The 72,089-nt window shown below is 33.6% G+C and overlaps 1 protein-coding gene and 1 long non-coding RNA gene across 2 annotated transcripts; one reads left to right on the top strand and one right to left on the bottom strand.

Annotated features, from left to right (window-relative positions):
• Positions 1-1,789: 1,789 nt before the first annotated feature.
• On the top strand, positions 1,790-3,690 carry LOC101266294 (peroxidase 44-like). The gene is made up of 2 exons (XM_010314719.4): positions 1,790-2,050; positions 2,676-3,690. Exons 1-2 carry the CDS (start codon positions 1,841-1,843, stop codon positions 3,519-3,521), a joined length of 1,056 nt encoding a protein of 351 aa, XP_010313021.2. The 5' UTR covers positions 1,790-1,840; the 3' UTR covers positions 3,522-3,690.
• A 23,395-nt stretch (positions 3,691-27,085) lies between these two features.
• Positions 27,086-35,428, bottom strand: LOC138339561 (uncharacterized). The gene is made up of 2 exons (XR_011212395.1): positions 35,222-35,428; positions 27,086-27,382 (listed from the first exon to the last, which is right to left on the bottom strand). It is a non-coding gene; the product is annotated as an uncharacterized lncRNA (long non-coding RNA).
• Between the last annotated feature and the right edge of the window lie 36,661 nt (positions 35,429-72,089).

The following is a 72,089-nucleotide window of genomic DNA, read 5'->3' as shown; positions in this document are numbered from 1 at the left end:
AATTACCATTACTTGCATGATAATTGTGGATGTAAGAGAGTAGCATGACAAGTTACAATAGTTGATTTTCAAAGGACTCACTTACGAGATGCGTGTGGAGAAGATTCACTATTAAATTATAGTTTTTCTTTGTGGTAGAGTTCTTAGTACCAGAACGCTCAAGTCGAGCTAAGGTATTTTTGATCTTTTCACCAATACTTGTTTCTCCTTCTGAAGCATTTGTGGAGGACCTTGAACCTTTTGGAGTTGAAGACTCAAACATAAAATTTGATGTGGGCAACATTTGAAGTGTTCATTCTCGCAATAATTCTGAAACTTCCGAAAGTACCACCAAGAATGTTGACTACTTCAGTTGATCTAGAACTTGGAGTCAGTAGGCTCAGAGGTAGTTGATTGTGGGTTGAATTTTTTTGGAAGTAGTTTAAATATTCTTTGATGCTTGAAAAGTTTAAATAAGAGGTTGAGATTGTTTCACTAGCGTGCTATAATTTTAGACAATAAAATTCGCGTCGAGAAAAATAATAGTCAAGAATGTAAAAATATAGCAACAATCGTACTATATGAATCCTCTACCTAGTCTTTTTGAATATATTTTCAAGGGCTATTGAGCTTGAAATTGAATCTTGAACTTGTTCTTAACTTATATTTGAGTTCAAGCGCTTTTGAGCTTGTTCTTGAACTTATCTGTGGCGTTTGATCCACAAATTTTCTCTAATTTCGTGTAAGAATTCAGATCCGTTTTGTGAATTGTGAGGCTTCTATTTATAGTTGTAAAAGGAGTTATGATTAAAAAAGATTTCCTCTAAACCATTCTGATTTAAGTGACACGTCTTCTATTGGCTGTAGCAGAGGGGACTTTTAGTTAAGCCCATACTTGTTAAACTTCAACAATAAATACAATTATATTCATTCGAACTAATATATTTTAAATTAAATATTATTAGAATCACTATATAATATTTTTATCTAATATGTTTTAAACGATTACCATGGGAACTTTTCTAAAAAAATTAGAAAGCCTTTGGGGTTTAGGACTAATTTATATTAATCAGGACTTTGAAGTTGACGTTAAGCTAATAAGTTCGTGCAATTAAATACTCAATGAAAATGATGTTGGTCATCTGATACGTATCATTTGTTCCTAGTTCATACAATTTAATATTTAACTTCTAAAGGAACAAATGCAATTGTTAAGCATATCTTATCATGTTCTTGAAACACACACACACACATATATATATATATATAAAAGAGCTTTCTCTTGTTCACAGCAAAGAGAGCGGATTCGTTCTTTTGTTTATAAATACTTTCATCCATCAATCTATTTTCTTCCCTATGAATTATAGTCTGAATAAAAATGCTAGTTCTTACCGTTCATATATTATGATATGAATATACCACATCAATTCATTATGTATGAATGATGAGATTATATATATATATATATATATATATATATATATATATATATATATATATATATATTTCACAAACAATCATAAAATTAAATAATAGTTTTGTAAAATTTACATGTTTTTAATTTAAAATTACAAGGTTAAAAAGTCTCATTTTATTTCTTAAATTATTTATCAAATCAAAATTAACACATTATTAAGAATGGAGAATAATATTCATGAACCAACCTTATTAATCTCATTATTATATCTTCTTGTCTTAAGTAGTTTTATTTATTATATTCGTGCTGTCGTGCATCCCACTTATGTTTAACTTGCAAAGCTCCAATATCTCTATTGTATTTGTATAAATACCTTTGGAAAGTCCTCTCAATATATTAAATTTGATTTTGAATCAAGTGCTACAAATTAACACATCAAATTAAATGGAGAAGAAGATAATACAACTCTTGTTTATATGTTATTTTTTTCATGAACTGATTATTGTGTCAAGTGCACTTCAAGTTGGTTTTTACGCCAAAAAATGTCGTGCAGCCGAAAGTATTGTACAACAAGAAGTGCAACGCTCCTTCTCTACTGATCGTTCCATCACAGCAGCCTTGCTTCGGATGTATTTTCATGACTGCTTTGTCAGGGTACGTAATAATATTGTTGCTTCTGTGTGTCATAACTATACACGAAATTTCGACCTTCCCATTCCTGCTTTGGTTCAATTAATTGTATATTTCTTGGACTGGTTAATTGGGAATAAATATACTTGTCATAAAGTTTTTTGAAAATATATTCTTTCTATTATTATTGAAATATCATATTAAAATTGTATGTGTGATACTCTCTCCGTTCCATTTTATATGTCACATTTTTACTTTGCACATGTATTAAGAAATGATATAATTTTACTCTTTTATTTTTATTTAATATTTTTTAAGTCAACTTTGTAATAAATGATTAATTAACTACTCTATCAAGGTATAATAGACAAAACATGATAATTTATGAATACATTTTATAAAATGACAAGTATTATAATCCAACTATTTATAGAAAGGAATGAATGGAACTGCGGGAATATATATAACTAAAGGTGTCAAATAATTGGATTAGATGGAGGACATACATAGAAAATGAATCAAATTGCAATTCACTCGATCACTTTCTGATTGACTCATATGAGGTTGAGGTGAATGTGGTCAACCATTTGGATACAAAGTGTTCTTCCTCTCCCTTTGAACCATACTAATAATTAATTACTTCGTTCAGGGTTGTGATGCATCAATATTGATAGACTCGATGAACACTGGAAACAAGCAATCTGAAAAAGACGCGGGACCAAACCAATCAGTAAGAGGATATGAGGTTATTGATAGGATAAAGAGCCGAGTAGAGTCTGCATGCCCAAGTACCGTCTCCTGTGCTGATATCATAGCATTAGCTACTCGCGATTCAGTGGCATTAGCTGGAGGACCTAAGTATAACATCCCCACAGGGAGACGAGATGGGCTGATCTCAAATCCATCAGAAGTTAACTTACCAGGACCGAGTTTAACAGTTGAAGAAGCATTAAAATTTTTCACAAACAAAGGGTTTAGCCTGAATGACATGGTTACTCTTTTGGGTGCCCATACCGTTGGAATTACACATTGTAGTCTTATTCAAGACCGTATATCCAGATTTGACGGGAGTACAGATTCTAACTTGTTCACAAGACTTAGTAAGACTTGTGCTGCAAGGAATAATGATCCCTCTGTTTTCTTAGATCAAAGCACGTCATTTATTGTGGACAATGAATTCTACAAGCAGATAAGGTTGAAGAAAGGGTTGTTGAAAATTGATCAACAACTTGCATCTGATAGGTCAAGTGCTGGGATTGTTGAGAATTTTTCTATAAATCCAAAAGCCTTCCAACAGGCTTTTGCAAATGCATTGATCAAGTTAGGGAACACACAAGTTCTCGAGGGAAAATTCGGAGAAATTAGAAAAAATTGTAGAGCATTCAATCCTCCAGCTCAGCAGAAAAAACGCCAGCCTAGGAAGAAGAGCTTTCGCCCAAAGAATCCTCCACCTCGCAAAGGATCAAAGTTTTCAATTCCATTCATTGCACCTTAATTAATAAGTCTATAACATTCTTCATTACACATATTATTGCAAGAAACCTTTTTTTTTTTACTGATTTGTTTTCTATTAGCTCATCGTTTCCGTTCGTTTCATGTTTATTTCACTAAAGAGAATAGGCATATATATAATTATAATATAATACAATGATGTTCCCTTTTAACTTGGATTCAATAACCATTATATTTATGCCTTCCAAATTTTTGTTTGTATAAAATTGAAAGAATAGATACATTTTGTGTAATGATCCAGATGCAAAAAATGATTTTTTAATAATTTTGAATGGTCATTTAACTGTAGTTAATTAATTTACGAGTAACTTATTTCATTTTAATAATAATCGACCAAATTTCAAATATTAAAGTAGGTTATTAGGAATTATTACTTTTATTATTAATTAATTTAAAAAAGAAAATAAGAAGAGAAAAAAACTAAGTTGTTCGTGCGGTGAACACAAATAGAGAGATCATCGCCACCTTCAAGTAAGTAAAATTTATTTTTGTAATGGAGTTTAACTCTACACTCACAATCATTGATTTCCAATTTTTAATTATAGTATTAAATTCAATTGTTATATTAAATTAATTAGAGTAGTATTGATTTTCTTCATTGATGGACTATTATAATTATTAACGGAGTTTTCGAGCATAGAAGAGGCAATTAATATTTATTATTATTTTTATTTTTATTATTGTAATTATTATTATTATTATTATTATTGTTATTATTATTATAATAGTAATTGTTGTTGTTGTTATTTTTATTACTATTATTATAATTATTTTTATTATTATTATTATTATTATTGTTATTATTATTATTATCATTATTATTATTATTATTATTATTATTGTTATTGTTGTTGTTGTTGTTGTTGTTGTTATTATTATTATTATTGTTATTGTTATTGTTATTATTATTGTTATTATTATTATTATTATTATTATTATTATTACTACTATTATTACTATTATTATTATTATTATTATTATTACTACTACTACTATTATTACTATTATTATTATTATTAATATTATTATTATTACTACTATTATTACTATTATTATTGTTATTATTATTACTATCATTATTATTATTATTATGATTATTATTATTATTAATATTATTATTATTATTATTATTATTATTATTATTATTATTATTATTATTATTATTATTATTATGCCATTAAATTCTTATAAAATGTCTATGTATTAGCTAATGTGTTTCTAATGTGCTAACTGTTGTTCTTATGCTTATACTATGAGGTTTTAATCAAAAGAGCATATTTCCATTAAATGTTTGTTATTATGATTTTTTATGCATTATGCCATATTTAGTACATGTGTTTGTACTTATTTCATGCTTTTATCTATCTCTAAAGTGATTCAAAGGTGAAGGTGATTTTTGGAGCAAAGCTTGGATTATAGGATCTTTCAAGCAAGTTTGAAGTATGTCCTCATTTGACTCGAGGGCATATATTTCTTTTGATTTGTTTTATTGAAGCATTGTAATAGACTTAGTAATATTATATTTTGATTTTATGGGTCGTGTCCCAAGTATATTTTGAGTCTAAGATTTGATGACATGAGAATTAGTATTTCCTATGATTTTTATATGAAAGAGATTTTGAAAGACCATTTGCATATTGTGAAAAGTTTTAATTTCGCACTACTTTTTATTTATGTATATACGATGAACGATATGAAAGGGCTTGTACAAGATCTGCGACAGTTAAAGTACGTCGTGTTGTGACCTAAGAATGCCCTAATTTCTAGGGTTTAATTGCGAGTCGTGACAAACATGTTATCAGAGCATAGTTTATGTAAGTAGTCTTAGGAATCCAAAAGTCTCATCAAGTCACAACTAGTAAAGTCTTGACCATTGATGTGAGTCGCGACATATCTATGAGCGAGAGGCTATAGGTTGAGAGAGGTTCCCTTCTTTTCTACTCCGATATCGTGTCGTAGAGATTCAGAAGTTATGATTGTTCTTTTCTTATGGTTTTCCTTTTGTTTTAGGAGATGAATACGAAGAGGACACTGTCTAGGAGAATTGAGGAGAATCATATGAATGAGGAGATTCTTCTTCAAGTTGAACAAGTTGAGAAAGTTCCTCGAGGTGCTCAAGGGGCTCATGGTGCTAGAGATGCTCAAGTCCCTAATGCGGGAGGAGGTAATGATGTTTCGGTGGTTCCCCCAGAAATGTCTAATGTGGAGATTAGAGAGGCTTTTCTTACTTTAGCCCGAGCCTTGACTACCCATGTGAATAGAGGTATTGAACCTAGAGTGAATGTTGTGGATAGCACTATGACATAAAGATTGAGAGATTTTGTGAGGATGAATCCTTCTATATTTCTTGGCTCTAAGGTGGGAGAAGATCCCATGAGTTCCTAGATGGTGTATACAAGGTGTTAAGTGCCATGAGGGTGACTTCTAGGGAGAAAGCGGAGTTAGATTCTTATCAATTGAGGGAGTTCAATCAACTGTGGTACACTCAATAGAAGGATAGTAGGCCGGTTGAGTCAGTACCTATTGAGTGAGAAGAATTTAAAGAATCTTTTCTAGGGAAGTACTTTCCCTGTGAGAGGAGGGAGTTAAAGGGTATATGAGTTTATCAATCTCAAGCAATTTAATATGAGTGTTGAGGAATACTCTTTGAAGTTCTCTATGTTGTCTAGATATGGACTAACCTTAGTTTCTAACCTAGGGATGAGATTAGTAGGTTTGTGACCATGGTCGCCGACTTAATGAAAGAAGAATGTTGTACAACCATGCTACATGATGATATGACCCTATCTAGACTCATGGTTTATGTTCAATCAATTGAGGAGTCTACACTTGGAAGGATTTCTAGATACTAGAAAAGGAGTGGTTCAAGTGATTAAAGTCAACCTAGGTTCAAAAGGTAGGTTTCAAGTCAAGAAAAACCTAGGAGTACTAAGGTGAAGCTTGAGAAAGTTAGTGGTTCTCAAGTTGTCAAGCGTACATGTGCTACTTGTGGAAAGAGGCACTATGGGGATTGCCTATTGGATACCGGGAGTTGTTTTGGATGTGTTAAAGATGGACACATGGTGAAGGATTGTCCTATTATTGCTTCTATGGGAATAGAGGGTAGACAAGTTCCTCCTAATGCTTTGGAAGGTTATGCTCCAATGAAGAAGCGCTTCTATGCACTCCGGACTAGAGGATCAAAGCCGGATGAGGATGGTAAGTCCTTGTATTTTCTTTTTTGCTATGAGTTCCTTCTAACTGGGGGATTATGATTAGTATATGAGCTATATGATCATAGTAGTATTGTTGCGTTGTTGCATGAAGTAGGAGTCTTGTTGGAATTGAATTTCATTGATTATTTGAATTGTGCATTTCATGATGTTATTATAATACTGTAACATGAGTTTATATGGTTTTACTTTGCATGCTAGCATGTTTCTATCATCAATTGCCTAAATGTTGCCTTTTTGGACTTTTGAAGCATGTTCATTGCCAGGGAATTTGAGCTCACTATAAAGTTCTTTCGTTGAAAATTATTGTAATGTGTATATAACTGATGTATATGAGTTTCTATCTTCTCGTTATGTTGTGAGTCTGTTGATTATGTGAAACTAATGTTTCTTCTATATTATGTATTGTATATTGTGTTATGTGGTATGGTTATCAGTTGTTAACTGAATCTCTACTCTTGAAAGTGTTAGGAGAGTGGTAAGTGTCATTCGAGGACGAATGTTGTCCAAGTGGGGGAGAATGTGACACCTCTAAAATGATTTAGGTGAAGATAGAGCCTAACGTATTTGTAATGAGTGTCTAAGGTCCTAAAATGGTCTATAAAATTTTAATGAGGCAGATTCTAAAGATTTAGGTGCATTGGAAGTGAAATGTGAAGGGACGACCAAGGCGTTCGACGACTAGTCACCTATGTGCCTCATGTGTGTTACATGAGCTTATGAGGTCCTTATATGAGTTATAATAGTTTTTATAGGCAGTGTGTCAAGTTTCACGAAGTTAAGAGGTCAAACGTCCAATAACGTCCATGACGTTCGAAAGGTTTGCCTTGAAACGACCTTGTGTGTCTTAGCATGTTTCTTCGAGTTTTACGTGTTTTTTATGATGAAATTGATGTTAGAGGTCCTAAACTTGTATATGATAATATTCAGGTTGTAAATGTCCGGAAAAATATCCCCAAGTACCAAGCAAGGATCCTTGAGGAAGGACCCTTCACAAGAGCCTAAAGCTGTCTAGACCAGCCCAAATGACTGAGGCAATCGATAGAAAGTATGCTCGTTGACGCCCCGTCGATGGTGGCATGGGTCAAGACTTAGCCTAGGGATCTTAAGATACAAAGGTCAAGTCTCTTATCCCATCGATAGACAGCCAGGATGGGCCGTTTGTGGGCCTAAGCCCCGTCGATGGGCGGTCATGGGTTGTGTCTTCAACTGCGCAACTTTACTGTAAAATGCAAGGGTGAATTGGTAAATTCACCCTACGTCCAAATAAGAGTTTGGGAAGTTTCCTAAGGGTATTGTAGGTGTTTTGAGTGGGTATATAAGTCCTAACTACCTAGATGAATTCATTATTCTAAAATCAAAACCCGAATTCTCTAAGAAATTCTCTAGAACTCCATTGGAGCCTAAACTCAAGGAAGAGCTTGAATTGGAGATGTGATTGGTGATTCTTCATCAACTTTGTGGATTAACAACAGTGGGGTGTGTTTTATTAATTCTGTAAACTTTATTCATCAAGGAGCCCAAAATTCAAAGAGATTTCTAAAGTCTTCTAAAGATGAACTTGTCCAATTTCATGATCTAGCCATGGGTTATTGCATAAAATATTTTGAATCGCTGTTTATATATTGAATTGATGTTGATTTGATGGTTTTAATCTAAAATATTCATAAAGCCATGCAAAACATAATCTCTTCAAATTGGCTAAATTTTGGATGATAATCTTGTCTCAATGCTTATGAATCCTAGTGTAGTTTTCTATGGGCTATTGAATGGTAAGAATTATATTGAATTGATATATAGGCTATCTTAGATTGATAAATTTATATTGAATTGATATAGATTCATTGAGTATTATGATTTTTGTACTGAATTAATGATCATGGCCATGGGTAAGGGCCTTATGGTATTGAATTCGATGATTTAGCTATGGATTGAAGTGTTGAGAATGGATTGGTGGTACTATGACATAATTCTCTTTATTTTTAGTAATATAGTTCTTGAAACATGTTGTGATTGGTATTGTCCACTTATGGTGGCAGTGCGTCGGCACTACTTGATGTATCATGATGATTTGTGTAGTTGATTATGTGAAGTATGAGCATATCTATCTACATGTGAGTAATGTGAAAGCATGTGTTCTTCTTTAATGTTATTAGGTGATCACATTATACTATGGCTATGTCTTTATGTGTGTAGTCTTAGAGCTAATGCATGAGTATTCCTACTTGACTATATGAGTCTATGATAGTTATATTGATGATGTTATAGTAGTGTATAAGTTGACTTATATATGATGATGGCTATTCCTATGTGCTTATAGAATGATATGTTATACGTGATAAAGTGAAGTATGTGTGTTCCTTATTTGGTAGACTTGTGTCCCTTACTTGAAGCCTATGGAATATGAATATGAGAGGTCTTGACTTAGGATGCTAAATTCTCTTAGTCTTGTATGTATGAATGACATGTGACCTTGAATGATGCTAAGAAGGTCCTTTATGTGGATCTTTCAACCTAGTTGTAAGGTTATGGTACTTGAAGTCGAAAGTCGTAATCGTATCGTTTTTGTATGAATGGTGGACTTAAGGTTAGTTGGCTGAAACGACATGAAATCATCTTTAGGAAAGTCATTAAGCTATCCTCTTTTCCATTGAAAGGCATCCCTAGGGGACCTCTTTGGTAGGGTGAATGTGATTGGGTTATGAACTAGATATGGAACCTCTTCATGTGATCCTTTATGTGAATTATTCTATGAGAACAAATGCTAGCACCGAGTGAGTATGGTAAGGGAAGTAGCTCTAGTTAAGAGTGAGACTAGTACAATGAAATCCTTCAGATTCCTTAACCATGTGCCTACATGGGATGTGTCCAAGTTCTACCATTGGCAAGTAGAACACCCTTATAAGAGTTGTAACCAACTCGGGATTCCATGATTTTTACCATGATTTATGCCGATTTTAGCCCATTCTCATCATATGGGATACCTATTAGTGTTTGAGAAGTCTATGAAGTTTAGGTGGTTGTATGGGACGCTACTGATATACAGTGGTTTCACGGTATTATTAATACTTTTTCCTTAAGTTTAGTGTGTCCAAAAGCCTTTTTGTGCTACTATTTATATAATTTTCTCCTTATTTACAGGAAATCTATCTAAAGATGAATGCAGAGGTTTTTTAGCGAAGAAATGCAAAGTAAACCACCTAAGGAGCTTGTGACGGTCCGTCATATTCGTGACGGTCCGTAGGTGGCAGCGTAGTGCAGCTGCTGAAGGAAGATGGGGAAGTCTGACCAAGTGTGGGGTTACGGAAAGCGTGACGGACCGTTGTGTCCATGACGGTCTGTCCTGCATGTTTGTGATGAAGTTCAGAGCAGTAGTCCAGTACCCATGTTCCAAGAGTTCAAGTGTTTTGGAATGGAGACCCTCGACAGACCGTTGAGCTTGTGACGATCTGTCATACCTGCCGTCGAGGGTAATGAAGAGAGCAACAGAAGAAATTTCATCAATTATGGGACGACGGAGTCCATGACAGTCCGTTGTGACCACGACGATCCATCGCGATGTCCGTCGATCCAGCCGCGTTTTGACAGATTTCCAGCAAATAGAGTCCTTGTTTAATTAGGTTTTTATTTTGTATAAATAGTCCAAAAAACCTCGTTTTTGAGGTCAGACTCTGGATTATTTGGTTAGGCCCTTGATTATTGTTAGATTCTTGATTATTTTGAGATTCTTTGAATTGATTGTTGGTGATTTTTGTTGATTAATCAAGCGAACTTTCAGATTTTACTCTTTCTCATTGAAGTAAGTACATGAATTCTTATACCATATATTTGAATATTGTGACTATGAATATGGGTAACTAAACTCCATAACTAGGGTTGTGGGAACCATATGCAAATAATGAGGTAAAACCTAACTAAAATAACAATTATAGAATAGTGTCTTGATATATTGATAATTCTTTCGCCTAGAAGTCTTTTTAACGGATGACCAACGTTAAAACTCGCCTTAATGCTACTTGCCGAACCAAGGAGGTAGATAATAGGAAAAGAATTATCAACATAGATTTAGTGTATACTATCTAATAGGCTAGTATTGATTGATACGAGGTAATAACATAGTCAAATATTGAATGCGATGCTTAATATGAGGTGAAGATAAGGGTTAGGATAGCAACACACATAGCCAGACCAAGGTGCAGAGTGAAATTTTTTAGATGCCGGACCAAGGATTTAGAAATACATAACTTATCACTTTGCATGCAAGATACTAGGAAAGAATTGGTATAGTTAGACTTATCAAGTTATGAACATGTGGGGAACACGTAAACCCTAGCTACTTTGATTAATTGATTAAACTCCAACATTCGAATTTGTTAGTTGTCTCCTTTTATTTTGCTAGTTATTTTCATTTATTTAAGAATAGAAACCCCCCTTTTTATCATTTTTGGTTTCCAAGGAAGTAATTGACTGAACAATAGTAATAATAGATTGAAGTTAAGTCTAAACTATTTTCCTCGTGGAAACGATCCCAGCCTCACTAGTTGGATTATTTACTTTACACGATTGCTTCACTTCTTAATTGAGACGTAAGTTTAAGCGTATCAAATTTTGGCGCCGCAGCCGGGGAAAGTAGCTTTTAGATTAACTTAAACTAATTACTATAGTTTAGTTGATATTTTCTTAATTTTACTTCATTTTATTGTTTTTGATTCGTGCAGAACCACACTCTTTTTATGCCAAATACACGGAGAGGAAGAGAACCCCCGTTTCCCTACGATCACGAATTAGAGCGTACACTACGCAACATGAATCGAAACTTGGGAATAAATGATGATGATCCAAACCAGAACATCCCAGCTCCGATTGATGTTCATGGTCAGTTGTTACCCGATGCGCCAGGTGAACACCAACAAAGGGGACAAAATCCCGCTCTACGGCCCCAAGCATACTACAGAGGCTATAATAACATAGAAGAATCCGATGGGCCACTTGTCTTGCCTCTTCTACCACCAGGTCTAGCCTGATGCAAATGCTCACTGCCAGAGATTTGTTTTCAGGGCTACCTTCTGAGGATCCACATGCGCATATAGCTAAGGTAAGGGCAGTGTGTAAAAGTTGTGTAGGGAGGCCAGAGTTGGAGTTGGATGTAATAGGGCTCAGAGTGTTTCCTCTCTCACAGACGGGAGAGGTTGCTATATTGTGTACTGAGCTCCCGTACAACTCAATTTTCACTTGGAACCAACTAAGGGATGTTTTCTTAGCACGCTAGTATCCGGTCTCCAAGAAATTAAACCACAAAGACAGAGTGAACAACTTTGTGGCACTACCAAGAGAGTCAGTTAGTAGTTCTTGGGATAGATTCACCTCGTTCTTGAGAAGTGTCCCAAATCACCATATAGATGATTAGTCACTGAAGGAATACTTCTATCGAGGACAGGATGATAATAATAAAGCAGTGTTGGACACTATAGCAGGTGGATCTTATGGGGATTGTCCTTATGCTGAGATTGCTGAAAAATTAGAGAAAATCTCCCGGAATAATAAAGCTTGGAGTACTAGGAAGTCAGATACCGGGAGAAATACCTTCGCAGTACAGTCCACTCACAACCCAGCCATAGATGAGATTTGTGAAGAAATGGCCCAGATGAGAACTGAGCTTGGGTTGGTACTAAAACATGTCAGTGGGGATGCAGAAAAGATAAATGCAGTCAACTACTTGTCGAAACCACCGCCACAAAATGATGAGTGCTGTTATGAGGAGGATTCCTATACGGTAAATGAGTAGACGGGGGGTTTCCGACCAAGTTCCCAAGGCTCTAATCAGGAGAATTGGCGCCAAGGTCAAGATAACCAAGGTCGAAACTATGGTAACTACAACGTGAGGGTCATTATGTCCGAGATGGAAATACAACCGCGACAACTTCAACAGGGGTAACTATGGTAAAAGAAATGACAGGAATGGGTCCTATGTTCGTCCTCAAAATTGTGAAGTTACTCCTAGGGATGGTGGAGGTAGTATGGCGCGAGTTGAGGATATGTTGCATAAAATGATGAGGAGGTTTGATGCTAGTGATGAGCACAATAAAGAGTTGAGGAATGATTTAGCGGGTATTGGGATAAAAGTTGATACACATGCAATATCGATTAAGCAACTTGACTTACAATTGGCCCAATTATCTACGACTGTGAACACAAGGCAACCGGGCACTCTTCCTAGCAACACTGTCCAAAATCCAAAAAATGATGGACATTGTATGGCAATCACTACTCGCGGTGGCAAGCAAGCTATTGACCCACCTATGCCAACTAATAAGAAAAAGGTGACAAAAGATACTGATAATGTGGTAGATATTAATGGTGAAGTAGAGGATAACACTGTAAAAGATGCTGAAGTACCTAAAAAGGTAACCCCCATGCCTAGGCCACCACCCCCATTTCTTGAAAGATTATTAAAAAAGACCGAGGATGGTAAATATTGGCGTTTTATAACAATGTTGAAACAACTTTCTATCAATGTCCCTTTGGTAGAAGCTTTAGAACAAATGCCCGGTTACACCAAGTTTATGAAAGATCTGGTTACAAAGAAAAGATCGGTCACTTTTGAGGATGATGATAGAATGCAGCACTGTAGTGCTATTGCTACAAGATCTCTAGTGCAAAAGAAAGAAGATTCGCGTGCGTTCACTATTCCTTGTACAATCGGGATATTACATTTTGCGAAAACGTTATGTGATCTGGGGGAAAGCATAAATCTCATGCCCCTCTCGAGTTACAAGAAGTTGGGTTTGGGTGACCCAAAGCCCACTGCGATGCGGCTACTGATGGTTGATCGAACAGTGAAAAGGCATATAGGGATACTCCACGATGTGCTAGTAAAAGTGGAGTCGTTCATATTTCCGGCAGATTTTGTTATTCTTGATTGGAAGTCGATTTTGAAGTGCCCATTATTCTTGAGAGGCCATTCCTTGCTATGGGAACAACCTTAGGAGATATGGAAAAGGGGCAGATAAAATTTCGGTTGAACAATGAGGAAGAGACCTTTAACATTTGTAGGTCCATGAGGCAGAGTAGTGAGCTCCAATCGGTATCTGCTATATCCTACAACGTTGGTGAGACATCTGAGACACAAATAGAAGAACGTCTAGGTGTAAAAGCATTAGCGGCAGTGATAATGAATTTTGATAGCGATTGCATTGAAGAGTATGAGTTATTAGTCACGGCTTTTGATCGAGGTGATGTTCGGTTTAAACCGATTAAATATGAGTTAGATATGAAGAATCGCGAGTCCCCACCCGCGAAACCATCTATAGAGGAGGCTCCAAAGTTAGAACTAAAAGCTCTCCCACCTCATCTCAGGTATGAATTCTTAGGAAATGGTGACACTTTGCCGGTAATCATTGCATCATACCTGAATGAACAACAAGTTGAGAGTTTGGTGAAAGTGCTAAAAAGGTTCAAAAGAGCAATTGGGTGGACTATTGCGGACATTATTGGGATCCCTCATGGTATTTGCTCTAATAAAATCCAACTTATGCCTGATCATAAGCCAAGTATTGAGCACCAGAGACGCTTAAATCCTCCTATGCAAGAGGTCGTGAAGAAGGAAATCATTAAGTGGTTGGATGCCGGAGTAATCTATCCTATCGCCGATAGTAGTTGGGTATGCCCTGTTCAGTGTGTACCTAAGAAAGGGGGAATGACTATGGTCCCCAACGAAAAAAATGAACTTGTTCCAATGAGACTGGTTACTAGATGGAGGGTGTGTATGGATTACTGCAAATTAAATTGATGGACTAAAAAATACAACTTTCCTATGCCCTTCATGGATCAGATGTTGGATAGACTTGCCGGAAAAGGGTGGTACTATTTTCTTGATGGATATTCGGGGTATAATCAGATTTTTATTGCACCAGAAGATCAAGAGAAAACCACTTTTACTTGTCCATATGGGACCTTTGCATTCAAAAGAATGTCGATTGGGTTGTGTAATGCACCCGCCACATTTCAGAGATGTATGATGTCGATATTTTCCGACATAGTGGAAGATACTATAGAAGTTTTTATGGATGATTTTTCTGTGGTTGGTGATTCATTCGAGCAGTGTTTGAACAATTTCTCTTAGGTCCTTATGAGATGTAAACACTGCAATTTAGTACTGAATTGGGAATAATTTCATTTCATGGTGAAAGAAGGTATTGTTTTGGGTCATCGCATTCCAAAAAAGGGCATAGAGGTTGATCAAGCTAAAGTCGAGGTAATAGAGAGACTTCCCCCACCGATCTCTGTGAAAGGTGTGAGTAGCTTTCTTTGGCATGCAGGTTTTTATCGGAGATTCATCAAAGACTTTTCAAAGATTTCACATCATTGTGCAAACTACTGGAGAAAGATTGTAAATTCTGTTTTGATGAATCCTATCTTAAAGCATTCGGTGAGTTAAAAGAAAAATTGGTGTCTGCACCTATCATTATTTCTCCGGATTGGAACAGTCCATTTGAGGTGATGTGCGATGCTAGAGGGGTTGCACTTGGTGTAGTATTGGGACAAAGAAAGAAAAAAATCCTTCACCCCATTTACTATGCTAGTAAAGCCCTAAATGAAGCTCAAAAGAACTACACAGTGACTGAGCAAGAACTCCTTGCAGTAGTCTTTGCTTTTGAGAAATTCCGCTCCTATTTGCTAGGTACTAGAGTTATAGTACATATTGACCACTCAGCATTATGATATTTGATGGCAAAGAAGGATGCAAAACCTAGGTTTATTCGTTGGGTATTACTGCTACAAGAATTTGACTTTGAAGTGATGGATAGAAAAGGAACTGAAAATCAAGTTGCTGATCATTTGTCCCGTCTAGAGGATGAATTTATGAGAGAGTTGGGGGATAAGACTGACATTGATGATACTTCCCCCGATGAGCATGTATTGGCTGCTTCACAAGACTTGATTCCATGGTTCGCAGATTTTGCGAACTATCTGGCTAATGATATTGTTCCCATCGGACTTGTCCTTTCATCAAACAAAAAAGTTCATGTACGATGTGAAGAAGTTCTTTTGGGATGAACCATACTTATATAGGAGTTGTGTCGATGGGTTTATTCGGCGTTGTGTTCTAGAATGTGAGATGTTGAGTGTGTTGGAAGCATGCCATTCCTCACCCGTTGGTGGACATCACGACGGTATCTTAACCGCTCATAAGATATTACAATGTGGTTACTATTGGCCAACTCTTCATCAAGATGCTCATGAGTTTGCCAAAGCATGTGACCGATGCCAACGAGATGGCAACATTTCAAGAAAGCAAGAGCTCCATCTAAACCCCATTCTTGTGATTGAGTTATTTGATGTTAGGGGTATTGACTTTATGGGCCTTTTTGTGAATTCCCATGGAATGAAGTACATTCTAGTAGCAGTGGATTATGTATCTAAATGGGTCGAAGTCATCGCCCTCGCAAACAATGAAGGGAAGAGTGTCACTACATTCTTAAAAATGAATATATTCTCTCATTTTGGCACCCCAAGGGACATTATTAGTGATAGGGGCTCCCACTTCTGCAACAGATTGTTCAAGGGGTTATTGGAGAAATATGGGGTTCGCCATAATGTGGCCACTCCTTACCACCCTCAAACTAGTGGGAAAGTTGAAGTGTCGAATCAGGAGATCAAACAGATATTGTTAAAAACATTGAACGCTAGTAGAACGGATTGATCAAGGAGGCTTGATGATGCTCTTTGGGCCTACCGGACAGCGTATAAGACTCCCATAGGTATGTCTCCATAACAACTTGTATATGGGAAAGCTTGTCATCTTCCAGTTGAGTTAGAGCATAAAGCCATGTGGGCTATGAAGAAGTTGAAAATGGATTGGAGCGAAGCTGCAGAACAACGGTTAACTAGGTTGAATGAACTCGATGAATTTCGCCTGAAAGCTTATGAAAGCTCAGCCCTATAAAAATAAAAGATGAAGAAGTACCATGACAAAAAAATTGAAAAACAAGAGTTTATGGTCGGGGATTTGGTGCTTTTATTCAATTCTAGGTTGCGCTTGTTTCCGGGCAAGCTCAAGTCCAAATGGACTGGTCGTTACTTGGTTACCCAACTATTCGCTCATGGAGCAGTTGAGTTAGAAACTAAGTAGGGTGTGCGGTTTAAGGTGAATGGATAATGCATAAAAATCTATTTCGGGCATGCTGAATCGGTGAATGAAGTGATCGAGGCATACCATCTTGATGAAGTCTAAGTAATCAAGTGTCCACAGTCGTGCCGCGACGTTAAATCAGGCGCTTGTTGGGAGGCAACCCAATACTTATAGTTTTTTTTTATAGTAATGGTAGCATTTTCTACTAATGGTTTTTAAATTTGCAGGCACATCACCAGGAAAGTTTGTAGAAAATTACTCTGCAGCAGTCACTAACGGATACAACGATGGACCGTTTCAACTGTGACGGACCGTCGCATGAATCTGTCGTGCCAGGTACGTCTTTCTGTTATTTTCAAACTAGGGCACATGCGACTAAACCAACGATGGATCGTCACATATGAGATTGACGGTCGTCGTGGAATCGTCGCGTCATTAATGAGGCATACCCGATCCTACCCGGCTGGGGGTTTTTTAAAAATTCAACATTCAAAACCCCCAACCCTTCATTTCAAACATTCCTTCATTGTTCCTCCTATTTTCCTCCCTTTTCAACTTTCAAAATGATCTCCCTCTTCAACCGATCATTTTCCCCAAATTCTCCAAAATCCTAAAAGTCCTCATCTACTAGTTAGAGCTGCTGCTGTGGGTGTCTTCTTGATCATCTCTTGTTTTCCCCAAATTCTCAGGTATGTGTCTCTAATTTCTACTCATTTATATTGCATTTTTTTATCAATTAGTATTAGCCTAGTTCTTCTTGATATGTTCATTTTTTTAATAAAATTCTGTCTGACCTAGGTTAAAAATAGAAATCCTCGAAATTACCGTGTTAAAACCCTACAAATAGGTGCTTTCGCATTGCTAGTTTACTAGGTATTTGGGTTAGACAAATGTAGGTTATGACACTACCAATTCGATTTGGGTCATAGGGAATGAATGGGGAACCCCCAGTTCTGTCACTAAGTTACAAAACGAGACCCCGATGACGGACCGTCGTACCCATGACGGACCGTCGTTAGGTCCATTCCAACAGCCCTAACACCCCACTATCCAATTTTCTCCAAGTGTCCACCAACAGCCACATGCAACGGATCGTCGTTCCCACGATGGTTCGTCCTGCACAACCGTTCTGGTTGTGAGAGACCCTATTCCTAAGGGTCTCTCACTTTTTCAAAGTGTCCTTCAACGGACACATGCGACGGACCGTCATTCCCAAGACGGTCCGTCCTGCACAACCGTTCTGGTTGTCAGAGACCCTATTCCAAAGGGTCTCTCACTTTTTCCAAGTGTCAATCCAACGGACACATGCGACGGACCGTCATCCCCACGACAGTCTGTCCTGCACAACCGTTCTGGTTGTCAGAGACCCTGTTCCTGAGGGTCTCTCTCTATTTTTCTAAGTATCCTCAAACAGACAAGTACGAGGGACCGTCATACCCACGACGGTCCGTCCTACATGACCGTTATGATGGTCAGAGACCCCTCTCCTAAGGGTCTCCATATTTTTTGTAAAGTGTCCTCTGACGGACACCTAAGACGGACCGTCGTACCTGTGGCGGTCCGTCCTGCACATACCGTCATACTTGTCAAAGACTCTCCTTCAGGTTTATCATATAAACAAAGTCTAATTAAAACACGACGGACCCCATGACGGTCCATCATAGTCACGACGAGCCATCACCTAGCCCGTCGTGCTTCACTGTTACTATAGAAATGTCATTTTATTTTATTCATTTAATTTTTTTTATTATTTTTTGTGGTTTTGCTTGTCTTGTTTGCTCCTTCAAGAACTAAATTGATCCTTTACAGGTACTATCTACTATGGCACCAAAACAAGATCGAGTCTATGCACGCGGGCGATCGAAGTCTGTCGCCCCGTCTGGCCGTCTGGTCATTGGCTCTGATGATGAGCGTAACCCCGAGTACGTGACCCCAGGCACTTCCACCCCATCCCGTGCTGCATGTGCTGCCAGAGCCACACCCAAAAAGGTGGAGTCCGGCGTAGTCACTGCCTCCCAGTCTGATGAGGCGCGCACACTGACCAGCATACCTTTTGGGTCAGCCACTAATGAAGAAGGAGCGTCTTGCTCCTTAGGAGTTTCGTGGTCGGAGGAAGCCTCCGAATCTGCTGAGGTTCCCGCACCCGCCACCATTGCAGCGCCAGCCTCGTCTGATGAGGTTGACAGATCGAAATCCACACCCGGTTCACCAGCTTGTGCTCTCACACCGGTTACTGACCAGCCCAACCGGTGGTCTGTCGACTGGCAGTTTCAAGTCTATTCTGATGCAAAGTTCCTGAATGACAAAAGAGTTATGACTCGAACACTTACATTGGAGCGGCGGGGCCTTACGGGAAGTCTCCCGACGATGCCTGAGATCCACAATCTCTTCACCAGACATCGATTGGAGTGGACAGCACGTCCGTTGGGACGTTATAGTGAAGAGCTGGTCCGAGAGTTCTACACATCCTACGTAGCGACTATCCGATCACAGATTGATAGGCGGGCTGCCCCTGCCAAACAGGCCCCACTGGAGCAGGTCTGAGTACGTGGCATTCCGGTTGATATCTCCCTGCCTACTATCCGTCGGTTTCTATACGGCGAGAATGTTGATTCTTATTGGGCCCCTCTCACTGCCGAGTTTGACTACGGATGGCAGATTGTCAAAGATGACCAATTTCTGCATAAGCCATCACTGAGAGAGACCACGAAGAGGTGGATGGCCCTGCACTTGTCCGTTGATGGAGAGGGTGCCGACTGGGTGACTGAGCCAAAGGGGGCCATCAAGAAGGCCAACCTGACTTTCACGGCGAAGTTTTTGTGGTTGATTGTCCGCCACTGCCTTTTCCCCCACAGCCGCTGATAATATCGTCACATGGGATTGAGCAGTACTGATGGCGGCAGCCGGGTTCGAGGTGGATTTTGTGTGGCTTCTACAGGCGGTCATGCACGAGAGGGCTTTTAAGGTCACAACTACTTACCCTTTCCCGTGCATGATATTTTCTCTATGCAGGTCCGCAGGTGTGCCTTTATGGAACGTTGATCAGCTTAAGACCCCTCTGGGCACTGTTGATATCGGCCTTATCAGAGATGAGGCCAATGAGTTGGCTTCACGCAGAGGGACCCATCCAGAGCTGCCTCCACTTGGAGACAATCATGCTGATACAGTAGCACAGGTCCGCACGGCTACGCAGGCGGCTTCCACTAACACTACCCCGGTTGAGTCTATCTCAGGTAGTAGCACTGCCCCGAGCTCCTCTCGCTCAGCCGTTTTACCCGCTCTGGTCCCGCTTGCTAGGGTTTAGAAATTAGAGGCGCAAATGGCTACACTTCTGCATCATATCCAGCCTTTGATGCAGAGGTCTATTACCGAGGCAGAAGAGCATTTGGAGCGGAGAATGGTCCATCAAACTGAGCGGAAGATCGTTGAGGTTCATTAGCGCTTGGACGCTTTTGAGTTGCGAGTGCTAGCCCGACCAGCCCCTCCGGTGGATGTGTCGACCCTTCAGGCTGCGGTCGACAGTCTTCACGCAGATATTGATATGATCATAGAGGCTAGGGTGCCTGAGTCTGAGGCCCCTTCTGTAGAGCCTGCTGAAGACATAGTGATGGCGGCCCTATTCGCCACTTCCAAGATTCCACTACCTCCCCCTCGAGAGCATGCCAAGAGGCGTAGGGGTCGAGAGAATGATTAGGCGTGACCACGGAAGAAGGAACACTGTGAGATGGAGGCTGCGAGGAGAGCCTTGCTTGCTGAGGAGGAGGCACGTCAGATGAGAGCAGAAGAGTTAGCTGCTGGGGCATCTAGATCAAGAACTATGAAGATAGCGGGAGGCACTGCTGATAGTGTTGTTCATGCTGAGGACACCACTGAGGGAGTCCAGATTACAGAGGTAGTGGGTTCCGGGGAACCGGACTTACCTGCTTGCTGATCGTCGGTGCTTTGCGCCCCAGGTTTGCTTCACTTACCACTCTAGTATTTAAATTTTTTTTATGCATTGGGGACAATTGCATGTCTTTTGTTGGTGGTAGGGTAAATGAAAAATGAGTGCTAGGGTGAAGTCTGAGTAGCCCAATTCACTATCCTCTTTTGGGGTTTTCTTGCCTATGTTCTTTTTCCCCAAAACACTGATTACTTTTTTTGTTAAATCGGCATGTCTATATCTTGTGTACATAGTTTAATTCTCGATCATGATGGCTAAAATGACATCTTGATAAAATGGAAAATGATTTATGACTAGGCATAGTAATTGATAAATGTGTGGCTCTAAGCATGACATAGAGGTACACCACTGCATGACCCTAAGTCTAAAATTCGAACTAGGTGTCTGATAATCTGGTATAGTGATGAGATGCAAAGTGACTGTGAGGAAGATTTGAATAGTCCACTATTTGTACTGAGCTAGAACTTGCCTGGTTAGTCCTGCTAAAAGTAAGCTGTAATAGACAATTAGGAAAGGATCATAGGTTCTTATTTAATATAGCCCATTTTTAGCCTAAATAAAAGAAAATCAAATGAAATTTATCCTTCTTTTATCCAAATGATTTGAGCTTAAATTAGACCTTTCTTTTTCACCACAACTGATCTTTTCTGGGACTAATGTGTTGGCCCTGGTCCCTCCTTGGACATGTGCACCTCAGCTTATGCCAAAAGAATAAGTTGAGGGTGGCTAATGAAGTAAACAACCTTTTTATGGCCCTGACCCAACTTTGGGTATTGTGTACTTTGACTCATGGCAAAGCCATGAGTTGAGGGTGGCTATTATGAGGGAATGCTCTGGAAAGTGGGGTTGAAAGAATAAAGAGAGAGAAAGAAGAAAAGTAAAGTGACTCAAGAATTAGTTGAAAGAAAATTTAAAAAAATTATAAGAATACAAGCAAGAAAAGAATAGAGTCACTTACACAAATGTAGAAAAAAGGGAAAATAGCAAGGTGAAAGAATGTAGGAAACTGGCAAAATAAAATGATAGAAAATGGTATGTTTAGCCGATATGTCAAGGAGGGCAAAAAGTCACTAAAGTATACCTAAATATACCCTATCTGACCCTGAGCCTATCTTACAAGCTAAGAAAGTCCTATCGTGATCCTAAGGGTTGTATTGCAAACTTAAAGCAGTGAAAATAAGGGCAAGTTTATGGCAATAGGTATGAATGTGTGAATTTGTTCTGAGAGTCAGTGTTGAAAAGTAATCGTTATACTCAAACTGAAGTCATTGTGTGAAAAATGAGGATTTTGTTCTGAACTGAGGACATTAGTTGCATTACCGGAAATATTAGCACCTCGGTAAGAAATTGAAGAGGAAAGGTGTTAGTGCATGGTGAGTCTGTGTCATGGTCTGATTCCACATAATTCAAGCCTAATAGTGATAACATTCATAAATATGATGAGATTTATCGGGATTGATAGCCAAATGATTGCAAAGGATTAAAAATGGATACTATTGTACAAAGATTGTGTATTGAGTCATAGTGCGTCGCTTGAGGACAAACAACAAATTTAAGTTGAGGGTGTTGATATACCGTGGTTTCACAGTATTATTAATATTTTTCCTTAAGTTTAGTGTGTCCAAAAGCCTTTTTGTGCTAATTTTTATATAAGTTTCTCCTTATTTGCAGGAAATCTATCTAAAGATGAATGCGGAGGTTTTTTAGCGAAGAAATGCAAAGTAAACCACCTACGGAGCTTGTGACGGTCCGTCATGTTCGTGACAGTCCGTAGGTGGTAGCATAGTGCAGCTGCTGAAGGAAAATGGGAAGTCTGACCAAGTGTGGGGTTACGGAAAGCGTGACGGACCGTTGTGTCCATGACGGTATGTCCTGCATGTTCGTCATGAAGTTCAGAGAAGTAGTCCAGTACCCATATTCCAAGAGTTCAAGTGTTTTGGAACAGAGACCCTCGACAGACCTTTGAGCTTGTGACGATCCGTCATACCTGCCATTGAGGATAACAAAGAGAGCAGCAGAAGAAATTTCATCACGTATGGGACGACAGAGTCCATGACGGTCCGTCGTGACCACGACGATCCGTCACGATGTCCGTCGATCCAACCGCGTTTTGACAGATTTCCAGCAAATAGAGTCATTGTTTAATTAGGTTTTTATTTTGTATAAATAGTTCGAAAAACCTCGCTTTTGAGGTCAGACTCTGGATTATTTAGTTAGGCCCTTGATTATTGTTAGATTCTTGATTATTTTGAGATTCTTTGAATTGATTGTTGGTGATTTTTATTGATTAATCAAGCGAACTTTCAAATTTTACCTCTCATTGAAGTAAGTACATGAATTCTAATACCATATATTTGAATATTGTGATTATGACTATGGGTAACAAAACTCCATAACTAGGGTTGTGGGAACCATAGGCAAATAATGAGGTAAAACCTAACTAAAATAACAATTCTAGAATAGTGTCTTGCATGTATTGATAATTTTTTCGCATAGAAGTCCTTTTAACGGATGGCCAACGTTAGAACTCGCCTTAATGCTACTTGCCGGACCAAGGAGGTAGATAATAGGAAAAAAATTATCAACATAGATTTAGTGTATACTATCTAATAGGCTAGTATTGATTGGTACGAGGTAATAACTTAGTCAAATATCGAATACGATGCTTAATATGAGGTAAAGATAAGGGTAAGGATAGCAACACACGTAGCCGGACCAAGGTGCGGAGTGAAATTTTCTAGATGCCGAACCAAGGATTTAGAAATACATAACTTATCACTTTGCATGCAAGATACTAGGAAAGAATTGTTATAGTTAGACTTATCAAGTTATGAACCTGTGGGGAACACGTAAACGTTAGATACTTTGATTAATTGATTAAACTCCAACATTCGAAGTTGTTAGTTGTCTCCTTTTTTTTCGCTAGTTATTTTCATTTATTTAGGAATAGAACCCCCCCCCCCTTTTATCATTTTTGCTTTCCAAGGAAGTAATTGACTAAACAATAGTAATAATAGATTGAAGTTAAGTCTAAACTATTTTCCTCGTGGTAATGATCCCAACCTCACTAGTTGGGTTATTTACTTGACACGACCACTTTATTCTTATTTGAGAAGTAAGTTTGAGCGTATCAGCTACCCAAGCATTGCACCTTTAGGTTTTGAGGATGTTAGTTGGTGAGTCCCTAGGTCTTCTTCAAGACCATTACTTGAATGTATTATGTGACGAATGTCTCTTAATTGAAATAATAAAGTAATGACTTAAGTTAGAAGGTATATAAATGAATGAGCACCTAGTCTATAGTAATCTTAAGGATTGTCTAGTTAAAGTGTGAAGGGGACATGAAGGATGGTTTCTTCATATCTTACCTAGGGAAATCTTAAGAAGAAATCTAGATAGGAATGTTTTTTGGTAGCTTAGACGTGAGAAAACCGTCCATTGACCTAAAAAAGACACTAACCACCCTAATCTAATCTCGATTAGAATAGAAAAACTCAATACGCATACTGAAAAAGTCAATCCCCCCCCCCCTTTTGGCCCTAGTGTTGGTTCCGGACCATCTTTTACAGCCAGATTGCGAGCGATAACTCATTAATATCTAAACTTAGGAAGTCTTAAGGATTTTTAGGTAATCTTGAAGAGGGTATATGTACCTTACTTACATAAGTCTTTAAATAACCTTGTAAGGAGAATGTCATATTATATATGGTATGTGTTTTGATATATTGTAAGGGTAATCATCTCATTATAGGTAGTCCCAAGGATCATTTAGGTGTGATTAGAGAGGTTACATGAGCGGTGTCTCTTTGTCTTACTTAAGTGAGTCTTAGGATAACCTTTAGTTAGCAGATTGTATGCTAGAAAGCGGTCATTGTGAAGTTGAGAAACTTCACTGTAATAGTGAATTAATTCGTTGTAACAATGACCTAGTTCACTGTGATGCCATTAAATTTTGATAAAATGTCTATGTATTATCTTATGTGTTTCTAAGGTGTTAAAAGTTGTTCTTATGCTTATACTATGAGGTTTTAATCAAAAGAGCATATTTCCATTAAATGCCTATTCCATGTACTTTTATGTAAATGCCTACTTACATAACCTATTCCATGTACTTTTATGTAAATGCCTATTCCATGTACTTTTGTGCAAATGCCTACTTACATAACCTATTCCATGATTTTTATGCATTATGTCATACTTAGTACATGTGTTAGATAATTTTTGGTCGCCATTGTTAGAGGCAGCAGACATAGTCGCCATTATATTTATATAATTTTGTTGCTAATTTCATAATTTATTTCGTCATTTTGGATATATTTGCGATAAAGTTTTCGTCGCAACATATTTTATGTAAACATATTAAGCCTTCAATAATTCGTAGCTAATTCTTCATCAACATTCTTTACATAGAAATTACCAAATAGCCACTAAATTTGTTGCTGCATATTTTTGGATAAAATATCCAAAGAAACTATCAGGTACTCTTAAATGAACTTACATTCATCAAAATGTTATGATATAATTCATAGTTTCCAAAAAACATGACAATATCAAAATTAAAGTTGCAGGAGACTAAGGGATACGGTCGTCACAGGAAATTAAGGGATCAAGCTCATCCACATTAGTAGTAGGAGACACTATTGGTGTCACAAACGATGGGTTGCCAAAAGGATAAGTAACTGTTGCTTGCACCTGCTCAACAATATTAGGATATAAGATGAATAGTAAGTGTAGGCATCATTTGCTTTACAAACTCATCCATATTTGATGTCAATGTTGATTGAAAAAATGGAGGTGGTAATAATGATGAGCCACAACAATTCTGTCCGTAGTAATTTTTTGCTTCAGATCCAAGACCGTATAATCTTCTTTTCTTTTCTTCTCCGTAGCTTAGTAATATGCTTTACTTTGATTAATATCAGTTTGAGACACAATTTTTTTCCATAATATTTCTTTATATTTTTCTTGTAATAAGTAGAAAATATGACAAAGTATTAAAGATAGGGAACAAAATAAATTTTGAAGGAAAATGCAGAAAGATGCATAAGATTTTAAAGCTTAAATACATTGCACATTTTTCAACCATATGATAGAATTAGGACAAGAGGTCTCTAGATCCCTCAAAACACAGGCACACACAAAATAGGACAAGAGTTCTCAAGACCCCCCAAAAACACACAAAAGCACATTGCACATGATAGTAAATCAAGAAACCAAGTTGCAGGGAACTACACTTATGATGCACAATCCTCAAATTTGGAATTTAAGACAACCCAATGGTGTCTACTCTAACTCCAATTCAAATAAAACTGCGAAATAAACCTGCAAGCACTCACAGTATAGTCGAAAGAACCCAGCCTACTCAACACGATAATCAGGAGCTGCAACTTTCTGAAATGCCAATACACATAGGATGAAAGCCCAAGAAACTCTATATTTGTACATTCATTGATTGAAAAAGAGGGTAAGGTCGAGAGCTACAGAAGAAAAAGAAAGAAACGAGACGCTTGAAACTTGACTAGTCAAGGTACGAAACCATCACTTTCACTGCAAGCTTTAACTTGATGCTAACTACTTTTTCTTTTTACTACAAGCATTAAAATACACTCTAAAACAAGACTAGAATTGCACATAAAATAACTGCACGAGAGTCACATTAAAACGGTAGTAGGATCACACTAAAAAACACTAAAATTGCAACAGAAAAGCATTAAAACAACACCTACATTATACCAAAACAGCATAAACAAATATGCTCTAAAAATGACTCGAATTGCACAAAAAACAACTGTATTAGAGTCAATCTAAAACAATAGTAGGATCACACTAACACAACACTAAAATTGTAGAGAAAAGACATCAAAACAACACCTTCATTATACAAAAACAACAACATCTAATATGATTTGAACCTATGTGACCTTACATTTACATTTTTAGATAAGCTTTAAAGTTTTGGACTTACATGGACATTTCAAGAACGTTCACCAATAAATGATTTTTCATCATGACCATGTGTGAACGTGCAAATGTAACTCACTTGGTGTTGGATATCTACCTTTTATAATATCATATAAAAAAGAAATCATTTAATTATTAGATATAATCATATTAAGTGCATAGTATGTGTTCAGATACAAACATATACCATACATGTCACGACCCAAATCCGGGCCGCGACTGGCACCCACACTTACCCTCCTATGTGAGCGAACCAACCAATCTAAACCTTAACATTTCAATGTAACATCAACAGAAAATAATGCAGAAGACTTAAACTCATTAATAAAAACCAATTCAATAACTATCAATATTCAACATCTATTATTCCCAAAACCTGGAAGTCATCATCACAAGAACATCTACTTTAAACTACTAATTCTAAGAGTTTCTAAAAGCTAAAAATACATAAGAAGCTAGTCCATGCCGGAGGTTCAAGGCATCAAGACATGAAGGAGAAGATCCAGTCCAAGCTAGACGCGTTAGCTCACCCTGAAGATCCGGTGTGACGAAGACTGGCTTGAGTTACTGTTGAGTCGAAGATGACGGCACGTTTGCTGCACTCCACAAATAACAAGAAGAAAAACATAAAAGTAGGGGTCAGTACAAACCACGGGTACTGAGTAGATATCATCGGCCAACTCAAAATAGGGAACAGTATGTATTAAGCAATATCATAAAATCAACTAATATCCTTAACATGCAGCATTTATAGTTACCATAACCCTTGGTTACAACACCAAGCACATCAATGAGGACTCACACCTCCTCATCATACTCATTTGGGAATTTAGTTTATTAGATTGGATATATTATCATATTTCAAGATTCATTATCTTTATTCCCCTCGTGTCGGTACGTGACACTCCGCTCCTCAATATACTATCCTGGTACCGGAACGTGGCACCCGATCCATATTCTATCCTGGTGTCGGAACGTGACACTCCGATCCTCATATACTATCCTGGTACCGGAACGTGGCACCCGATCCATATATATTCTATCCTGGTGTCGGAACGTGACACCCGATCCATATTCTATCCTGGTACCGGAACGTGGCACCCGATCCATATATATTCTATCCTGGTGTCGGAACGTGACACCCGATCCATATTCTATCCTGGTACCGGAACGTGGCACCCGATCCATATATATTCTATCCTGGTGTCGGAACGTGACACCCGATCCATATTCTATCCTGGTACCGGAACGTGGCACCCGATCCCCTAATCTCACTACTTTCATTCATCAAGCCTTCTTTCATACCAAAGCATCATCATTATCAAAGTAGATTAGGGTTTCTTTTCAAGATTTGGGATTCAATAGCTTCATCATGCTTATTTATTCATAATTACATAATCACATCATTCATGCAAGCATACAATTAAGCATATAGAAGGGTTAACAATACTACTAACACATATCATTCACTATTAAGAGTTTACTACGAATAGCATGAAATAACCATAACCTACCTCCACCGAAGAATTGGAATCAACAAGCAATCTCCCAAGCTTTGATATTCTTCTTCCTCGTTCGACTCTCTCTCTCAATCGATCAATCTATCTCTCTCTTTTCTTTTCTCTTTTCTTATTCAAAACTCTCTTTCTTTTACCCTAATTAACATATAACTAAGTGTAAAAGATGACAATAATACCCCACTAATTAACCCAAAATTACCTCTTTTATCCCTCAAGAATTTTGAGTTATTAATGTAAATCCACGAAATCTATAATTAAGGAAAGAATAGTCCAAAACGTCCCTTAAAACGTGTAAAGAAATCCGATTCTAACTGGGATTGCGTAACCTGTGACGGGCCGTCGTGACTGCGACGGTCCGTCACTCAGGTCGTCGTGAGGGCCAGGACTTTATTTTCACCAAGGACACTGTGACGGTCCGTCACACCTGTGACGGTCCGTCCTGCAAGTCCGTTACGAAGTTCAGAGAGTCGATTTTCAGTACCCAATTTCAGAATTCCTAAGTATATTGAAACGAGACATCTGTGACGGACCGTCGTGCCTGTGACGGTCCGTCGTGGGTTCCGTTGTTTCAGCCAATTTTTCCAGAAATAAAATCTGCTGCTCAAAACGACTAAACAGGTCGTTACAATACAGGAAGATGTTAGTTAAAGAGTTCGTAAAAATATACTCACAAGTTTCTTGCGATATTCTCCGATTGATATAAAGTCGCCCCCGTGAGTTCCAACAGCAACTTCACGGCCAACATGACGATTCTTTGCATTCATTTTTGCTCTCTGAATACACTCATAACTTTCCCAAAGTTGCATCTATCTTTTCCACACATGTTCATGTACAAAAAAATGGCCTAACTATTTCACCTATTGTTTGAGAAATGAAATTCCTATATTTTACTGTTGCCTCAACCAACCAGTGTCTCTTTATTTCTTTTTCACTAATGGAAACATTCCAGTAGAACTTTTTCTGATTTTCTTTTAATGTAATACAATAACGTCCTGTCTATAAATGTGAATACACTTACTAAACTCACTAACGATGAAAAATTATATCTTGTATTCTCCAAAATAACCATTTCGTATATGATTTGAGACATCTTTTCAGTTGATTCCATTGGGATCAACTTCACTTTTCAAAGAGTTAAATAATAAATTAGAGCATATTTTAGAAGGTTCCAACCTGTGTAAAGTCGAAAAGGTCATTAGAAGGGTTATCATAAATCAAAAATAATATTACTATATGACATTGCATTTGTCATTTGTCAGTTCTAACAGAATAAATAATCATATTACTGATAAACTAACAGTAAATAGGCAGAAAAATATTCTAGCAGTTATAAAGTGATTTTCAGATCACACATGATCTGGAAATTTTTGACTTAAAATTCTGCCTAGCAATCTGCAAATTTTTTACTTGAAAATCTGCGAAATTGACAGATGCATCACTTGAGATTTTTGCGCAGCAGTTCTAATATTCAGAACATGAATAAGCTAGGCACCTAACAGATGCATCACCTGACTAAGAATAAAATTATATGGGTGCATACATGGATGTACTAAGAGCAGATGGTATTACAATGAGAAGATGGCATTACAATGACTAAGTAACAAAAACTAGTCTGCAACTTGAAGTGTATATAGAGAGTATTCTAGACAGCAAAACAATCAATAACAAACAGACATGCTATAACCATGAATATTCAATGAAAGTCACACCAATCTCTTTCATATTTTCTCACTATATCAAAGAAATATCAGTTCATTCTAACAGAAGCAACACATAATAAACATTTGTTGTTCATATAGATTGAGTTCATAAACATTCGAACAGAAGCAACACAAAATAATTATCAGCACGTCGCTACACTCTTGAAAAAAATCCTAAATGTACACCTATAGATTGAGTTTAAAATTTTCATTTACAATAGCTATTAAACTGAAACTGCTGCAAGTGTCGTCTGTAGACACTTAACGATGAAGGACATCAGTAAATTATGTTGCATTTTAAGCTTCAAGCTTGAAGCTTAACCAATTTCTTCAAAAGCATTATGGTCCAAGCATGTAAAGCCAAATAGAATACAAATACACTTTAAAAATAGGTAAGCCAAATAGAATACAAATACACTTTAAAAATAGGTACAAACACACTTCAAAAATAGGAAACCTCAACTTAAGGTGGAGAAATGATATGATATTAGAAACAATACTCCTATGTTAGAAAATTAGGGAAGAAGCCTAAGTAGAAAGACAAGGATAAGTAGAAATAAGTTACAAGGATAAAAGCAAAAGAATGGACTAATCCTACATGAGTTATAAAGACGAAGGCCCGTGTATGCCTATTACTAGATTCACCTTCATCAGTTGTGTTGGTATGATCTGTTGGGTTACTCAGAGGAAACAGACCCTGACCTATTACGTCACTCTGATTTGGTGTAGCAGCAAATGTGTTAGTATGATTTGTTGGATTACTCTGAGAAGACATCCTTACTTATTACTTTACTCTGATGTGATGTTGCAACAACTTTGTTGGTATGATCTGTTGTGTTGCTTAGAGTAGACAGACTCTAACCTATAGGTTATATTGATTTTGTGTAGATGGAGGTGCCTCAGAGATGGTTGGACTGATACTTTGAGTTGACTGTTACAGTGGTCTGGGTACCACCTTGTTGAGGAGAAACTATAGTGGACATGGAAATAGTTGGCATGCTTACACGAATAGCAGGATCACTCCTACTTGAGAATTTCCCACGACCTCAGCCTCGAGCCATATGTGAACAAATATAACATATATATTGTTGTTAGATCATGACTGTTATAAAATAGAATAAAATATTGTCCCTCATAATGAAAATTACTACAATAACAGAAAATAGAGTGAAACACTCGAAACAATCAATATATATATATATAAATGAGGATCTTCAATCGGCCTATGTGGCATGCCTCAATGATGAGAAAAATATATATTTTTATTTTTAAAAGAAGGGCTTTTTAGATTATTTCTTTTTACACAATAATATTGTGTGTGTGTGTGTATATATATATATATATATATATATATATATATATATATATTGCTATTAATAAATTAGTTAATGAGCATTACACCTTCTAACTCCTAACCTTTCATATTCATAACCTTCAAAATATTTAATATAAAAATTATAACTCCTAAATATTACACCTATAAAAACCCACTTTGAGATATTCCATGATGGTCATTTTATTTTTATTTTCCTTATTCTTCATTTTTTATACCTTTGATTTGTTAATTTTTTTTTTCGTTTTCTTTGATCTGATTTTTGCAGGAGAGGGATGTATGATAAAAAATGTTATATATTTTGCATATTTTGATTTTGGGAGGTAAAATGATTTAATATGTTTAATTATCATTATCACTTTGTTCTGTTGTAATTACATATATATTTGATATTATTAGGTTGAGTTGTTGATGATACAAATCATGATTCTTTTATAGAAAAAATAATTTGTTCATTTTTTTTTTTGCTTCTGTTTGTAGTTTTATGAGATTTTTTTTCTTAATCTTGTAGTTTCTATCGACATTGATTGTCTTTATTCACTTTGTGAATTTGAAGAATCATATACTTTAAATATTTTTGTTTGATTAGTTAATTAATTTTATGTATGTTTGTTGATATTATTGTATGGATTGTTTATATTTCTCCGATTAAACCACTGATGTAACAAGAGTTGATTGGTTCCTTATCAGATTAATTAGTTAATTGAAAAAACGCCAATATATCTTATTTCTAATTTCGTCTAACAATATCATCCTCCTCACTAGCTATAAAAATGTTATACAAATATATAATAAATATAAGTAATAAAAAATTGTAATATATCATATCTCAATGTAAAGTAAATAAAATACTAAATATTAAATTCAAATATTATATAGCTAAGAATCAAATAAATCGATTCCTGTTATAGTTTCGTATCTCACAATCACATAACAATGATATGGTAAAAATACATAATTTTAATGTTGCATTATTTTTTATATTATTCATATATAATTATTATTTATAGGCCAAATGTTTCACAGTTTTGAAAATTTAATCAGCAAAAAATTAAATATTTTTAAATTTTATTTTAAAACATTCGTACGATTATTTTTTTTTTGATAATTTCAAAAAAAAATTCTATTCCTTTTGACTAACTTTTTAATTCTGTGTCCCTTTTTAAATTTATTTTTAATTAATTTTTCTCTTAATAGATATCTCTCCTATAATATAAAATAAGAGAAAAAATATATATTGTTCAAAATAATAGTAATTACTAAAAATAATGTTTATTATTAGAAGTATATTTGGAGACTTTTAATAATTTGAAATTTCTAAAATGAGGTAAAAAGAAAATATGTCATATAATAAAATAAATCATAAAAATGGTGGAGGATTTTACTTAAATATATTTTTGTTTATAAAAAAAATATGTCATATTTTTTTTTTACCTTTTTCTCTTATTTTTATATATTTATTTTTAATTTAATTTTTATCATAAACTCACACCTTTTCATCTTTCAAAACCTCTATACTTAATTATTACTTATTAGTAATACCTATAACTTCCAACTTTAAAAAAATACCTTCATAACCCCAAATTACTTAATGTTTAAATTTGTGACATCTTAAAATCACATCAAAAAATATTTCTAACCAATATACTTATGTTTAGTTTAATTGTCCTCTACTTTAATCTTGTAATACAAAATCTATCGACAAAGACTTCTTTGTATAATTATTTTACTTCTAATAAGAATGATACAAAATAAGATATATAAAAGAAAATAATTGATTTATTTTTTGCATGAAATTATAAGAGCAAGATCATTACAAAAAGTAAGACAAAAACAATTCTTGAAAACATTAAAATGTATTTGTAGATAAGCTTAGCGGCGGGAGATAATCAAAATTATTATGAAGTTATTTTTAAATTTTAAATAAAATATGAATCATGAAAAATATAATAAAAATTAATTAAGAGAATTCATTTAAACATTTTGCTTAAATTAATAAAAAGCTTAAGACAAGCTAACTTGATTATGTTAAGATTTGATGCTAATTGTTACTGTTTTACAAAAATATATATAAATTAGTAAAAATACTAAAGACGAGCAAACTTCATTCTCTTAATTACGATGCTAATTGTTTATGTTTTCTTATTAGAATTAAATAAGCAAAGACTAAAAAAAAGGGAGACTAAAAATAGCGACGAAATAAATTTTTTTTAAAAAAATAGAATTATAGAAGAAAATTTATCAAGGAAAAAATTAATACAGATAATCATTTCAAATATACTTATTACTTAACCATTCATCCTCCATTATAATGATTCTAAAAATTTACTTAACTTTTTATCCTACGGTTTAATTATAAGAAAATATTAATTATCGTTAATAATTATAAATATTCATATTATTTGTGAACAGTTTTTTTATGTTTACTTTATTCAGAAAAAATTCAAGAGTCTAATTATATGTTTTTAGTAGATATATAAGTTTTTTTTTAATCTTACCATAAAACCTTTTATCATTCATCTATAATTGTTCATTTATTACTTATTTTATTATGCATTTTAACAATAATATATTATTTTTATGTTAATTGTATATCACTAAAAATTATTTTACCGAACAAAAATCATGTATCACCCATTTTTTTTTCAAAGAATCAATATACAAAGAACTTTATATCTTAATATATAAATATTGAATTATTTTGTTTAAGTCTTCAAATTATTGGTAGCTTATCTATTACGAATAATTTTTCATATTTCTATGTCTGTTTTTGAATTTATTAATATTTTAATTCTTTTGATATTTTTTAAAAAATTTAAAAGACTAAAAATCTCACTTTAAATTTTTAACAAAACATCAAAGTTAACCATGTTTAATTTTGAGAACTCATTCAAATGGATAATGAAGTCATAAATTCTTAATTATATATTATAACTAACATAAAATAATAGGTACTATTCAACCAAAAAAATATAGATATTTGACCGTACAGGTATTTATTTTTTGATAAAATTAATTCATGTATTGAGTTGAAATTACAAAGCTAAATAATAAAATTTATTAAATAATCTATTTGAATTTAAAAATTAAATAAAAATGAAAATTTTTAGACACCACGCATAGCACGGCTAAGTTTACTAGTTAGTAAATAATTGTAAGTAATTCTAATAAGGAATCCTCTGTATTAACGGTAAGTAATTCTAATAAATGCATGGTTAACTAGTGTATAACAATTATTAAAACTCCAATTAGTAGATTTAATTAAGAGTTAAAATAAGATATAGAATACACATAGTTAAAAGAAGAAACTAAAGAACATTATCCTAAATTTAAAATCAGAAATAAACAAAATACATTTAAAATACAATAGTAGATTATCAAGCACTAGTCAATATTTATATCTTCTTCAAACTCTTCCTCTTCCTCATTTTCAGAAAATTCAATCTTACTACAAGCTAAACTAAATGGAGAGAGTTCATCATTAGAATATCATATTTTCGTAACACCAAAATTACTAAAATCTCTATTTTAGTGGTCAAGTAAAACAATTTCTAGTTAGGGTTCGTATTCTTCAGCTCGAAAACAATGGTATGTCGAGTTGAAACTGAAAAATAATGGTATGCCGAGTCAATCTGATATACTAATGCAGTTGTTTGACCTCCTAATGGGGGTTCCTATATTTCATAGTGAAAGAGTTGAAAGTCATCAAAATCGAATGACCTAAATGTGGCAATACTGTAAATTGGAACAAGGATTTTGATTTTATAACTGGTTATTGATAAACCCAGCTTGGGAAATTGATTTCTCTTGATATCTGAATCAACAAATTCATTTTTTGGTAAACTGAAGCTTTGATATCAAAAATGGAGTTTGAGCGCTTACCTTTCTAGATGGGGACTTTCTTCAAGGCTTCGAGATGGAAACTTGCTTGCAGAGCTTCGAGTGTTACCAGCTTCAAGATGGAGTTTCAGTGATGAGGCTTGGAGTTTCATAGCTTCATCTCTGAAAAGTTTGAGTATGAGTGTGAATATTGTGTTCCCTAAGAATATATCACTTTAAAAAAATTGCAATAATTAGTGACAAATTATAACATAAGTCACTTTCAAATAAATATATATATATTTAGAAAATATTATATTGACAGATATTTTCGTCACAAAATAGTATAAAATTTATAAAAATATATATGAAATTTTAGCAAGTTGTTTTCCATCGCTACATCCGTCGCAAAACATTAATTTAATTTGTCACCCTTATTTTGATGCTAAATTCGTAGGAAAAATTAGGCCAAAATTCCGCGCTAATATTTAGCGGCGAATTGAATATTCCGTTGCAAATTTGTCAATATATTATAAATCAAAAAATTAATTATTAATTTTACAACAAAATGATAATTACGTTGCAAATTCGTCGTTATATAGTGATGCAATATAGTTCGTTGCTAATATCCATTGCTAAACGCTGTTTTTTTAGTAGTGAAGATTTAGAAGTTATGAGTGTTCTTTTGTTATGATTTTTCTTTTGTTATAGGAGATAAATACGAGGAGGACACCATCTAGGAAAGTTGAGGAGAATGATGTGAATGAGGAGATTCATCCTCAAGTTGAACATGTTGAGAAAGTTCCTCGAGGTGCTCAAGGTGCTTAGGGGGAGATATGTTTAGCATATGAAAATTATGTGTAGTGTAAATTATAAAGATCCTTATTAAAAATGTGAATTTGAAATTCAAGAGATCATTCATTTGCAAAATCTTGCAAATAATTTGTCAGATGTATTTGTCGATCCAATATTTTAGTTACACTGCATATGTTCCAATAAATAGTTCTTGAAGGATAGAGTCTATGGTACGCCGAAAATATGATAGACCAATAGATTTCAAATGTAAACTCATTGAGGAAGGAGAGGAGCAAATTATCAAAATGGTCATGATAAAGAGGTAAAAGCTTTGAAAGAGCACTATGACAAACACTTCAAACAATCTTGGCAAAGGTTCAGGTAACTGAAAATGATAAAAAAAATGACGAGATATTAATATGTTATGTCGTATTGGAATCGATATCAAAATGACCATCGACGGTATCTTTGATATGAAATAACCCTCAATGCTATAAATGATTATGAAGATCTTAAATTCAAATCTGTCATATAGTGTTGACAGATAAAGAATTGGAACTATACAAGTATATTTTGTTTCACTTAGAAAAATGATATTTTTTATAATATAGTTCATGGATCAAAATATAATGTCTGTGTGGTACAAATGAATAATTGGGTAAAAGAATAACCGTAAAATATAAAGGGTGGTTTGTGCCTCGAGGAATAAAGGATTTTCGCAAAAATCTTGAGATTATTAAAAAGAGATATATTCTCCAGTGGTGGATGCAATGAGATTTATTTCAGCCTGGAAATAGATTAAATACTTGAATATGTATAATGATTAATTATTTTGTCTAACTAAACGATGAATGTTATATGAAAATTCTTTAAGGATTCAAAATGACTTAAAACAATTTCATTGAGCACCCAATGATTCTAAAATTGCTTAATATAGAGAAAGAATCTTTTCGACATCATAAAAATGATTTAAAATGGCATGTATTAGTGCAACCGGTTTACTTACATATTTTTGGTTATGCAAAGGCTAGAAGATTATTTGATATAGCTAAATTTAAGGGAGGATACAATCAAAGAAGATCGGACAAAGTAAATTTCACCAAAAAAGAATTTCACACATGATAAATGGTGAGATTGATGTTCAAAGACATATTCAAGTGATAATCTTGTAAACTAATTCACTAAGGATTGCCAACATCAATATTTGAGAAATTGTGATATAAAATTGGAATGCATCGTCTTCGAGATATCAAGTAATTTTTTACTAGGGAAAAAAATATATATACGTGTTGTACTCTTTTCCTCCACCTCGATTTTATCTCAATCAGATTTTTCTGGTAAGATTTTTAATGAGGCAACATTCAAAGCGTATTAAAAGATATATTTATTTTTTCGTTCACTAGAATTTTTTCCTAGTAAGGTTTTAGCTAGGTATATTATCTGTGGACATCTTTGCGGGAGTGTTATAAAACATTATAGCATGGATGTCCATTACACCAACACATTTTATCTCACCCCATTATCTCCATTACTTTCCTCCTTTACAAGATAACAATAATCTCCATAACCTCCAATTTTATAACCATTATTCTTGTAACAATTCACTTCCATAACCTCCTCCATTATATTCATGTTAATGTCATATTTATGACTAACCTTTTATATTCCTCTATAAATAGAGGCATAATGGTTCATATTGTAGACTTGAAGAGTTTGAATAATAAGAAAATATTGCATCTCTTGTCTCCCTGTTTCTATTGCTTTCATCTTCTATATTTCTTATCTTGTTTTGCTTTAGTTTTACAATATTATGATATTAAATTATTATTATTTTTAAAACATTTGCTTAAAAATGTCCTTTATAGTACTACTTAAAACAAATAAAGTCTCGAAATTTTCATCTTATAGCTATTAATAAACATCATAGATTGAATTCTATTTAACCTTAAATTGCATATGATATTGGAAAAAATGATAAATGATTCTCCGATTAAAAAAGGCTATCATGTTATTCTTCTATTGAGATAAAAGAAATATCCACATTTTTTTTAAAAAAAAAAAGACATCTCATTAGTTTTGGGAGCAAATACAAAATCATATCAATCTTCTTTATTTATTTATAAATATATAATGAATCAATAACCATAATTCAATATGAAATCGATAAAATTATTCCTAAAATTACAATAAGACATTTACTCAAAAAAGGATAAATGATCACATTTCAATCTTGAATCTACACTTCAATTATGCATAAGGTTGCAATATATATATATATATATATATATATAGAAAGAGAGAGAGAGATGACTATAGACAATGTGATGTGGCACCTCTCTGTGGCCTTCATTTGTATTTAACTTTTTTTTTCTTCTTTTTTTAACTTTTTTTAAAAGATAAATTAATTATTATATCATCAAAATATTTTTTTAAAATTATTACAAACAAATATTTTATTAATGGAGGAACATTGATAACAAAAACACTTCAAATTTTTTTTATTTATCTCACTTATAATAAAAGAAAAAACATAACGTATCTTTTTGTGACTTTTTAAATTCAAATTAATTATTGTATTGTAAAAATATATTACTTAATTTATACAAAATAAATATTTTATTAATGTAGGAATATTTTTTTCTGTTTGTTTATCTCACTTTTAATCATGAAATGACAATAATTTTTTTTTACATTTTAAATATTTTTATCTTTATTTTTTAATTAATTCACAATGAGTTACTACCCATGGTTTTCCCCTCTTCAATTTTTACTTTTAGTAATATTCATAACTCTCATAATTTTTATGTCCATAACCTCTATACTTAAACTTGTAAGTTTATTATTAGTTTCATGAAGATTCACATTCACAATTATTATTTCTCTTTTCATCATATTAGTTTGGTGTGTAACAAAAAAGAAGTTCATAAAGTTAAGAAATATTTCATTGCAAGTTTTTATTTTTTATTTCCTCTATTTTTGTCTATATAAAATCGGTTTGTGAATGAAACTAACATGTGACAAAAAATAAGTACATATAGTTAATAAATATATCATTCTCAAGTCCTTATTTTTTAATTTCCTCTATTTTGTCTATATATATTCATATTTATTTCCATGAAAATTCACACATAATGTTATAATTTCTCTTTTTCATCATACGTGTTTGTGAATTAACTAACATGTAACAAATAAAAAAGTATATGAAGGTAAGATATATTTTATTCTCAATTCTTTCTTTTAATTTTTATGTATTTAGACATGCTTTTTAAATACTTTTTTATTGTTTGTATTATCATTCATATAATTAAAAAAACCTCAATAATTCTTAATAATGTGTTGTTTATATGCAAAAATGAAAGACGCCATGTCATTCTTTGTTTGATCTTGTAAAAGTCATGTATACATATATTTTTTAAATCGGTCTTGATCCTTTTGAAATATGCAAATTCGCTCTTGTATAATATTTTCATACATCACTTTAACCGATATGCTTGACTGTTCAAATGTTTTGCATTCAAAAATAAATATTTAGAAGAACATTTTAATATAGTCATGAATATTATCACGAGAAAATGCACAAGTACCCCCCCCCCCCATCTCCAACCTATGCCCGAAATCTCAAAGACGCACTTATACTATACTAAGGTCCTATTACCCCCTGAACTTATTTTATAAATAATTTTCTACCCCTTTTCGCCCTACGTTGCACTATCTTGTGCGCCCAAAGCATGTTGACATTTTTCAAGCTAGTGGCACGTAGGCCAAAAAGGGGTAGAAATTTATATATAAAATAAGTTCTGGGGGGGGGGGATAATAGGATCTTAGTATAATATAAGTGTGTCTCTAAGATTTCGGACATAGTTTGAGGGTACTTATGCATTTTTGTTAGGTAGTGGAGCCTAATTAATTTTAGGTTTTCCTATTTATTCTCTATTTTAGGTTTTCCTATTTATTCTCTGTAACCAAAAGTACTCTGATTTATTAATATAAATATACCTCACCGCCGTGGAAGTTTACTCACGGGGTTTTACCACGAAATATCGGGTTTTCTCTCTCTCTCTCTCTCTCTCTCTCTAGATTTCTCATCTCTTTCTCTAGAAAGTTCTTGTGTTCTTCATTCATCTAGTGTGTGTGTGTGAATTCGATCCTAACAACTGGTATCAGAGCTAAGGAGATTCAACACGATCACTGAAGATGGATAGTTCAAAGCTTGGAATCGAGAAGTTTGATGGATCCGATTTCAGTTTCTGGAAGATGCAGATCGAAGATTATCTGTACTAGAAAGATCTTCACGAACCGTTGACCGAGGTGAAGCCGGAATCCATGACGGAGGAGAAGTGGAAACTCAAGGATCGCCAGGCTCTAGGGTTGATCCGGTTGACTTTGTCAAGAAACGTGGCGTTCAACATCGTGAAGGAGAAGACTAGGTCCGGTCTGTTGAAGGCACTGTTAAACATGTATGAAAAACCATCGTCTATGAACAAGGTATATTTAATGCGTAGATTGTTCAATTTATAGATGTCTGAGAATGGATCCGTTTCTGATCATATAAACGAGTTCAATATGATTGTGAGTCAACTCAATTCTGTGGATATTAATTTCGAAGATGAAATTAAGGCGTTGATTTTGATGTCATCTCTGCCCGAGTCTTGGGATACTGTTGTTGCTGCGATTAGCAGTTCCCGTGAATCTGAGAAACTGAAGTTTGATAAAATCCGTGATGTTGTTCTTAGCGAAAGTATTTGCAAACGAGAAGTGGGAGATTCATCGGGCAGTGCTCTCAGCGTTGATTGAAGGAGGAGAAGTAAGACGAAAGGCCAAAATCAACATGGTCGATCAAAATCAAAGAATCGAGGAAAATCACTGAACAGATCAAACGTGACTTGTTGGAACTGTGGAGAAAAAGGAAACTTTTGGACGAACTGTAAAAAGCCAAAGAAGAAACAGAATCAGAAATTTGGAGATGACAATGATTCTGTAAATTCAGCAGAGGACATTGGGGATGCTCTAATCCTTAGTGTGAACAGCCCGGTTGAATCCTGGATTTTGGATTCTGGTGCATCTTTCCATTCGTCTCAAAGTAAGGAGTTGTTCCAAAATTTTAAATCTGGAAATTTTGGAAAAGTATATCTTGCTGACAATAAAGCCTTAGAGATTGAAGGAAAGAGGGATGTTTGCATAAAGACCACCTCGGGAAACCAGTGGACATTGGAGGATGTCAGATATATTCCTGGGATCAAGAAAAATCTGATCTCTGTTGGTCAGTTGGATAGCACGGGATATGCAGCAGATTTTGGGAAAGGTTCGTGGAAGATCGTTAAAGGTGCTATGGTAGTAGCTCATGGCACCGAATCTGGAACCTTGTACACCACTGCAGGGTGTATAAACATGGCCGCTGTTGCTGAAGGTGCTTCCGATTCATGTCTGTGGCACAACAGTCTTGGACACATGAGTACTAAAGGAATGAAGATGCTGGTTGCAAAAGGAGCATTAGAGGGTCTGAAGTCTGTTGATATGGGTCTTTGCGAGAGCTGTGTTATGGGCAAACAGAAAAGAGTAAGCTTCACAAAGACTCCTAGAGAGACAAAGAAAGTGCGGTTGGAAATGGTCCATACAGATGTTTGGGGACCATCTCCAGTATCATCACTTGGAGGATCCAGATTCTATGTTACCTTCATTGATGATTTCAGCAGGAAGGTATGGGTTTACTTCTTGAAGCATAAGTCAGATGTGTTTGCAACTTTCAAGAAGTGGAAAGCTGAAGTTAAGAATCAGACCGATTTGAAAGTCAAATGCCTAAGGTCTGACAATGGAGGAGAGTATGACAAATCAGAGTTCAAGGCATTCTGTGCAACTGAGAGAATCAGATTGATGAGAACAGTTCCTGGTAAGGCAAGGCTGAATGGGATTGTTGAGAGGATGAACAGAACATTGAATGAGCGTGTAAGGAGTATAAGGATACACTATGGGCTTCCTAAAACACTTTGGGCGGATGCTGTGAGCACAGCTGCATACTTGATCAAGAGGGGACCATCAGTTCCTTTAGGGTTCAAGATTCCAGAGGAGGTGTGGACAGGAAAAGAACTCAAGTACTCACGCTTGAGGAATTTTGGTTGCACTGTTTATGTTCATGTTGATCCAGAAAAGAGAGACAAGCTTGATGCCAAGGCTGTGAAGTGTTACTTCATAGGATATGATTCTGATTTGTTTGGTTACAGGTTTTGGGATGACAAGAACAGAAAGATCCTGAGATATTGTGACGTGACATTTGATGAGTCTGTCTTGTACAAGGACAGAGAGTAGAAGGTTCTAGAGATTACAAAGCAAGTGGGAATTGAGGTTGAGTTGGAGAAGAGTAACCCAGAGATGTCGAAGCAGATACTCAACCAACTCCTACTGAAGAATCTGAAGTGGAGCAAGTTACACCTGAGCAGGTGTTAAGGAGATTATCCAGATCCATCAGGGCACCAGATAGGTATTCACCTTCATTACACTATCTATTGCTGACTGATGAGGGGGAACCAGAGTCTTTTGATGAGGCCCTACAGGTGGAGGATTCGATCAAGTGGGAGCAAGCCATGGATGATGAGATGAGGTCACTTGAGAAGAACGACACGTGGGTGTTTACTGAGCTACCTGCAAGGAAGAGAGCTTTGCTGAACAAGTGGGTGTTTAGAATCAAGACTGAACCAGATGGCAAAATAAGGTTCAAGGCTCATTTAGTGGTTAAAGGATATTCACAAAGGAAAGGTATTGATTATGCCGAAATATTCTCTCCTGTTGTGAAGTTAACCTCTATTCGAATTCTGCTGAGTATTGTTGCATCGGAAAAATTGCATCTAGAGCAAATGAATGTAAAAACAGCATTTTTACATGGAGATCTGGACAAAGAGATCTATATGCAGCAACCGGAAGAATTTGTGGTTCCAGGCAAGGAACACATGGTGTCCAAGCTCACCAGGAGCTTGTATGGACTAAAGCAAGCACCAAGGTAGTGGTACAAGAAGTTTGACTCCTTCATGTCCAAGAGTGGATTCTGCAAAGTTGAAAAGGATCCTTGTTGTTACTTCAAGAAATACACTGATTCATATGTCTTTCTACTCTTGTATGTGAATAAAATGTTGATTGCAGGATCTAGTATGAGGGAGATTAACAATCTTAAGACAAGGTTGTCTACAACATTTGAGATGAAAGATTTGGGTCCAGCAAAACAGATTTTGGGGATGAAGATTTCTCGGGATAGATCTTCTGGCACTTTAAATCTATCTCAGGAGTTGTACATTAAGAAGGTGTTGAGCAGATTCAGGGTTAATGATGCTAAACCCAGGACTACTCCATTGGCAAATCACTTTAAATTGTCAAAGGAGCAGTCACCCAAGACTACCGAAGAGCGTGATCACATGGCACTTGTTCCATATGCTTCAGCAGTTGGTAGTTTGATGTATGCTATGGTCTGCACTAGACCTGATATAGCACATGCAGTGGGAGTTGTTAGCAGGTACATGACGAACCCTGGGAAAGAGCATTGGGAAGCTGTGAAGTGTCTTCTGAGATATCTGAGAGGTACATCCAGTACTTCACTTTGTTTTGGCAAAGGCAAGGTGACTCTACAGGGTTTTGTGGATGCTGATCTTGGTGGGGATGTTGACTCGAGCAAGAGTACATCCGGGTACATTTACACCATAGGTGGAACAGCGGTGAGTTGGATGTCCAGGCTTCAGAAGTGTGTTTCTCTTTCATCTATTGATGGCAATAGCTGAAGCTGGGAAAGAGATGATATGGCTGGCAGATTATCTTGAGGAATTGGTCAAGAAGCAGAGCGAGAAGATTCTTTACTCAGATAGCCAGAGTGCCATACAGTTGGTGAAAAATCCAGTCTATCATTCGAAGACAAAGCACATCAGAAGGCGATACCATTTCACTCGCAGGGCAGTGGAGGATGGTGATATGTGTTTGAAGAAGATAGAGGGTGCAAAGAACCCGGCAGACATGTTGACGAAATGTCTTGATGTTGGGAAACTGAGGTTATGTAAAACCTCGATTGGTTTTCTGTAGTTGTTGCTACAGATGTTGCGGTGCGGTAAAGATGTTGATGATGAAGAGATTTTTTTTTAGAATGTATTTTTTGGATGACTGAGTTAGTCTCCAAGTGGGAGAATTGTTAGGTAGTGGAGCCTGATTAATTTTAGGTTTTCCTATTTATTCTCTATTTTAGGTTTTCCTATTTATTCTCTGTAACAAAAAATACTCTGATTTATTAATATAAATATACCTCACCGCCGTGGAAGTTTACTCACGGGGTTTTACCACGAAATATCCGGTTTTCTCTCTGTCTCTCTCTAGATTTCTCATCTCTTTCTCTAGAAAGTTCTTGTGTTCTTCATTCATCTAATGTGTATGCGTGAATTCGATCCTAACAATTTTCTCTATTACCATTAATGTTTTACCTTGACAATTCTCTGAACTAATTATTTGGGGTCGATTGTTATATTCTTTTATCCATTGTAGTAATAATGTATAACTATTTGCCAAAGTCAAACTAAAGGTAGAGTAATGCAATAAATGGTAAGTTCCATATAATAATATTGGATATTACAAAACTAACCTCAACTAAACAGTATGAGCCGATTGTGACTATGAAGATTAATGGTGTGTGTGGATCTTTATTATTTTATTTGTGGTATCTATACCACCTTTGTTTTATTGATTGTGCTACCATTTAATTGTATGAATTAATTATTTGGATCTGTTAAATGCTTGTGTAAAGGTAAGTGTGAAAAAATCGTAAATAATTGAAGGAAAGTTGGAAATTTCTATTGTTTTTATTTATTTATTATGAAATATATGGTATGAATTTATTATGGAGATATAGTAAATAAAAAGGTGTAGAGGAATATATTTTCACATTGATCATGTAGATCAACATGAATATTTTGAAATTAAAAAATAAGTGTATTTTACAACTTTTTTCATTAATTGATCTCATTTTATTTTTTTTATAATGAGATAATTTATAAAATTGTTAAATCTTGATGAAAAAATAAGTGTAAGACATTTTGAGAAATAATAGGCAGAAAGGTTGAGTTTATTTTTTTAAAAAGATTAATTTGGGTAAAGTTGTAGAGAGTATCGTGAGAGAGCTTGAGTGTCTTTGTTAGAATGTAAAATCTGAGGTACGCACTCGCTTGTGTTACTAACTTGTTATATAGATAAAGTAAAAGGTGGACAAATTTTTTTTAGTATGGTGTTATTGTATTGAAAGCAATCCACACATATTAGATCATGATATGGCGCTACAGAATTTTTGGAATTTAAAAGATTTTTATTGGTTTAACTAAAAATACTACAAAGATTTTTAAAGATATTCCTGGATGTAATTTAACTTCAAGCACTCATTCATGAAAACACCAACGACATGAACATGACAGAAATAATTATATGTTGATAATATTATTTTAAAGTTATAATTGAACATTGATGTCTCAATTTAAGAAAATATACATTTAAAATATTTTATTTTTCATCTCTCCTCATTATTGCTAATACAATTTATTATATATTTTACCTTCTTTTTACGAAAAATGTATAAGTACCTCCTCAATTTATGCTCGAAATCTCAGAGATACTTATATTATACTAAAGTCCTATTACCATTCTGATCTTATTTTATAAATAATTTTCTACCTCTTTTCGGCCTACGTGACACTATCTTGTGGACCCAGCGCGTGTTGACATCTTTTTTCAAGCTAGTGCCATTATTCATAAAATAATTTTTTCGTAGTAACAATGAGAAGAAATAGAAAAATATAACATGTTGCAGATATATCACAAAGAAAGAAAATGTTCAAGATTTATTTTTCATTCAAATTTTATAGATCAAAGGGAAATTGTATTGGGGAAAAGGAAGATTTTGTGAATAATAATAATTAATTATGCTAATAAACTGGAGAGATAAATAAAAAATATTTTAAAAATTAAAAAAATAGAAGATAGAAAATAAAATAAATTGTAGTAGCAATGATGAGGATATATGAAACAAAAAAAAATTTATAGTAATAATAAGGAGATATGAAAGACAACAAATCGTAGTAATGATGAAAAGAGAGTTTAATAAGGTAAATATATTTATCATAATGTAATAATAATATAAATGTGAGTACCATAAACATGTTAAAAACATTGTATTAAATAAGACACTATTTTGTAAATTTTTAGAGTTTATGATAATAATATAGAGAGATAATAAGATTTTTGATCTATAAAAGATTATAAAGTGAAAGGTTAAAAACAATAAAGGGAAGAGAGAGAAATAAGGTAAATATATTTATCATAGTAATAATATAAAGATTATAACTTCTTTTGAGTTTTTTTTACACAAAATATAAATAAAAAATATATTTAAAAACTCAAGAAAAGAAGAAAAAGGAGAACTATGATTTTTGATATATATATATATATATATATATATATATATATATATATATATATAGTTCAAGAGAAATAAATTAAGAATATTTTAATAGTTATTATAATACAAAAGAGAGATAAATAAGATCTAATTATAAAACCTTAGAAATAGAAGGAGGGGAGATAAATTAATTTTTTTCTTTCGTAACAATGAGAAGATATAGAAGAGGTTGTAGAAATATCACAAAAAAAAAAGAAAAAAATATTTGGAATTTATATGTTATTAAAATTTTATAAATCAAAGGAAAAAGGTTTGTTCATGAAAAAGAAAATTTTGTGAATAATAATAATAATTAATTATAGTAATAAACTGGAGAGATAAATAAAAAATATTTTAAAAATTAAAAAAACTAGAAGATAGAAAATGAAATAAATTGTAATAGCAATGATGAGGAGAGATAAAATAAAAACAATAATACGTTGTAGCAATGATAAGGAGATATGAAAGACAATAAATCTTACTAATGATGAGAAGAGAGATAAATAAGTAAATATATTTATGATAATGTATAATAATATAAATATTGTTATAAAATCAAGCTCATAAGAATATAATCATAAAGAGAAGAAGACAAGAGAAGTAGATAGTAGAAGAGGAATTTTCTTCTTATTCAAGTGTATGTAAGTCTTATCTGTATCTATTACAATAGTGAATGAACAACCCTATTTATAGAGTGAGAAATCACTCCAAAGGTTACCATATTAAGTATCATAATAAATAGATACATTCTTATCCAAAAAGGTTCATGTAACCTAGTGAATATGAATGGTTATTCATGTACCAACCTTATGGACTATCCACTTAATTCAATGTATTTATAACACTCCCCCTTGGATGTCCATAGATAATGTGCCTCGTTAAAACCTTATTAGGAAAAACCCTGTGGGAAAAAATTCTAGTGAAGGAAAAAGAGTACACATATCTTTTGATACGCACCATTTGTTGCCTCATTAAAAACCTTGCCAAGAAACCCCAGTGGGAAAAAACCTCGATCAAGGGAAAAAGAGTGCAACGCGTATTGTACTCCCCCTGATTAAAACATCACTTGATTTGTTGTGATGATGTCTCCAATCTTTGTACATTGTGGTTGGTATATTCTTTTTTTAAAGAAAAACCACACATTTCTTGAATATGGTGTGTCATTTATCTCAACCAGACGCGCTTTTGACTTGCTTCATAAAGGACTTTTATTTCTGTAGAGCAACATTTGCTTCATTGATCCCCAGGATATTATTGTGCCTCCACATGCAAACACATAGCGTGATTGAGATAGAACTTCATGCGGATCAGATAAATATTCTGCATCTGCGTAACCAATCAAATTTGTTTTGGATTCCTCGGAATAGAATAAGCCCATAACTATGGTCCTTTAAGGATATTCAATCATGTGTTCAACACCATTTCAATGTCCTTTATCGGGGAGAAACTGAATCTTGCCAGTAAATTTACTGCAAAACAAATATCTAGTCAAATATTGTTAGTAAGATGCACTAGTGCCCTGATTGCACCAAGATAGAGTTTCATCACCAAGAAACTCTTATCCTTCTTTTGAGATCAAACTGAATCATCATTTATGTCAAGTGATCTCATAATCATTGGGGTACTCAATGAACGCGATATATCCACATAAAATTGCATCAAAATTTTTCAGTGTATGTGCACTTTTTTCTGTTAGACAAATATTTTATTTGTCAAATTAACAATCTGTAGGTCAAGACAAAATTTTGTCTTACCAAGACCTTTTCATAAAAATACAAGGACAATTAGAGTCATTCTTTTGTACCCTTTTTCTTCCTTGACTATTTCAATCCATATAAGGATTCTTGAAGCTTTATTGGATAAGTTTCTTTCAAACCTTTATATGCTTCAGACACTTGGATTGTTTCAAGGATTTTCATATAACCTTCATTACAATTTTTCATTACATGCATTCAAGTTTTTCATATGTTGCCAGATCAAAACAAACCTCATTGCATCCACCAAAGGAGAAAACATCTCCAATAATGTCAGGATTTTTGCGATAAACCTTTATGCCCCAAGGCACAAATCGTATTTGATATCTTACAGTTATACTATCGCATAATAATTTATTTGTACCCCACTGACATTATACCTTGATTTATGGACTACCAGTCCAAAATGTCACTTTTCTAAGTGAAACAAAATATACTTGAATTGTGCATTTTACTTGGCCAACCATTTATCTGTTCACACTATATGACAGATTTGAATTCAAGATCCTCATCACAATTTATATCATTGAGCGCTACCTCATATCAAAGATACCGTCGACGGTTATTTGATATCGATTCCAACAAGACATAACTTATCGAGATCTCTTCATTTTTTTATTATTTCAGGTACCTGAACCTTTTTCAAGATTTTATGAAGTGTTATGTCAATGTGCTCTTTTATAGCACTTGCCTCATTATCATGACCATATTGATCATTTGCTCCTTCCTTCTTTAAGGAATTTTATATTTGGAATCAATTGGTCTATTACGCTTTCGGCGTATCATAGACTCTGTCCTTCAAGGACTTCACATTGAAGCATTCGCAGCTGAATTATATCATAGGGTCAGTGCATTCCTCTGGCAACTGATTTGCAACATTATGCAACTGAATTATCCCTTGAACTTTAAGTTCACATATTTATTTAAATTGCCTTCACATTTTGAAGGACTATTTGAAGAACTTATAGTGTTCTTCCTTTTATCATTACCACAATGATGACTATTATAATTATGTCCCTCCACGCCCTTATTCATATCATTAATCATTTGTCATCTTTTAGACTAACATTCACTGCTACCACATTCATATGATTGAATGGAGCAAGTTAACAGGCGGATTTCAGAGTTATTACATGTTGCTACCACATTCTTTTCAAGGAATGAAGCAAATTCAATAGAACGAATTTCAAGACTTTTCATCAAAGCCTAGTCATCATTATATCATCATTATGGTGCATTGACTCAAACTCAATGTCTTATCCATATAAGGCGTTTTACGCCATAATTCTATGGGACTTGAACCCAATCACGGTGCATCAAATCTCAAATTGATGTCTTACCCTTTTGGTGCGATAGAACTTGAATCTATCGTCTTATCCTCAAATATTTTTATTATGATGCATCCGGACTTTTACCTGATGTCTTACCCTTAACCAACGGTATAATAAATCGAAGTACAACATGACTCATCCTTTGAGTCTTTCAAAACAATCAAAATAACATTCAAATTCATGCTATTAAAATTTTATTCCTTCTTCTATTTAAGAAATTTTGTATAGCATGTCATATTCAACCAATAGTAGTATATGTCTTCGGTTCCTTGATTCTCATAACGAGATCAACCAAAACATGAGTTAAAGAAAAAGTAAAACTCAATCTTAATTGGCTAGAGACTCGTGCTGATAACGTGTTATAAAATCAAGCTCATAAGAATATAATCATAAAGAGAAGAAGACAAGAGAAGTAGATAGTAGAAGAGGAATTTTCTTCTTATTCAAGTGTATGTAAGTCTCATCTGTATCTATTACAATAGTGAATGAACAACCCTATTTATAGAGTGAGAAATCACTCCAAAGGTTACCATATTAAGTATCATAATAAATAGATACATTCTTATCCAAAAAGGTTCATGTAACCTAGTGAATATGAATGGTTGTTCATGTACCAACCTTATGGACTATCCACTTAATTCAATGTATTTATAACAAATATGAGTATCATATCTATGTTAAAAAAAATTGTATTAAATAAGACACTATTTTGTAAATTTTTAGAGTTTATGATAATAAGATAGAGAAATATATTGTAACTACTCGCTGGTCGTTTTGAGAACTAGGACTAGTTTGACTCCTTTTGAAAATTTAAATGGGTACTTTTAAATTATTCGAAGACTAAGAGTATTTAGTTGAAAAAAAAATTTAGTGAAGGATTAATATAGTTAATAGTTAATGGGTCATATCCATAATTTATTCAATATCTTATACTTGACCCATTAATTTATTTAAGTTAGTGGGATTAGTTTATTTGTTATAACGAGTTAACATTAGAAAAAAAAAATTCAAAATGTTTCAACCAAGTACTAGTAAGGACCCATAATATAAAACTATTATTTAATGTCTCTTTCTACCTATTCTGACCATTTCATTCTTGAATTCAAATCAAAACCTTAAAAAAAAAAATTTTTTATCTATAAAGAAGAATTGGAAAGTCACAAAATTTGTCCACTAACCTTGCAGGTATACAAAGCAAAATTGGAAAATTGACATAAAAATATAAACAAAAAACAACAAAAGTTAAAAACTCTTTCACTCAATGACTAACACACACCTAACCCCACCACTTTTGCACTATATTATCCCATTAAATCATAAAAAAATAAGAATAATATATTATTATGAACATTCAATAACACAATTAGATTGAAAGTTCACCTGCAATACACAATTAGATGTTACCTCCAGATCTGTTACATAAATAATTATAACATAAAGATAAATCATACCTTGAATATATAAGAACCTTATTACATAACTTATGCAAGATCTCTTTTACACTTTTTCCGTCTTCTTCATCAATTTTTAAGAATACAACAATCGTGTTGATAACGTGTTATGAAACTATATAAATTTAGAAGAAGAAGAAAGTAGGGAGAAGAGAAAAAACTTATTTCTCTTGAAGTATATTCATGATTCATCGATTTTTCACAAATCTTATAATGAATGAAAACCCTTTATTTATAGGCAAAACCTTACTTGGTCCCCAAGTAGGATTCTAACTATATCCTATAAGGACATCACATAATCACTATAATACAAATTGTTTATAACATAAACTATAATCTTTTTTACTTTATAAGTAGTTACTTATATTAAGTTTAATTGATATATTTTTATAATTACATATTTCAAATGTTAAATAAATTTGTAGAAAGAGAAAAAAGTAGAATGAAAAGTAACTCTTTAACTTCTTTTTCTTTTCCGTGTTTTCTTTTTCTGATAGATCTTTTAAATTTATTCTTTTCTTTTACTTTTTACTCAATTTATTACTATCATATTACTTTTATCTATATTTTCTGTCATAAAAGAGAATTAAAAGTTTATTTTTTCTTTTAATATTATTTCAATACTCTCTATACTCATTATTTGTAAATAAAAAATATCAGTACTCTTCATACTTATTATTTGTAAATAAAAGATCATAATGAGAGAAATAATACTTCACGGTGAACATTATTTTCATGGTTCACAAATGGAATGTTAGAAGATATTTTAATGTCTTTAGATCTTCGTAATACAGAATTTCTAAATAGAGTTTCGTTCTTTTGCTAGATTCATTTATAATAATTCTTGTTGGCATAAAATGATCAAATCGACATAGATATATTTTAATGAATTTACTTATACAAAAAAATCAAAAATTTTTATTTATCTAAGGTACTAAAACCTTATTTTGCTATGAGTTCTCTATTTATCTTTTGCATAATTTTTATTTACAAAAGAAAGCAAAATAGATCTACCTGAACTAGTAAAAACATTTTTTTTTTGAGGTAATAATGTTTTTCAAAATTTTAATTTGCTTGGAGTAAGAAATCTTCTCTTGCAATGATTCTTCCATTTTGTTAATTTTCCTTCCGCTTATGTGATTTCCTGCCTAATTTTGTATATGAACAAATCAAAATTCGATTTATCTGAGACAATGAAGCTTTTAAAAATTCAATTTACCTTGAGTAGTACATCTTCTCTTGCAAAGATTCTTCCATTGTAATTTACTTTCACATTACATGGTTTAGATTATGTGCTATTCTACATATATATATATATATATATATATATATATATATATATAATTGGTTGATTGCAAAAAGTTCTTGACAACCCTTGCCATTCTCCATTGTAACAATAAAGATATTCTTTATACCAAAACTTTTCATTATCCTCTTTAATTATAGGTTAATGATGCATTAGAAGTATTTGTTAGGGTTTTGCCTGATTTTCTTATCATAGTTAAGTTTAATTTTTACCTTGAAGGAAAATTAAAATATTACCATAATTGTTTTTACTTTTTTTAAATTGAAAAGATAATTCTCTTCATACTTTGTTTATTCTTTTATTTTAGGAAAAAGTTTTGGAGTAGGAAAAGGTTATAGACTAGCTAGTTCTTTTCTAGTAGTTTTTTTTTATTACTCTATAAGTATAGGCTTGTTTCTTTCAACACAATATAACAATAGAATTCACAATGTAGTCGTTTATAGACTTTTGTTTATGAAAAAATTTATTCTCTCTACAGTTTTAATGTTTTTTCTTTATATTAGTTTTGATATAATTGTTGTATTTTTACTTTTAGAATTATTTTCTGATTTATCAACTATATGATTTGGAAATTATAAGTTTTCGCATGACACCTTAATCAACCCTTCATAACCCCAATAAGTGTTATCAGAGCACATGGTTCGATCCCATTGCTCAACAAGTGGTATCAGAGTGCATGGTTCAAATATCAATGGTTCAATGATATAATGCTTGAAAGAGGTTGAAGACAGACTCAAGTAGTTTCAAATCAATTTGATGATAATGAAGATTTTTGTCAAACTACACGTGGAAAGAAGTTTTAACCATATTTTTAACATTTTTGTTTCTGCATATTTGAAAATAAAAATAAAATATTTTAAAACCATTTTAACCCATATATTTTAAACTTTATTTTTAACCATGACAAGAAACGAATTTGAAGACTATGTGAAGAACAAAGATTATCATGCAGTTGAAAGAGAAGAATCAAGTTTGTCATGAAAATTCAGTCAAAAGGGGAGATTTGTTAGGATTTTGCCCTGATTTTCTTACCATATATGAGTTTTATTTTTAACTTGAAGGAAAATTAAAGTATTATCATAATTGCTTTTACTTTTTTTTAAAAGGAAATTATAACTCTGTTCATACTTGATTTATTCTTTCCTTTTAGAAAAAAATTTTTGGAGTAGAAAAAGATTTTAGAGTAGCTAGTTCTTCTCTAGTAGGAAATGTTTTAGTATTCTATAAATATAGGCTTGTTTGATGTTTCTTTCAACACAACATAACAATAGAATCCACAATGTAGTCGTTCATAGACTTTTGGTTATAGGGAGATTTATTCTTTATATAGTTTTAATATTTTTTCTATACATTAGTTTTGATATAATAATATTTTGATTTTAATATTTGTTTTTGTTATCTGATTTATGTTATAATTTGGAAATTATGAACTTTCACATGACGCCTTAATCAACCCTCTCTCTCTCTCTCTCTCTCTCTCTCTCTCTATATATATATATATATATATATATATATATTTATATAGATGGTTGATTGTGTCATTGGCAATCATAGGGAAGAACTATATCATTTTTTATTTTTTCTTTCTGGATAAAAAAAATCCAATTGCACCCAATTTTTTTTTGAAAAATCTCATTTTTATAGTAACCACTCTTGTATATATTGTTAAGAAAAGAAATTCCTATTTTTTTGTCTCAATTTTGGCATAGAAACACGTAAAAATTCTTGAACAAAGAGAAATATAACTTCAATATTTTCTTTGAAATCAGTAGTCAATTCTATATTTATAACGGGGGTTATTGACAATAATCTAATTTTGATGATTATATTCACATTAATAATAGTGCAAAAAGAATTTCAAACTCCAAGTTATTCTACAATAGAAGTATTGAATTTCTCGAACGATCAACAAATATTAATATATGTGGCGGGCTATTTTTCATTTACTTTAATTTTTGGGTAAATCACATAAATATGCTATATTAAGAAAATATTTACCATTTATGATAATAAAAATTTTCTAACAAAATATAACATTTTTTGGATTGAAAAATTGTACCGCTTTGCTTCGTTTCTGTCCTTTTTCTCTTCCCAACCTCTTTTTATTTTTCTTCTTCGTCGTCACTTTATTTTATTCTTTCTCTTCTTCCTCTTCTTATTTTTTATTCTCCTTCTTTTAAAATTTTCATTTATGTAATTATTCTCAAATCAGTTTTTGTCCCTATTTCACCATTTTACCCAAAAACATAACGAGAAGAGAAATAGAAAAATAAAATAAAATTAAAATATTATTTTCTTAAACAGAATTTTCAAATCTCCTAAATTACAGCAATAAGAATTTACCATTGATGGTCATTATAAAGTTTCAAATTTTGAATTCATTTGAATCTTACGAGCTCATGATTAGTTTAGATAGGTTGATCCTACAAATAATTGAAAATGCAGTTTGAAGTTTATATCTCAATTTTAAGAGAGCTTGGTTAAGTTTATAATTGATTTTAGGAGATATATAAGATTGAAACTCGAAAAAGGTAAAGTTTATAAAACTGTATCGCAATTGTATTAAAGTTGAATTAGATATGTTTTATAATTGTATTAAAATCATGAACAATACATTTTTAATACATATTGCAATCATTATTCATGTTCTTAGTGATACAAACCAAAACAATTTATAAGACACATATAATACATGTTTTACTTATAAATAATACAGCTTTAATTCAGACTATAGATTATTGTATTTTCTTTCATTAGTTACGTTTTTCATTTATTTTTAATTTTTTCTTTTAATTCAACTTTAATATTGTGTATACACTTTTAATGCAAATTTAATTTATTTTGTAGTTTATTATTTGTTATTATTGGTTTGTTTGTTTAAGTCATTATTGATATAAGTTTAATTTACTCTGTAGATCATGGCTAGTTTTTCATTAGTACATCCTCACAACATAATATATCCTCAAACTTAAGCTATAAAAATATAATCTTTAGACATCAAGTAATCATCAAGGATAATCAAACCCATCTAATTCAAAGATGGAAATGATCAAGCAACCGCCATCGAGTGATACACTAAAGCATACAAAAACCTCTAACAACATTGTCAAATTGTGAGATTAGTAGATATTGTAGACAAATCTTAAGAATGACAAAATTAGACCCAATGGTCCACATATTCAATCACACATAGCCAAAACATGATACCAATGATGAAATAAATCTTAAGTCTATCGAACAAGTATAAGCTTTTTTTATGGTAGCTCTCCTATATATTCTCATAAGCAAAGTTGTGCGTGTAGAATAACTAGTATACATCAACTGTCCCAAACAACACCAAATCTTTCACAACTGAAATCAACAAATCTAACAAAGAATGCCACATTACTAGGAGGACAATCACAAAATCGGTACACACGATCCACTACTAAGAATCACCCATAGAAATAAAAACATACACAGACGTAGAAAGTGGATCATACTTTAAACAAGCCCAGAATTAAGTAGTTAGTCACATAAGAATGTACATAATTAAGGTCGAATAATTTTAGATACTCCTTCCATAGTGCACATATCAAATATTTCCATTCATTAGACTATTCTCCTTGATTCTCTAGCCACTCACAAACACCAATTTAGTCACTATTATAATTGCGCACATACTTAGTTTATCGAACCCCACATCCACCAAAGTCAACACTCTTAATACTAAGAAACATCATAGCCGAACTGATATCTACCTTACTCCCAATCATCATTGTTACCAAAGTATTCTTATCAAATACATGTCAAACTATGACTATCTCTATTTCTATTTAAGCATTTCATGACAAATATGAGTCTCAAACAAGGTTAATAACACTAAATTTAAATTTGATAGTACCTTTCTATCGAGATAAAACTATTAAATCACACCCAAAATCAATTTAACACCACTTCCACATAACATGCTTTAGCTACCATTCTAAACCATCGTATAACTCATTCCAACACTTAAGAAAATTCTTGATCACTCAAATTACTGTGTATACTATAAGCTCATAACCTCTATTCACCATCAAATATATGTGTAATGCATCATAACCTTCTATGTAGTCCAATCAATAGAGTAGTATTAATCCAACTCTAAATTCTTAATAATCATGTAGAATTATATCTCACCACGTGCATCATTCTTAAGTCATCTATCTTAATTTGAGCATTCTAATTATCCCCACGTAAAACTATACATTTTTCATAACCTCACTAGTTTTCTCCCAACCCACTACTCAATCTTTATAAAATTCGATAATAAATTTCAAGTAAATTTGTGCCGGACCAGTTCACATCTCAAAATCATATCTAAACTCATAGGCAAAATCAATACAACCTTAGACTACACCCAAATATTTATACGAGAGATCTTATTCCTTAACTTTTCTCAAATTCTTCCCATGGTACAAAATTCTAAATATCTAGACCCTTCAATATATTAGACTCTTGTTTCTTTAGCTTACTTACCGATCTCATCCTTTTACCAACAACCCATGATGTTTTACTTCATACTCTAAATCAAAACTCTGAGAGAAACCCTTCCTTAGATCCTTTAACTATCAAAAGTAACAAACTTTTCGACTCCAAACATGTGTAAGTCCTTTTAAAATGCTCAATATCTTATGCAATCGATCATTTATTACCTTAAAAATTCATACCATTGACAAAACATAGCATCGGGAATGCTAATAAAAAAATTGAATTGTAAATTCAATTGTGTAAGTAAATCCTTTTATCTATCAATATTTGATTATGTTTTGAAGACTTTTATGAAATTTTGTATCTTAGCTTATCATTGATCGATTCTCCATCAACCTTACCATATCCTTCACTAAAAATTCAACCACACTCATTATTAAATTAGATACTACAACAACACTTATCACCCCACTCGAAAATATATTTTTAGTCCTTGCAATTGGAGAAAATATTCCCAATCTCACGTTTTTCTGAAGGCTACACATCCCACAAACCTTATCTTATTTTAATTATGACTCTATCTCCTTTAAATTTCATTCGAGCGGTGTCCAAACATTTCTAAAACATGCCATACAACCACATTATTCACTAAATAGTGAAAAATCACAACCTTAGATACTCTCAAGTCTTTACCACCCTATAAAATTCATTTAACCAACAAATCCTTATTATACAGTTTCATCCCAATCAAAATACGTTACAAAACTCAGTAAGACCTTGTCATCACCATGAAGTGATTTTTGTTTTTCAACCTGACACCTTAAATTCAGGTATAATAATCAAATTTAAGGGACTCACCCAATTTTATACGCACTTTCTTACTAAAATCTTCAATTTACTTCACCAAAAGTATACTCACTAGGACTTTCTTTCCACATAAGTTTGTCATTCTAGTACTAATCTACCCTTTCAAGCTTAAGATAAAATCACCAATCCTCACTCAAACCCTCAAGATACACAACTTAAATGTTTTAATATTGTACTAATGATCCATCACTAAAAATTTTCTTTAGAAAAAATAATGTTCAATCCAAGTGTCCGTACTAATAACCTAGTTGGTTTCTCAAATGTGAATACAACATCGAATCTTATAATTTAAACATGTCATAGCACTAATAACTCCTTAAGTAGTTAGTATTCACACATGACAATTGATGTATTCATTTTCACGTAACACTAGTACCGTCAAAGGCCGTTAAATCTATCACTAGAAAACATTGTACTTATGGAGAAGATCGTACCCAAATACACACATTTCTATCCATTGAATGACTGTAAAATATTATTGAATTTGTCTCTCTTTAGCTCAAGCAATTTGATTTACTTCTTAGATCAAGTCAATAACAAAAGTAATACATGTCATAACTCTAACCAAGTAAGCAGCGAAGATCCTCTCAGATAAAAAATCAATCCACGAAATCGTAGTAAAGGTTCTAACCTCAATTGGCACAACCTAGTATCATCATTCATAAACAACCCATACATGTTTTGAAAACTTTAGTAACTATATTTTCCGAAATAATGGTGTTCATTTTCTAGCTCTCCCTTACAAAATTTGAATGTCACAAACTCAACACTAAGCCTCTCTACTATATTCATTTTATGAAGCAGCTCGAAACAATCAACAATGAAAGCATAAACATCTTCATGATCAGTACCCATGAAGAATGGGGGTTTCAACTTGATGAACTTAATAAAAAAAAGCATGTTGATCACTAATCATTACAGGCCTTGTAGTCAATCGATAAAATATACCTATTTTCAAGGACATTATTTTTTGGTGTTGCTGTTTCAACTTCTATACTCTAATCTTAACCATATCTGAAATAGAGTGAAGAAGTTCAGATATCAAATTATATCACCTAGATACCAATTGTATTCAAGTACTAGCACAAACGAAAGAAGGAATGAAGTTTTCCTAAAGTCTTATAGCCTCTCAAAGAAAAGTAAAGACATCGTCATAGTGTTTTGCAATACTCAACTAGACTTGTCCTTGTGTGATGAGATCACCGAACCTAACTGTCATGATCAGAGTCTAGACCCTAGCCAAAACCGGCGTCGTTAACCTCTGAGAAGTCGTAGACAAGCCTACACACATCACCGTTACATCATCTAGGTTAATTTGAGCAGAAAATTTAAAATTTTTAGTTATTTGAAGTATACATAGACTTCATAGTAGGATACGTTATACTCATATGAGATTTATCTACATCAGTTTATAATCATTTACAACAACCATCTAATACCAAGATATTCAACTGAATCAAATAGTCATATATGCATAAAATATAAAGTTGCCAGAATGGCACCAATACAATGTCTGAAAATGATTGAGAAAGAAACGCTAGTGGAACATACTACACTAGCTCAAGCCTACATCTAAGCTAGAATATAATGGGCAAGCATCCTAGAAATCATGAGGGCCTACCAAGTCTGGATGAATGCTCCACGTCCAGATAGCTTTAGCGTCGTCTCGTAAACTCTAGCGTCCACCTTTGCCTGCACCTAAAAGTAAAGAGTTGTATGGGATTAGTACACACTTGTACTAAATATGGGTGTATGCAAGCACACACCAAGGACATGCATGATTAAGAAGAGCTCTCTCCGAATGATAGGAGTTATGGAAAGTCAAGTCAGTGGACTTGCCAACTCGAATTAGAAAGGTCATGCTATGAGAGTAACATGCATCATCATACATATCATTTTGCACACAGCACATAACATATTGCATATAGAACATAACATATTGCACATAGCATGTAACATGTTTCATATCATTCGTTTCATATGCCATGAGACATTGGAATCATGGACTTGACATTAAGACTTCCCAAAATGAGGATTCAACATATGAGACCTCACTTAGGGAGTCTACTTTAGCAAACACAGAGTCTACTTCATTCATTCTTACGTACTTCACTTCCATTCATTCATAGGCTAGTGTAAATACCAACTATACCTAGGATGTAGTTTAAGACTTTCATTGGGTTTACTGTGCAATGACCAAGAATGACCTAATGTCATTAGTTGAGTCTAGTTCACCTCTTGATTATCCTATCCAAAAACCTTTGGTATCATTCATTTCATTATATTTCATACTTTTTAGAACTTCAACTTCAATCGACATAGATCATTTGAGCATCATGAAATCCGGTGTTTTCCCCACACTGAAAAGAGGTGGAGGCATTGGCCAAGGTGAAACCAAGAACATACCTAGCTCCCTTACGTGGAAACCACTGGTTAGTTCCTATGTTAGCAACATAGTTCAAAGACTATGAGATTTAGGGAGACTCATACCCGTCTGGATGGACACTCTTATCTCATGAGTTACACGAACCTTGTCCTTTCCGGAAGAAAGAATCACAACTCATAGCTAAACTATCGGTGCTCAATATAAAGTTCCATTACATTCATATCATACATCATAGAAGCTGACTTCTAGTATGAGGGCATCATAGCTCATTAAATGATTTCGCATCTCATCATTTCATACTAAGTGTGAATTATCCTTATACTTACATGTAGAGCGTGATTGAGAATTGTCTCTTAATATTAAACACTTTCTTAGGTGAGTACTTTTGGTGACATTATATTGGCGTAGGTACAACTTGTCTCACTTGCACTAGCCTCATATTATGGTGCCACCCTGTTCTTTCTTAACATCTTTTCATTTTATCTTTACTCACCTTTCATTATTTGCTCATCGTATAGCACACATATGCTCTCTTGGAATTTACATTGAGGGACATTGATTCTAGGCGTAGATACAACTTGTCTCACTTGTACTAGCCTATCCTCAGGTAGCCACTCTTTCTTTGCTTATTCATCGTTTAACATAAATATACTCTCTTAGAAATTTCATTTAGTGACATTGATTTTTAGGCAACTTGTCTCACTTGTACTAGCCTATCCTCAAGTAGCCACTCTTTCTTTGCTTATTCATCATTTAACATAAATATACTCTCTTAGAAATTTCATTTAGTGACATTGATTTTTAGGCATAGATGCATCTTGTCTCACTTGCACTAGCCTATAGTCATGTAGTCACTCTTTTCTTTACATATTAACTATGTATTCATTCTCAACGCTTTATTTTGGATTATGCTTGAGATTTGACTATACATCATTCCGCACTCCCATTACATGAATGTTCATTTCATCATATGTCAATGCATTTGGCCTTTTAGTAAGTTTCACACTCTTACTTAATCCTCATAGGTTCACATCATTTCATCACATACATCTCAGATTCCCTTACTCTTAAACGTACATTGGAATTATGGATCCATACGTAGAAGCCACGAGGCTTCATTCATAATTCGTCTAAGTGACTCATACCTACCCAAGATTATGTGGTACAATACTTATGCATCTTGTAAGTATGTCAAGGTCTCAATTTTGATTCTTAAGGTAGCATGCATTAATTATTTAATCACGTAAGACTTATGTGTCAATACGGAATTGGGAAAGGGAACCCTATTTCAAATCCCTTGTATAACACTTGGTTAATTTTCTTTATGATTTTCGTTTTCGTAAACTTCTTGGCTAGGGAACCCGAGATCCATTCCCCACACCTACACTTCCTTTATTTCTTTTCCTGATTTTTGTCTTAAACATTTCGGCCTGGGCGACCCAAGATCGAATTCCCACGCCCACATTCTTTTTTATCTCTTTACTTGATTCCTTCGTTTAGACTAAGAGGGCGTGGGATTTAACCCCCACAACACCATTTTATTTTTCTCCTTAATTCTCTTCATTCAGCGGAGAGGTTGGAGGTTCGATTCCCACATACCTCATTTTATTATTTTTTAATTTCTTTTTTCTCCTCTCTTCTTTGCCCATCCAAGAGGTTGTGGGTTCGAACCACATACGCCTCACTTCATATTTCTTTCTTTTTTTTATCCTAACTTTTCACTTGAGCCTCACCCCATTTCAAATTCCTCTTACCTCATTTTATTGTTTAATTTTTTTATAACTTGTATGTGGTGAGGTCTTGGGTTCAATCCCCACTGACCTCATGCATTTTTTTTTTAAAAAAAATTAAAACTAAAATTTTTAACAGTAAGCTACCGAAACAAATTTTGAGAATGCTGGAAATTTGTTCACCCTCTTTATAGTCCATTTTCTTAACTTTAAATGTTAGATTTAGGACAATTTTCGTGTAGCATCTAATGCATCTTTAGGTGAGTTTTTATGGTTACTATCGGAAATTCGATCACCTTTTTGCAGTCCATTTTCTCACCCCTTTCATGTTAAACATCAAGACATTTCGAGCTGTTTTTTAGGGATATCTTTAGGTGCATTTTTAAGGTTACTTTCAGTCAAGAATTATCATTCAATTCAGCAATTTTATATCATATGAACATCACATTTTTAACATATTCATACACATAAAATATAACAATTCAATATGTCAAATTTCATGTTTCAAGCCAAGACCAAAATCTCAGTATACACGTGCAACCACAAGTTACATATCACATAATTTTGAAAATACTTCTTTCATTTCTACATAATTTTGAATACACATTCAAACACGTAATCACAACCAGCCCTAAAATCATCTACCAGAAGTCATACCAACTCATACTTGAATATTTTAAATGATCTAATGACAGGGGCATGCAACGGGGACAACCTTAGTTTTTGATTTTGAGTAGTCTAAACCTTAGGGTGTCTTGGGAAAGGGACCAAGAGGGAAGAAAACTTATACCTGAATGTCATTAAACACTTGTTTCAATGCTGCCAATTTCCTACGAACCAAGCCTCACCATCGAAACTTCAAGCACAACCCGTCGAGGAACCCCTTTTTGTTTTCGTTTTTAGAATGTCTTTGATTTTGAGTTTTAGCGTTAAAGTTCTTGATGAACTTTATTTTTAATTATGTTCTTTTTCTTTTGTTGAAGACTGATCGTGCAAGTGAGGGTGAGAGTAGATAGAGAGACGTGAGAATGAGTTAGCTTAGGAGATTAGGTGGAGACTTAGTCAAATTAGGACTTCTCTTAATTGTTTAAAAAATCTGGTTTTTTCCCAAAGGGTAACAGAAATGACCACCAAGCCCCTACAAAATCAGATTATAATTATCAATTTAATCCACCTAAACGTTGCTTCCACCAAGGCTCTAACCCAAGTGAAGCCTAACTTGCAAAAAAGGGTCAATTTCGGCCAACCCTACACGAATTTCCCCTCCTCTTCAAATTAATTAACTAATTAATCGATTAAATACTTAGGATATTTACAGTATGACCCCTAGTTTGGAAAAGACCATTTTACCCCTAGACCCTCCATACCTAAGATTACCCCTTTTTAAGTCCAGTAAAACTTATCCGGGTGAATCTCTACAATTCGGGTGCCCTATATGGTTGGTTCTCACCTTGCCTAGCTCAAATAACTCTCCAAGTTGGTTGGCTAGGCTAGTGCTTAGGTTCTGAGGTATGGTTCCACGCGCAACAAGATGTGTGAACCCGGTCTAATCCAAGCATTCTTGGTACGTTTAAGCATTACTTATCATAGTCATTTTCAGGTTGTTACACAAACGCTCTGATACCAACTTTGTCATTCTTAAGGTTTGTCTACAATAGATACTAATCTCGCATTTTGACAATGTTGTTAGAGGTTTCGTATGCTTGAGTGAATCACTCGATGGTGGTTACTTGATCACTTTCATCTTTGAATCAGATGAGTTTGATTCTCCTTGATGATTACTTGATGTCTAAAGATCATATTTTTATAGCTTAAGTTCGAGGAAATATTATGTTGTGAGATGTAATCTTGATAAGGTCGGTGATAGTCAATGATTATGAGTGTGTGATGGTTGGTTCAGATTCAAACCTGGTTTTAACTAATATTGATTCAAGATTTTATCAGTGTTATGTTAGAAAATATTTGTCCTGATGTTACAGTGGTACTAATATTTTGAAATAATCGTTCAGACAACTATCCTTTGCTTCCTTTGATCATTTGAGGACGAACGATGAATAAATTGGTATCTATAGTAACGAATTGTTTGATCGTTTTGAATACTAGAATTCTTTATTTCATAAAGTACTTTTCGATAAATTTTAAGTGGATATTTCAGACTATTCGTAATTATAATTAGGAAATTAGTGCGGTAGTTTTTAATATTTATTTAATTAGTGATTAAAGAAAATAATAGTTAGTAAAAAGTGGGTTACTTTCACACTTTTATAATTTGTTTTATATAATAATTAGGAGTAAATATTCTATAGAAAAATGAAGGGTTTAGGCGAGAAACCATACCTGCAGCAATCACGAAAAGATTGTATCATCATGTAATCAAATTTGAAGTTGGGTATTTGGATGTATTGACATGATCGTGTTATTTTTATTATTTTATTATAATATTGAATTGAAAAAGAGTGACATTCAATAAATGCTAGAAAATTAAGTGGGGGTCATGTTGGTTTGTATAGTTACTGCCAAGGAATATTATAATTATTGTTATATTATTGATTACGACGGAAATATATATATACATATATATATATATATATATATATATATATATATATATATATATATATATATATATATATATATATATATAACTATGTTGTTGTGAAAAGAGATCAGCCGTGAATTTACATTAGATTTTTTTACTGTAATGTTTGGTGGAGAAAGACAAAAGGTACTGGAAAATTGAAAGAGGCAAGGTGGAGGCGTGATATTTGGTCAATTGTTCGGTAGAATTGGCTTAATTATCAAGTGATACTACATTCTAAAGTGGAAGTATTAAATGGGAATAGATATTGGACTTGTTGTCAGGTGCAGGTTGAGAGTAAAGCTAGGTCAAATAGATTAATGATAGGTAGCTCACCTCAATTTTACATGTTAAAATCTGGACTCGATTTAGGCTAGACATAGAATAATTTAAGTATTTATAAATTCATTGACTTACAAATTATGCATATATACTTGATAGATTGGAAAGGTTCAGAGACATTGAGAAAGGGAAAAACATTGGAGAAGTAGTCTGTTTGACTTCGATTCTTTGGTGGAGTTAGGTTATGATTTATTTCTATTTGATAGATAAAATCTTAATACCGATTGATATGTATTGAGTGATATTGTGAAGTTGATTATGTACTTGATTGTGTGGTTGTATATCTTGGTTGCGATTGTGGTTGACCAAAAATTTTGAGACTGTTGAATTATAAGCTTGAACCCTCTTTATCGAAATGACGCGTTGAATAAAGAACGCTTGATGAAATAAATTAATGAGATAATTGGATCGGAGTGTCACGTTCTGACACGGTATAGTTGGATCGGAGTGTCACATTCTAACACGATATTATGCAATCGGAATTTCTTGTTCTGACACGGTATATGGGATCGGAGTATCACATTTCAACACGATAACATTAAAGTAAAGGAATCTTAAATTAACTTAATATACTCAATCTGAATGAACCCATTTTCTAAATGAGTATGGTGTGGAGGCATGACTCCTCATAGGTGTGCTTGATATTGTGTACCTACTATGGTGTTGTTGTCACTGGTTTATGTTGTTTGTTGTTTGTCACATGCCAAGTATTGTAGTTGATTTTATATTATTATTCAATATATATTGGTTTCTATTTTGGGTGGCTGATGATACCTACTCAATACGTGTTCCTTGTACTGATCCTTACTTGTATTTTTTGTGTTGTTCTTTTGTGGAGTGCAGCAAGTGTACCATCGACTTCGACTCGCCCTCAGCTCTAGCCAGCCTCCAGCATATCAGAATTCAGGGTAAGCTATTATTTCTAGCTCGTGCTAGATTCTCTCATTCATGTCATGATGTCCTTAAATTTCGGATATGGACCATCGTTTTTACTTATTTGGTATTTTCAAAAATTTTAGACTTGGAAATTGAGAACAAATGTCCTTGATGTGATGACTTTATGTGTAATAGACTTTAGACGATGATTTGATTGGTTACTCTAACAAATTGTGAGCTTCCGTATTTTTATTGATATATGTCGGGGTTTAGATTCCTTGGTTCGTCCACTTAGGAGGTTAAGTGTGGGTTCCACTCGCGACTCGTTTTGGGTCATGACAACTTAATTCTCTCTTCTAATTCAACTTTGATATTTGTGTAATACACTTTTTATACAAGTTAATTCATTTTGGAGGTTTATTGATTGATTTATTATGATTGAATTACTTGATTATTTCATTATTGTTATGAGTTTTATTTAGTTTACAAATCACATAATGTTCTTTAGTTTGCTACATTTTGCATTCATGCTTATTCGCTTCTTATTAAACTTTAATATGTGTGTAATATATTTTTATATCAAGTGTAATTTATTCGACAGTTTATTATGTTTCTTTATTTGTTATGATTAATTTACTTATTTGCTATTTCGTTTGCGATTAGTTTGGATAGGTTATTCTTACAAATAATTGAAAATATCTTTTGGAGTTTATATCTCAATTTTAGAAAGGTTTGATTAAGTTTAGAATTGATTTTAGAAAAATACTAGATTGAAGCTTGAAAACGATGAAGTTTGTGGAACTATATCGGGTTTGTATTAAAGTTGTATTAGATATATTTTATAATTATATTAAAATTGTATTAAAATCATGACCATTACATCCTACATTTACAAATTTCACTCCCCTTTTAATGATATCAACTAAAATAATTTAGGTAACACATTTATAATATATGCACGATACTTTTTAATACATATTAAAATATCACTTGCGTTCTTAATGATACAAACCAAAAAAAAAATTATAAGACATATAATACATGTTTTATTCATGAATAGTATAAGTTTAATTAAGTTTATAGATTGATGACTTTTCTTTCATTAGTTATGTTTTTCATTAATTCTTAATTTTCTATTCTAATTTACCTTTAATATCGTGTAATACACTTTTAAAGCAAATTTAATTTGTTTACTTGTTTAATATTTGTGTAATGTAATTTTAATTTATTTTTCAATTTATCGATTGATTTGTTACCATTGAATTACTTATGAAATTCATTGTTGATACAAATTCTTTCAGTTTAAAGACCATAGAATGCTCTTTCGTTTGCTACACTTAACATTCATATTTAATTCTCTTCTAATTCAACTTTAATATTTATAGATATATTTTTAATGAGAGTTTAAATCATTTTGCAATTTATTATGTCTACTCATTTACTACAATTAAATTTTGATATATATTTTATTTAGTTTACGAATCATTAATTACTACGAAAGAAATAGAGAAGGAAAAAAAGCAAGAGGAACAGAAGGAGAAGGAGAAGGAGAAAGAGAAAAAAAAAGCAACAGATAAAAGAAAGAAAAACAAGAAAGAGAACAAAAAGGGATAAAGAGCAAGAAAGAGAGATGAAAATAAAAAAAGGCAAAGAAAAAACTGAGAGAAAGAGAGAAGAGAGAAAGACAAATCTAATAAAATATATAGTACTGTTATATATTGCTATAAATGATAAGAAATAAGAATTTAAAATAAGAAATTGTTTCTTAAAAGAGAGAAAAGAGCATCATTGGCCATACATGAGTTGGTTAATAACATTTTATTCATGAAACAATTTGAACTGATATTGGTCTGAATATGATAAAATCACAAGTGACGTTTTTCTAGCATATGTTGATAATAGAAAATTATAACTGAGCATCGGTTGAAAATAATTTCTATATCTTAAGAGTAAGGGCAATGTTTACTTAACACTACCATTCCTTTTTAATCAATATGTCAAGGGCTTGAGCCCCTCCAAATAAAAAGCTTTAAAATATGCTAATCTAAATTTAGTTAAAATTCTATCTATATATATACACACAATACATTGTTAGCTATATACGTACATTTCTTTTGTAATTTTGAGTTGCAATTGTTATTCCAATAAGTAAATCAAACTCCATCAAATAACTTTAAGTTTTATAGATAATTTCCTTGTATTAACTATTAACTATTTCAACAAGTCTAAACAACAGTTGCTTCAATTTTTCACATACAAAAAATAAAAATAAAATTTGAAATTCAAATTCACTTCTTCAAATTTATTCAACTATGACAAATTATTTTTCTAATTTAATTTTCTAACATTTAAATTTCACAAAACCAGAACTCTAACCACAAGTTGGATTCCAAAAATATTAACAAACGAGATTGTCAACTATTATTAAGAGGTGGTTGCCTGGTTGATCCCAAATAAAATAAAATTTTAATATTTTTGTTATTTTCTATCAAATGTGTGTTAATGATGTGTCGCTCGACTTCTAATTTTATATATCAAAATCAATTTGACCACTATCACTATTGCATAACTAAATATATTTTCTCTTTCGATAAAGGTCGTGTTTGACTAGTAATAAGTAATTTTTTTTTATTTTTGATTGAAGTTTTTGATTTCAAGCCTTCTTGGTTAGAAGTTGTTGAAATATGTGCGTCCACTACCAGTCAATGGATCAGGTCCCTTGACACAGCAAAAACAGTGCAGAAGATTAAACAATGTGAATAACACAACACAAAGCAGTTTACGTGGAAACCTCCTTGCTCAAGGGAGTAAAACCACGACCTGTTGCACAGGATTTACAACTGTCTTCACTAATCTTCTCAAGCAAAAGTGAAACCCGGTTACAATCAATGTAAGAAAAAATTATTAATCTCACGATCAAGTAATCTACCTATTACTTGAAGATCCTAAGCGGATACCACACCGCTCACTAAACCACCTAACTCTAGATGACTTAGAATTTGACTAAGCAACAAAACAATGTTGCCCACTAAATCAGTTAACCTTAGCTGATTTAGACTTTTACAAACCCAAAACTAATATCTGAATCCTTTATAAATTAGGAACAGATTTACAATGTAAGTACATAGACACAAAGCTCTAAATACAACAAAGATTCTTCTTTACTCTATTAGGTCCTTCTGTTGAGTTGAGCAATGTTTTTACTTGAAGATGGCCTTCTGTTCAAGCTTGTGAATTTTCAAAGAAAATACAAATTTAATTTGCCAAATCTTGAATTTGTGTTTGTTGGAAAGAGATAATATAAATTCCCACAAATTAGTTGAAGTCATCCCATTAGCTGAAGGCCTGCTGTTGGAAAAGATGTGCACCTACCGCATCAGATATGACAGCTTTTCTGACAGCTGTCTTTTCGTTCTTTTCACGTCGCTGTCTTGCGGGTACCAGGTCCCTTGCTTACGGGAACCAGGTCCCTTGCAAAATTCTATATGAGTTCTTGAAAAGGCTTACTGGCTGACTTCCTTCTTTGGATGAATGAATATAATAAACATAAAGAGTTATTATCCGTTGGACAAACACCCTCCTCCACTCTGATTGGTGTAGTACACTGACGCCTTACCAACCTCTGACATGATAGCTTTACAGCTGTAACCAATTATGTATCTGATGGAGGAAACTCTGCCTGGTACCAGGTCCCTGCATTTGTGAGATACTGAAGCATACAATCTCGTTCGCTCTTCTTATTAGTGTAGGATACTGCACTTTTCACCTACCACCTCACATGACAGCTTTTATGACTGTACCCCATTTGTATCTGGACGAGAGCACTCTGCTAGGAACCAGGATCTCGCATTTGTGAGGATCATCAAAATACCAAGAATATAACATTTTCCCCCTTTTTGATGATAGCAGACAAATATACCTCACACTGAGTTTATCATTCATCTTATTTTCAGCAGTTCCAATAACAAGGATTTGGTTCCTTGTTAGATCGATAAGTATGTTAAATCATCAAAACTTCATATCAAGTTCGAGCTATCCTCTTAACTCAGCTTCGAACTAATATTTCCTTCCCCCCTTTTGATGATAACATACTTATTCACCAGTTCTCCCTATCAAAAAGAATTCTTATGGTAACTTGAGTTCATCATCTCAAAGTTTGTTAACTCATCAAAATATCAACATAGCATTTTCCTCCTTTTTGATGATGACATACTTATTCATCAGTTCCCCCTATCAAAAAGAATTCTTGGGGTAACTGGAGTTTAATCATCCCTAAAGTTTGTTAAATCATCAAAACATCAACATATCATCTTCCCCCTTTTTGATGATGACAAACATCTTCTTCCGCCTATCGACAGGACCAGGTCCTCATCAGGTAGCAAGCAGCAAGCATTTATTCCCCCTATCAGTATAACCTATTTCTTCAAGTAGCTACCATTGATTCCTCCTATCGATGTGACCATGTCTTCTTCAAGCAGTTATAACACTATTGATCTCATACCGTACCTTAACAACTTTCCCCCTTGTGACATCATAAAAAAGGGTTAAAGCAGTAAACCAAGTTGACAGAAATACAGTTCTTGCAAATTCATGGCCACTTGGGCAACACTGAGCATGAGTAAAAGGCATAGAGTAATGAGACAAGTCAGTAGAAACAAGATATTTAACATCCATAAACAAAAGATCAGTCATCAAAGCATTGCAAAATTGATTACAAATGAAAACCAAAACAATGCCCAAAAAGAGAAATGAGGACTGACATAGAGAGGTAGGAAGAGAAGGGATGATTCAGAGGCAAGGGATTGAAAGAATAGAATTAGTAAAGCATATCCCTTAGCATGAGATTTTCATAATCTTCTCTTAACGTTCAGCATGTTGTGCAACCCAACCTGTATGTTTAATCTTCAGGGCTGCCAATTTTTCTTCTTTTTTTTAATTATTATTTTATTTTGTTGGCACCTGGTCCCTCTGATAGTATTGTTACAGAAGCTAGACTTTTAGACAACCCATTTCAGTATTCCAGTTAACACGAGCAACTGCCATAGCTTCCAACACCAGCCTGAGTTTCTCATAACAGAAAGATTGGTAACACAAACAACTCAAGGCCTCCGAGATGAATGGATCAACAATTGAGGAACCAAGAAGATTTTCCTTTTTTTAAATTTTTTTTACACCTTCCTCTTCAGAAAACTTTGATTTCTTAGAATATCAACTTCCCTCTTTTTGAGCATCATCTTTTTCACTTCTTCATTTTTCATGGAGGACCAGATCCCTCTTCATAGTTGAAACATTTTCATCAGAGAATTCTCCAGCAAGAATAAAAGGGTTAACAATTTGAAGTGTGTTTGAAAAGAAGAGAAAAAGAAAATTTTGAAGCACCTTGATATTTGGAAGGCAACTCAATTTTTTCGGGGAAATAGAAAGAAATATGGAATATATAAAAGAAAGAGAAATAAGGTATCATTTTGGCACTCAAAAGATGAAACAACAGTCAGATTTCTGAAGGACAGACATGTGGCAATTTCAATGGTTCTCATGCATAATTCAAACTGCAATGTTAAGATTGGTAACCTTCGAGAAAGGACCAAGTCCCTCTCTGTAGTTTGAATGTCATTGCCTAGATCTATCCTCACCTACCTTTTTCTTCATCCCCTTTTCCATGTGTGTATACCTACAAAAGGTAAGAAACTGAATTTGCTAAAACATACATAACCGAAAAGCAAGGATACCTGCTCCCTTTTCATAGTCATTAAAAGAGTTGATTGCTTCAGGTAGGATCCATTCAAGAAGGTTTTAGCATTTCCATCATCATCTTGATTAATTCAGCCAGATTTTTATGAGCTTCAAGATGTTTCCTAATCCACAAGAGTTAAACCCATCAAGCTGCACTTGCTACATTTATTGCCTCAGTTGATGAAAGAGCAATTGAATCTTGCCTTTTAACAAAGCTTCTCTTCACACAACACCTCAAAGATTGCCTTGAAGATGACATCATCAATATGTACCTGAATGATCAGCAGTTACTTGCATATTTAATTCAAAGAGAAGAGTTTTTGACATTTTTACCTCTCTTGAATACATTGTTGATGAGCAACTTGGACAACCGATCAGCTTGTTGGGGAACCGACTATCAAAGTTTGCTTCTTTCAAACTGAGCTTGATTAGCTTCTTCATTCTCACCTTCAAAATTCACATTATTAGTTTGAACTGCATCATCTTTGTTCAGCATTGTCTAGAGGACCAGGCCCCTCATCAGGTTAATCATCTGCATCATCTTCTTTGAGATTGTTGGATTCATGAGGATGTTCTTCAGAAAACTCACTATTTAAACCATCTCTCTGATTCTGAAGCAACTCTTCTATCTCAGAAACTTCTTTCCTTGCAACTTTTAAAATTTTCTGGACTCATCAATAAACACATGACAATTTTTAGTATACCCCTGATAAGCCTGAAGGAGGTCTAATCTGCTTCTCCTTAACATCATAGTCACAACCTTTCTCATTTGAAAATATCATTTTATGCATACTTGGACTAGGTCCCCTGACACAGGTTTGTGCAGCAAAGCAACACTCATGAGCATGTCTCCTCAATCATACCTCAGCATTCATACCTTAAG

Source organism: Solanum lycopersicum, chromosome 11 (assembly GCF_036512215.1).
Source record: "Solanum lycopersicum chromosome 11, SLM_r2.1".
NCBI lineage: Eukaryota > Viridiplantae > Streptophyta > Magnoliopsida > Solanales > Solanaceae > Solanum > Solanum lycopersicum.
The sequence above is the reverse complement of the archived record's forward strand: the minus strand, read 5'-3'. Positions and strand labels throughout refer to the sequence as shown.

Bases quoted from the DNA above. Each gene is read 5' to 3' on its own strand.
- LOC101266294 (XM_010314719.4), top strand. From the start codon at position 1,841: ATGGAGAAGAAGATAATACAACTCTTGTTTATATGTTATTTTTTTCAT. The intron at 2,051-2,675 runs GTACGTAATAAT...TACTTCGTTCAG, and splicing joins TTCATGACTGCTTTGTCAGG to GGTTGTGATGCATCAATATT.